The sequence below is a fragment of the Lycorma delicatula genome, chromosome 8 (assembly GCF_047948215.1).
Source record: "Lycorma delicatula isolate Av1 chromosome 8, ASM4794821v1, whole genome shotgun sequence".
Taxonomy (NCBI): Eukaryota; Metazoa; Arthropoda; class Insecta; order Hemiptera; family Fulgoridae; genus Lycorma; species Lycorma delicatula.
In genome coordinates, this window is record NC_134462.1 from 46,539,961 (window position 1) to 46,612,049 (window position 72,089).

The window sequence follows — 72,089 nt, forward strand, 5'->3', positions numbered from 1 at the left end:
GATGCTGACATTGAACCTGACTAATCTAGATTAAAACTTTGTGAATTGCTGTTTATTAAAAAAAAATTATTAAATTTTATTAACTGGTTCTCTTAATATAAGCTCTTACTTTTGGATACCTTCAGTCTGGACATCCTGTATATATATATATATCTTTATATATATATTTCTTCTGTGCGTGTGTATGTCGCTGAATTTCTCCTAAACGGCTGGACTGATTTTGATGAAATTTTGTGTGTGATTAAGTTGATTCGAGAATGGTTTAGATTCACAATTTGATCCAATAGAAAATGTTTTTTTAATTAATTTATTTATGTGTTGTTGTAGGTTAAGGTAGTTGCAATTGTTAAGGCTCACAATTAAATCCGGTAAGCAACGCTGCGATCGCGTTTTAGAATTTTTGGCATATCAGTCAGAACCGGTAGTTGGTGGTGCGATCAGATTCTAGGAAATCTTTTTGTTTTGTTGCTTTTTCACATATCAGTTACTTGCGTCGTAGCTTAATGTTGTTATACATTAAAATCCGTATTTTTAACAGTCTACTGTGTTTAGAGAGTAGTTTGAATTAAATCCGATAGGTAGTGCTGTTATGACAATTGGATTTATTTACATTCTGACTTTTATAAAGTGAAAGGTTAAATTTTATAAAGTTCCGTAATGTTTTGTACATTTCTTAATGTTGAGTATTAATTGTAATGATTTTGCAGCCACAACCCTTTTCGTTAAAAAATTATTTTTCACAGAATACTGTGATCAGAGAGTGGTGTGAATTAAATCCGATAGGTAGTGCTGTTGTTTTGCCATTTGGATTTATTTACCTTCTGACTTTTATAAAGTGAAAGGTTAAATTTTGTGAAGTTCCTAATGTTCATTGTTTTTAAGGTTTTATGAAACTTTCAATTGTGTTCATTTAATTTGTATGTATACTCAAATCTAGCAATAGCGAAGCATTGCCGAGTCTGCTAAATTGCACGCTTATTAAGAATATTATTTATTTAAATAACGTTTTAAAGTGAAATTAAAAAATATACATTGTGCAAATTTGTGTATTTATGCAAATTTGTGTATTTATTAAAAGTTGTATGTACCAAGAAAACTTAATAAGAGTTTTATTATTATTATTTATTATTTAAGTAATCAAAACACTCCTGTTAATTAGTCAAGGTTAGCGAGCGTAGGTTAAGTGTGGTTAAATTATATTTATAAAATAAATAAATATAAATAACCATTATTAAAATTAATAAAGAGACTGTTTTGAATCTATGTTAAACTCTATTATAGGCCCATTTTCCACTGAAATCCGATTGACTACTTTGTTTTTAAATAAAGCTGTAGCTGCGGTGGTTAATACGTAAGTACCAAAATTGATTAATTACACTAATTATTAATTTTACGACGTTTCGATTTTCGTCAGATATCTCAATATTTAGTGAAAATAAATATTAACCATACTACACATAATTAATCAATAAACCCATTACAATAATACAACAATCACAAACTGATAATAGTCATACTAACAGTCATATTAATGAAATTTCATCCACATTCCTGCTAATTTTAACTTAAATAAGTTACTTATATTTATGTGTTGTGCATTTATTACAGAACAATGCCACGTCAGGACAATGTCTGTCGGGTTTGCTAGTATATATATATATATATATATAAGATTTATTTGCTATTTTTTTTATTTTGAGTATATTTTGTAATTTTTTTATGCAGAACAGAGAAAAACCAATTTCTTTAGAAATCTTTGACACTTGAAACAGATAAATCACAAAAATAAACTACTGTTAACATATCTTAAGTGATTTGACTGACAAGGCCATTGCTTTGAATGATTAGGAACAGAAATGCAGCAATTTTATCTTTATGACAATTCCATCATACTTTGGTTGAAGAATTAATGAAAAAAAAAAATTACAATGAATAAAAAAGTTGTCACACTATTTCTAACTAAAATTGTTCACAATATTTTAAATCAATTAGAAATGTTTTACGATTTCTTTATATTTTTGTTAAATAAATAATACAGTTTAATAATACATAAGTGTAAAAACTTAAAAATATATCAAAAAATGTTATAATCAGTAGTCACTATACTTTGTTATTGTATTTATCATTTTAAAACATAGTAATAATAATAATAATAATAAAAATACTAAATAAAAAAATGTAGGAAAAATGCAATTTATAAATAAAATAAATAATTTAATGAAAAAAGTGTTACCTGACAAAATCTAACAGGCAAGTGACTGCATTATAAAATTGGCAGGAGAGACTGAAGGTCATACATATGTAAATGGTCTTCCAAACATGATGAAATGTATTATTTCTGACAGCTATTTTATGGATGTTGTGATTTTTTAAAACTAAAATAAATGCCATTCTGATTACCTATAACCTATATGAAGATTACCTATATACTACCTATAGTGATTACCTATAGAAAGGTTGAGAAGATTAAAATAAAATCCTAAGGTAATTCTATCCTGATCATTAATTTAAGAAAAGCAAACTTTCATTGCCTGGATGGATGCCTAGAAATATGTTACTGCTACCTTTCAATACAAAAACATAATTCTAATTACAAAAATCAATGAATCAAAATTAAGTTGTTATCTTAAAGCTTTTAAATACATTTTTTGGAATTACAGTTTTTATCTGATATGCCAAATAAAAGAAAGGTTAGCCTAAAATCAAGTCCTGTTTAATCTTTAAATGTTAAAAAGTGTCTTAAAAGTATCAAAGTGCAGGAAAAAAGAAAAAAGTTATAATCTAGTGTTCTTTGATCAGTACTTAAAATAAAACCAACCAGCAAGACATTTAACTTAAGAAACAGTAAGTTCCCTGTCTGAATTTAGAGATGTGCAAAAGCAGCAAGTATGTCTATACTTCCTACTACACGTAGAATGAGAAGACTGTCTTCTCATTCTACTGTCATGCTGGAATAATACAATAAGTTTACAAGAAGTAGAAAATTAAAAAGAAGAATGAAAATCGGCCTACCAACATGGACTGGAATCTGACCCAACCAAGTCCAGCTGAGATACAGTAATGAAGAAGCTCAAGTGAAGAAAGTTTGCTAACTTCATCTCACAAACCATCCACCATCCTTCCCTTATTAATTCTTGTATTCATGTAACTGCCAGCACATGTGACTTCCTCCAGAACAGAGCACATTGCATCCTCCGAACACTAGAGTCCCCGAAAGGCAGATTCCTGCTAGGCAGAAGGTACTAGTACTGAAAGGATTTTAGGGGCCAGACTGAAGTGGAATCACACCAAAAGAATGAAGCTCATATGCAGCTAATCTCCCATGGTCAGCCCCAGTCAACAAAATTCTCCCTGGTCTAAAGGATCAGAACACAACAAATAATTCCATCCATAAATATAACAGCCACTAAAAAAAAGACAGCAGCAAGGGACTTTTGTCTAGGTTCTGCGATTATTAGGGAGATACAAATTTTCCCACTATCCTTGCATTCCATTTCAAAATTTACAATAAAAGAGATGCAATAGAAAATAAAAAAATAATTCATATTATTTTATTTTGTAAAACTGCTATCCTTTGTAACTCAAATAGTGTAATACAAAAAAATTTGATAGGGACATGTGTTCAAGAGCAAGCAAAGGATTTGCACTGTATTATTACTCAACACTGCAAATACTTTCTTTCACAAAAAAAAGTAAACAAATATTCTATACAACAATATTTGGCCAGTATAATTTTCATCTCTATACAGTCACTGTATTTATAATTTCATGATAATTTATTCAGTATAATGTCTTTTTCAAATCATTCAGTAATTTTGACAAGTGGACCTCTGTTGAAAATCTAGAGTAAGAACCTACTGTTGGTAACACTAATCAATTCATGAAAGTTTTAAAAATAGGTTTCATTTAAAAAATTCTGTTGAGGGTGTCTCATGTTAAATACTGCATAGGAAAATAAGATATATATTACATTCCTATAAACATACTGCAACCTATTTATTGGCATGCATTACTCATGAAAAATTACTGTAACAAACCTACCCATTTTCAGTAAATATTTGTTAATGTAATAAGTTAAAGGGTACTTATATCATTTAGTACAAAAAATTGTCACAGTTCTGACAAATACATTTCAATTACCTTTGACTTAAAATTTTAAAATCTTCTTAATCTACAACATTTATGTGGGAAACGCACAACCTCAATTGTTGCATGCTAATGAAAAACAAGCAGTTGCAGGATGAACCTCCATAAAAAGGAACTGTAGGAAGGTTAACAGCAAGTACGCTAGACAGTATTACAAAATGAACTGAATCAGTACATCACATGACTTTGACTTCCTTGTACGCCTATTAAATTACATATACACATTTAAAAAAAATGAAATTTGATTTCATTAATAACTTTTGATATTTTTTCATACGTTTTTTTATTGTTATTATTGAATTATTATTTATTGTAAAAATTGTTTACGATAAGTTGTTTTATCAAAAATGAATAATTATTAAAGAAATCAATATATTTATATTAAAAAAAAAAGGAGATGAAGTCTGATTCAAACTGATGTGCCTTCTCCTTCTAAGATCCAAATATTTCATTAATTAAAACTTCATTTGGCATTAACTCTGGAACCAATGAAAATAGGTACCACTTATGATACATCATTGAAAAGCTCTCGATGAGGGCTTATTACTGCAGTTAAAAAAAAGTCCAAAATCCACATTTTTTCTGGATTTTGAGCATTTTTGGACACCTTTGATTCAGTCAATTGCAATCAAAAGAGGAGGTCCACAACTAAATGTTACAACAATCCTAAATACAAAATTTCAACATCCTACAGCTAATTGTTTTTGAGTTATGCCAAGATATATATAGATATGATATATATATATATATATATATATACATACAAACACACATACACGCACAACACACACATATGAATGCATACATACATTCATAGATATGTATGTACAGATGCCACGTCGAAACTGTCAAAATGTATTCAGGGATGGTCAAAATGGATATTTCCATTGAAATGTAAAAACCAAAATTTTTAACGATCACAATACTTCCTTTACTTTGTACAAGGAAGTAAAAATATAAAAAGTCAGCTAAAAATAGATAATTTGTGACTGATCGAACAATAATGAACAAATATTTATATTTTTAACTATACTTAAATCTCTTAAATTCAAAAACAAACTATTAGCACCAAGTTATGATTAACATCATATGTGACAGTGCCCAAAAAGTATGATAGAAAGACAACAATTTTATTTAAAATATATATATATATTTAAAATATTAATATTAATATAATATATTAATATTTAAAATATTAATATAATATTTTAAATTTTATTAACACTTTGTTCATTAAATTATTATTTTTATTTATAAATTGCATTTTTCCTACATTTTTTTATTTAGTATTTTTATTATTATTATTATTACTATGTTTTAAAATGATAAATACAATAACAAAGTATAGTGACTACTGATTATAACATTTTTTGATATATTTTTAAGTTTTTACACTTTATATATTATTAAACTGTATTATTTATTTTAAAAAAATATAAAGAAATCGTAAAACATTTCTAATTGATTTAAAATATTGTGAACAATTTTAGTTAGAAATAGTAAGACAACTTGTTTATTCAATGTATTTTTTTTTTTCATTAATTCTTCAACCAAAGTATGATGGAATTGTCATACTTGGGCATAGTCATAAAGATAAAATTGCTGCATTTCTGTTCCTAATCATTCAAAGCAATGGCCTTGTCAGTCAAATCACTTAAGATATGTTAACAGTAGTTTATTTTTGTGATTTATCTGTTTCAAGTGTCAAAGATTTCTAAAGAAATTGGTTTTTCTCTGTTCTGCACAAAAAAATTACAAAATATACTCAAAATAAAAAAAAATAGCAAATAAATCTTATATATATATACTAGCAAACCCGACAGACATTGTCCTGACGTGGCATTGTTCTGTAATAAATGCACAACACATAAATATAAGTAACTTATTTAAGTTAAAATTAGCAGGAATGTGGACGAAATTTCATTAATATGACTGTTAGTATGACTATTATCAGTTTGTGATTGTTGTATTATTGTAATGGGTTTATTGATTAATTATGTGTAGTATGGTTAATATTTATTTTCACTAAATATTGAGATATCTGACGAAAATCGAAAACGTCGTAAAATTAATAATTAGTGTAAATAATCAATTTTGGTACTTACGTATTAACCACCGCAGCTACAGCTTTATTTAAAAACAAAGTAGTCAATCGGATTTCAGTGGAAAATGGGCCGATAATAGAGTTTAACATTGATTCAAAACAGTCTCTTTATTAATTTTAATAATGCTTATTTATATTTATTTATTTTATAAATATAATTAAACCACACTTAACCTACGCTCGCTAACCTTGACTAATTAACAGGAGTGTTTTGATTACTTAAATAATAAATAATTGCAATAATTACTGAATTTATTAAATAAATACTCAAAAAATTACGGTATTAATTAGTCAAGGTTAGCGAGCGTAGGTTAAGTTTGGTTAAATTATATTTATAAAATAAATAAATATAAATAACCATTTATTAAAATTAATAAAGAGACTGTTCATTTTCCAGCGCTTTAATAAATTAAAGCGCTGTAAAAAAAGCAACATTACATTCAAAAACAAACTATTAGCACCAAGTTATGATTAACATCATACTTGACAGTGCCCAAAAAGTATGATAGAAAGACAACAATTTTATTTAAAATATATATATATATTTATTTAAATTTTTTATACTCAATTTTTTCTCTTTCCTCTGTACGTTAAATAACTATATATAACGATAATATTTTTTCAGCCTCCACAAAGTACAGAATTAGAACACTCTTACCTTTACTTTTTCATGTTCAAAACATTTTCCAGCCTAAGACCATCATCAGTGATATTTTTTAATAAATTCTTTGTTTACATTTATACATTACATTTTAGCTTTTTACATTTTAATTTGTAAAATTGTTTCTTAATAAAATTAAAAGAAATTTAAAAATTCAGAACAAATATTTGTTCAGTCAAGAGAATGAAAAAGTATTGCAATAACTATTAATTTATCAACATCTTATCTTTGTATGCCAACTTAAGTAATTTTAATAAAAATGTCCCCATCAAATCAAATTCTGTTTGCAGATTTATAAGGCTGAATTTATGTTTATACAATTTTTTATTATTATTTTCATGTTCAATATTCCCATATCCAAAATAATATCCCAAATAGTTTTATATATGTAAAAAAACCATTAAACAATTAATTATGTTTACAGCATTACTTGTTTCCCTTACCAGCAGGCTCAATTATATGCCACAGCACTATTTTAAAAGGTATGAAAAAACTTCAAACCATTTATTAATATATTTATTAAAATGACAACTTATATTTACACACCTTGAATGAAAAAACTATAAAAAAAAAAAATTAATGTCGTCTTCTAGCTTTTTGTTTCTGTTGTTTAGCTTTTTTAATTTTCTTCATTTTATTTTTCATATCACGTTTTTTCATTTTCTTTATTTTATGGTTACTGTACCAAATAGGAAATCTTCCTTTCTGTCCTTTTTTCTTTTCACCAACAACTTCCATGGGCTCAAGATCTTTATCACCACTAAATTCAGCAACATTTGTTTTATCATCTTTCTCTTCAACTTCTATAGCATCTCTTGCTATAAAAAGAAATAATAAAAGTAACAGAAAACCTCAAACAAAACTTTGAAAAAAAAAGATTTTTTTTTAACCATAATTTTTTTAAGCATTAAAATGTAAAAAAAAATAAAGTCAGCCATCTTTTGATTATCTTCACGAATAGTTGGGGTAAGGAATATCCGATAAAATAAAACAAATATCATTGATAATTCACAAATCAAGTTTCGTAATTAAACTCTAGAAATCAGTCTCTATGATTTAAATTCTGGTAAACAATATCTCAGCCAGTCTGATTCCTGCCTACATGTAAGGGTTACCAAACTATTTTGCTTTAAAAATGATCAGATTCCTATGGGCAACTTATCAAACAAAATTACAAATGCAAGTTTTACAGTTCCCTAAATACTGTTTGTTGGTTAATTAATATTTATTACTATTTCCTTTTTATTATAGTTTCACTTATTTAGAATTACTATTTTTGTATATACTATTTTCTTAGTTTTTATTGAAGATGATTGTTTAACAATTAAAATGTTCACCTAGTTTCTGATTAAGTAACTTTTTTTAAAATAATTTATGATAATTTGCTTATTTTGTACAGTACAGATTTTTTTTAAATTTGCTGAACTTACCAGTAGCTAACAAATAATAATTAATAAATAAGCAATAACAGTAACAAACCAGGTTAAATGCATCAACCTATAGTTAATTATATAATACAATATAACATTCTTTGTTACACAATATGAACAGTAATTTATTAGTATGTCAAATGAACCCTAACTCATTCTCCTCTTATAATATCAGAAAAAATTGCCATTATTTCCTGCAAATGAGTGTTCATATTCAGACCAATGATGTTTAGAAAGATATTTTTGTTATAGTTTCAATTTTAATAACTGAAGGTGTGAAAGTTAATTGTTACAAGAAGACTTCTGACAAAGGAATAATTTACTATTAACATGAAAAAAGCCTTTTTTTCTGTAATTCTTTATATGTAATAAAGTGTACAGTTACAACATTGCTATAATCCATGAATTAAAAAAAAGAAAAAATAATATAACCAAACATATATGCAGAGGTTAATTTAATAAGCTAAGTCCTACAACTGGCAAGATATTTTATAGCAAAATAATATAATGTTAAATCAATAAGAAATCAAGACACAAAAATTTACACTTTATGATAATTTGGCAGAGGTGAGTAATTAAGTGCAGTTTAATCCTGATATGTCTAGTCAATGTTGAACAACAGAACCTTATACAGCAGCACTACACAATATAAAGTGCTCGGATGAATCTGGTTGTATAATATAAACTGGCATAAAATTGCTCAAGAGATTTATTTGCAATGAACATACTTGTTTAAATTTATTAACAAATAATAAAAGCACTAAACCATGCCAAACAACTGCGCTGTGTAACCAACTTGAGTATTATTTTCAATTGTGAACTGAAGGAAAGTATGACTATTTAACTAGTTTTTTAATCATTAGTGGTTATCCATTATTTGTACTAAAGACTGTTACACGTTAGAATTCAATAACCAAAAAACTTTTCCATAAAAAATTTGTAACAGTGATATGACAATAACATATATGATATGATAAATAACATGAATGCAATACATATTTTGAGAAAAATAAAGGATAATAAACAATAATAAATCAACTAAAAGTGAAAATTACATCTTTATAATGAAAGAAAGGAGTCTGAGCAGCTAAACACAGAACTGTACGAAAATTCTTTGAAATAAAGCGCTGAATATCACTTAACATGAGAGTCAAATATCACCTTAAAAGCCAAAAATTGCTACTGCCTTAATTATTTTTTTTACAAAATTATATCTGATTAATGAATGAAATTACATGAAAAAACAAATAAAATAATAACAAAATATAAATATAGTAGAAAATAACTTGAAAATGAATACATAATTAATTTAATTTATTGAATATAAATTTATCAAGTTTTTATTGACTCAAGCAAAGTTTAAATATTTTGTAATATTAAAAAATAATGCAATATGTTGGGTAGATTTCATATGAAAGCTACCTATTGTAATGGGGACCACGATTCGACTTCCAGAAAAATTTGACATATCTTCCTGTTTCACATCAACCAGAACCCAAAACCATCGTCAGTTCAAAAGTTTATATAGACATATATATATATATATTTCACTTTCTTGTGGACATGATAACTGCCGTAATTTTGTGCCAATCACTTTAAAATTGATACATAAAATATAACGACCAAAATACTCAGTCGAGTTTGTTAACAGGCAAAATCAGACCACGGGGGTGGAAATGGGGGGCTTTTTTGAAAAAAACAAAATATCACTATAACTTTCTTATTAAGTAAAATATTGAATTTGTTTAAAGTTCCTACTATTCTTTGTATAAGGGCCTAAAACTTATGTAAGTAAATAAAAGTAAGTAGATATCATGTAAGTAAATATGTAAGTAGATATCACCAACCATTGGCCCATGGGGTGGAAAAAATGGGATTTTGAAGACAAAAAATCATACCCCCTTAATAGGCACAGTATCAAATCGGTTAAAAATGGTCGTTAGTCCTCTAAACGTTACCTAAAACTTTTGTTTAAAACAATTTTTGATATGATCAACCCTTACGACAATGGATGACCAAAATGTTACTGAAATTGTAAGTGGGGCTTGTCATATGCTAAATATGTGAAACTTTTTTCACATGCAACCATTGTCATATTGAGTTAATTTGAAGTTTTTCTTAACTTTAAGGTAAAAATCTTTTTAATTCCCTACTTAGCACCAGTGAAATATACTTCTGCCTTCCAGCATGCCGAAAGGGATTTTTTATTTTTCTATTAGGTAACTTCAGTATACATTTCTAAAAAAAAGGTTTTAACAGCTATCTTATATTCATTCAGAATTATATCTTTATATATAAAGAACAAGGAATGTTATAAAAATCCTTTTTAAAAAAAAACCTTTACAACTATTAAAGTCTTAAAATACTACAAAAAGTTTTTATAAAACTATAAAAGTTTTTATTAAATAAGTGAAACTGTTTCTAAAAAAAAATTTCAGAACTATTAATTAACAGATAAACAGCAATATGGAATGAAATTTTTATTTCATTTAAATCCAAACAATCTTTTTCAGTTTACAGGTACAAAAAGGATGCAAAAAATACATCAAAAAAGAAAATCTATACCATCAATTGCAACACCATTAATAAACTTTCATGCAGTACAGAGTAGATAACCCCAAGAATAGAATAAAGAGCAACCTAAGAATAACACTGAAATCTTCAAGCCAAACTGTTAAAAAAAATTGAGTATTTCAGGCAAAGAGAATGAATGAATAAGCTACCATATACCATAATTTCTGCAAAAATAACCAGATCATTTGTAATTGTAAATAAATCTTAAATTAACATATTAAAAACTAAAGAAATTGTAACTTACAAAATAACAGATAATAATAATGAACTTTCTCATCGAAAGTGTAAAAATATAATTTAGGTACAGTTCCCGCCAAGGCGACCTTGGAGTAGCGACGATTACTATGCAATGCATCATGTTTGTGCTACAAGAGATGACTAGTCATGGTGTGCCAATGTTTCAGACAACAAAAGTATGGCAGTAACATGCCAACTGATCATTTAAGCTCGCCGTTACGTGGCAGCTACTGTACTTAAGATGAGGGAAAATAAATGAGGAGAACTTCTAAAAAGAAAATCCACATTTACTTTACAATGCACATCACAATTGTATTCTAGCAGATTTTTACTGTACTGCCTAAGATAGTAAGAGTTACTAGCATATTCAAAATATTAAAAATAAAACAAGCAACTCACAACTGCAACAATGTTTTAAAATTCTATTACTTTAAATAGAGAATAATTTTGTACAACTACTTGTGTCAATCATAGTTACTGTAACCACACAATATTATCTTCTATACAAAATAATACTAAAATAAACTTCAGCAAATTTCACTTTCAAATGTCATTATCCACTTATGTTGTTATACTTTCAACCTTACACGATTAAAAACTTTTTGAACTCTGGTCAATATATAATTTATGTAGAATTAAATTCATAAAACTTCATAATTATTATTTAGAAAAGTATCAGCAAATTTCAGAATTTCATATTAACTAAAAAAATCATAAATATAAAAATTCTATGCCAAACACAACCCATATCTTCCATCGAGGCAGAAGGCCTACGGGCTTTTTCCCAGAAAATACTGGGACACTTAGGACACGAATTCTGGACATCAAATAAATAAAAAGGTTCACTCTGACAAACTGCTTCTTGCTTCATTTTCCCTTTTTTTGCCATTTTGTATCTTCAATAAAAATCTATATCTTAAGAAAAGACTGAGATATTTTAATGAAATATAGTGAACATGTACATGTTCTGTTATTACTAATAGAAATTGATTATTAATTATTTTTAATTCAATTAGAGAAGAAACAGAAAAAGCATCCCTAGATGGTCAGAAATTGCATGATATTTGCAATCCTCAGCTGTTTATAAAAAGCTTTGAACAATTAAAGTATCAATTTGTTCACAAAAAGGCTTACAATTTTATCTAAAAGCACAATTTGATAAAACTAATGATAATTACAAAATTTAAATGGCTATTTTGAAATTTTCAAAGTTATTTTTTAGTTGGGTATGTGTACACAAAATATCACAAAAACATCTCGATTTTTTCTTAAAGTAAAATTTTTATTGAGAAAAAAAGTTCAAAATTGTACACAGAGTATTCTTTAGCAGGCTCTTTTTTATATTTACTATGACAGTTGAACCTTTTAAGCTTCATAAACAGAACTGATGATTAATGTTTAATAATTGAGATTGTCATCACTTTTTGAGCGAATGTTAAAAGTAAGTTAATTAAAAAAATTTGTAAATGTGAAGTCCTCTTTTCAAATTTATCAAAATGAAACTTATTGATACATATAAATTAATAACCATATTATTTTACTTAAAATACAAACCATCGGATTTTAGTGATTCTACTGTAACAAATTTAACATCTGTATCTTCACCACTTTTTGCTTTTTCAAGCATAGTTTTTAACCTTTCTAGTTCTTTTTTACCATAACGTTCACGTTTTTCTGCACGCATTTTTCGTTTCCGTTTGCTTCTTAGACTTTTTGCCATTATTAAACTTCAGCAATGGATACAATTCTAAAAAGGTTAACATAAAATTCATACATCAATAAAATATGCTAAAAAAAATTTAAACAGGCAAAAAAATTAAAATGACTACACAATCAAATTTCTAAGAAAAAAATTTCTACACCGGTATTGACAAGTTAACATTTCAATAATAGGATAAACAATCAAAACAATACCACTGATTTCTAATAGCATACTTCAAATTCACAAATTAGTTTGTATTTGTTTCAATCGTGTATATATGTGTAGTATTTTTTTCCACACAATTATCTTGATGAAAAAAATCAATTTTTTCAACTTCAGCTTATTATAAACAGATAACAAAAATTGATAAAGCATGTTAACCGACTAACCTCCTGTCATATAATGTTATGTGTTGTATAATGAAATTATAAATGTGAATTCAAAGCTACTGATTAATTTTTGAGTTACTTTGTATAGAATTTTAAATATTTTATTAAAATTTAATACACATGAAAACTATTGTGAATTCAATCACGAAAGTTTAATTATTAACAGTGAAGATTTTTTAATGAAACTTAATATCTTAAATGGGAGATTATCTTTATGTACCAATATTTCAAATTTTTCAAGTTTATTAAGTATCTTGTTAGTCTTTTGAAAATTCACGTCCATGAATGCCACAATATAATATCCAATAATATAATAATCCATGAATACCACAGGTATAAATCATAAAAATTGTTTTTTAAATGCATCTTTCAATGTATATTGCAGTTTGTTTGATGTAAATTACTAGGGCAACTTCTCTTTCTGGAAAAGAACTTTTGTTCAATTATAGTAACAAACTCTCACTACAAAGAAATTATATATCAACACACGTAAACATGTTCAAAGTAACTGCAATAAGAGACTGATTGTTAAACACTATGAACAATATCTATCAATGATGATAGTGTTTCTAATAGTCTTCAAAACACACTGAATATCTAAAGAATTAGTTATCTTTCAGTAATTACGATATGGCTAGCAATCTGCATACACTGTACAATTAACTTCCATAACATAAATAACATACATTAACTACGTAACAGTTACTTTCAAAAAAGGGCAAATCATAACCGATCACATCAAACTAGGCTACTAATGCAAAAAATAGCTTGAAAGGCAACAAATTTCCTTTATAAATATGTTTACCATTTTTATTCAATATTTCAGTTTTTTAATAACCTGTAAGAGATAATCAGTATATTTTTTTTACAAACAACTTTGACAAAATACGTGAAAAATAATTGATACACATCAGTTTTTTTTTCAACAGAAAATTTTACTGATAGTCCGACAATATAAATTACTTTCAAACTCCTCTAAACTATAAACTAATTCACAAACTCAATAAATTCAATTAAGTAAAACCAAGTTGACTCACTTTAATTAGGTTTCAATGATTAACTATATAGGCTAACCAATAACACTGATCAACATGATTTTTTCTCACGAGTCCCAATGCATGTATTTAATGCAGTTTTTCATCCTGGTTTCAAATATGTATTCAGAATTTCTCCATCACCCAAATTTTTTGTTTGTTATTTTAATTTTTTTAAATATTTTAAAACATTTTTTCGTCAATTTGTTCATTGTCAAGTAAAAGCTCCTAGAGCAATGTAAATATGATGGAACCAAATGAGCTAACTCAAAGGGTAGTGTTACTACTGTTACGCAAGTTCATATGTATATAGGCATGTACAAACGTGATGCAGTGTAGCACACATTCATCAGAATGATGCCAGTTGTGAGATAGTAGTGAACCAATAAACAATCATTGTGGGTGCTTTGTGTGTCTGAATTATTGTGTATTACATATTTATGACTTTATTTCTTTTAATTAGTTGTTAGTTACAAAATGCCTGGAGTTTATTTAAATCACCCTAACAATTATTATTAACTTATGTGGTGAAGTGTCCCAAAGGTGAAACCTTACTCCCATTAGTAAAAGTGTTATAAACTTTATTTTGGGTGTAAAGTTGTAAATCAAATAAGGGCCTGGGCCCCACATATTTGTTATTTATCGTGTTCTAGGCTTCTCACTGCATGGAAAAATGGCACAAGCCATTTGCTATCACTATGATTTGGAGGGAACCCAAATATCACTCTTCTGACTGTTAATTCTGCTTAATAAACATTAAAGAGATTACGTCAAAATCAAAACATACAGTGGTGTATCCTAACTTGCATTCTGCATTGAGACCAGTTCCACACTGCTAAGAATTGCCCATACTAAAGCTTCCAGAACATGTGACATTAGATGAAGAAAACTCAGATTTTGATGGAAGTAAGGAAAAAAAAGAAACATATTCTGGTGATACAACTTTTGAACAAAGCAATTCATTTAAGCCTCATTTACTGACTCAAGAAAATCTTAATATCATATGAGATTTAAAATTATTGAAAAAACAGTCTGAAATGCTTGCTTCTCTGCTAGAGGGATGGAATCTTCTTCAAAAGATACAAAGATGTGTACTAATTGTAGTCATCATTCTCAATTTTAAAGATTACTTTTCTGAAGAAAATGGCTTAGGTGTTTTGAAATGACATCTCTTCTCTTATGGAGACACTTTGTAATGAACATAACCCAACAGAATGGCGCTTGTTCATTAATTTCTCTAAAGTTAGTTTAAAAGCTGTGCTTTTGCATAATAGCAATACATTCCCATCAGTACATGTGGCTCACTCTGCTAGTATGAAAGAAACACATAAAAACTTTAAATTTATATTGAAAAAGCTTCAATATGCAGTGTATGAATGGAATATTTGTGGTGATTTGATGGTAATTGCTCTTACTCTTGGTCTGCAGCTTGGTTATACAAGGTACTGTGGTTTTTTGTGTGAATGGAATAGTAAAGACAGAAAAAACATTTTATTAGAAAAGAATGGCCTAAACACGAATCACTCATTCCTGAACAGAAAAATGACATGATCCACCCATTGTGTAATCCTAAAAATGTGTATCCACTTCTGTTACATAAAAACTAGAATTAATGAATTTTGTCAAGGCCATGGACAATACTCCTGGTTTCATATATTAAAAACAGAAGTTTCCTAAAATTAGTGATACAAAAATTAAAGAAGGAATATTTGTGGGTCCACAAATACGATTACTAATCCATGATAAAAAGTTTGAGGAACTATTGAATCTGCTGGAGAAAGCAGCTTGGCAAGCATTCAAAAATGTTACTCAGAGTTTTTTGGGAAATCGAAAGGCAAAAAATTATTGTGATATTGTCAACAATCTTACAAAAATTTGGGTAGTAGTATATTCTTAAAAGTACACTTCCTGCACTTGCACCTAGATATTTTCCTAGAAAATCTTGGCGCAGTGAGCGATGAGCATGAGGAGCAATTTAGTCAAGAAATTACAGCTATGGAAATGAGGTATCAAGACAAATGGAATCCTCTTAATATGCTGGCCGATTATTGTTAGACCATCAAGAGGGATGCTATACAGGCAAAATATAGCAGAAAATTGTCATTCTTACTTTCTAGGTGAGTAAAATGTTTGAATATGGTGTAATTAAGAATGCAGAAAGTATTAAAATGTTTGAAATTATAAATGCTTGTCTCTGGGAAATCTTGTATGATGAGGAAAAACTGATATCACATTTGAATTCAGGAGAAAAAATAAACTATCTGAATCACATAGTTTTCTTTGAGACAAAAAAAAATTTTTTCTGTTCCCCAGTGTAATTAAACGCTACTACAAGGCACATTCTTACTGCACAATCTTGACCAACATGAAAATATAATTTTTTCTTTCTGTTTATATTTTTATGCGATTTTCAAAATAAGATAACCAGATTCATAGTTCGATAGTAAGAAATTTAAAGTTTCATTCATTACAACTAACGAATAAAATGTATGCAACAAAGCGGGTTTATAAAGTTAAATTTTTTTTAACCACTGTATATGGTAAAACTATCGACTAACAGAAAATAATAGTTTCTTAATATGTTGTTAAGAGTTTTATTTCAAATAACTATAAAAATGTTGATCTTCGTAATTACGCATAACCCTTAAATTTAAAATTAGCAACTTAACACACTGACACTCGCATAACATATCTTTAAAACTTAGCCTTTAATTCATGAAAACGGATTAATTTTCATTCAAATCTCTCCAGTGGGATACAAGAATACGGTATTTTTCACATGGAAAAAATGTGTGATCACGTAATACAGTACAGGAATTGTAACCTAAAAAATAAACGAAACTAAACATTATCAGTAGCAGAAAAAAATTGGGGAAAATCAGATAGCTACTGCAATTACGCAGAAAATACGTGATTAAAAACTTTATTTTGAAATATACATTTTTTTAGTCAATATATAATTCAGATTATTTGATCATCATTTCTATAAGACACGAAACATTTGGCTAGTAGCAGAATACAAAAAAAAAAAGTTTTTTCCCCTATAATAATTAAAAACGAAATAGAGCTAGCCGTCTGTTAAATGACATATTTAAACTACAACATAATTAATTGGTACATACTTACTTATATTCGAAAACACTATTACACGTGCAAGCTATTAAATGATGACACTACTTTCCAGCTCAAATAGCATTAAGAGAACCCCGTAACAGCGCTATCTGCAAAGTTTAGTTGAACTGAACTCGTTGCACAAACACGAGACAAACAGCGCTAAAATTAAATATCATTTTATACGAGGCAGAAAGGAAGTTATGGTCGTTTGCTTTTACCCTAGAAAACGTTTGAACAGATTTGCATACTTGTATTTACAAGTATGCAAACTTATTGAAGTTTACACAAGCTTATTGAAGTAAGCTTATGTGTACAGTATCTGGTCACTGTATCACTCTCCACAGTTAAAAACTGAAATTCTTCTTTACAATCATTTGTATAGATTTGAAATGTTATAAGACAAGGATTAATGCTACATTTTATATTCGTCAGTTTCCATAAAATTAATGTTTGAAGTTGCTTCTCACTAGATATACTCATTTTTATATTATGATCATGCCCTATTTGCGACATTTAAATTATGTTATTTAACAGCTTTATTACCAATTAATTACACTGATAAACTTAAGTTTTGTTTTCTAACATGCAATACATGATTTTAATCTGTTTTTTGATGCTGAAAATGAATATGAACCCAGAATATTTTAATCACCCACCATTTTTTTAAATTTTAATTAAAGGATTTTTTCATTTTTCAAATGCACAATTAGCATTTTAATTTCCTATATTGTATTCTGTTAGATCATTTTTTATTGTTTAACTTTGTTAACCAAATTTCCGAGCTATAAATAAACAATACTAGACAAAGAATTAAATCATATCATAGTCAGATATTATGACATCATATCTAATACTGAACAGTGAGCCTCTATGGACAAAATTAATCATGTCTGTGCAGGTCAAAACATGTAGCTGAAAACACAGCTGTATTGTTTGTATTAAGCACTGAATTTAGGAATGAATTAATTTTGTTCAGTCTTATTGCTATCCTAAGTTTGTTAACAGTGCAATGTCATAATGCCTTGAAATTGTGTAAATGATGCAGATGCCTTTGTTATATATGTGGTGAATTTACCGTAAAATCAAATAGAAAAAACATTATATCTTTAATTAAAAAAGCATATCATTTGTACTTTCAGTATAAAATTAGTGATCAGGATAAGATGTGGGCTCCTGATATAGTATGTCTAATTTTTCTGTATATTTAAGAGGATGGCTGAAAGGTACAAGAAGGCTTTGCCATTTGGTGTACCTATGGTTTGGCGTCAACCAAAGGATCATGTAACCGATTGTTACTTTTGTTTAACAAATGTGTCTGGAATTTCTAAAAAATCTAAACATACTGTAAAATATCCTTCATTGCAATTTGCAATCAGGCCTGTACCTCACAGTGAAATTATTCCAGTTCCTGAGCCACCTGTGAATGTATGTTTCAAAAGCAGCAATGAAGAATGATGCATTACAATAGACAGCAATGATTTTGAATTATCTTCCAATAAGCCACATCTTATATCACAAGGTGAATTAAATGACTTGGTAGAGATTTAAATTTATCAAAAAATCAAGTTGAACTGTCAGGATCAAGACTACAAGGTTGGAATTTACTTCAAAAAATTACAAAAATTTCAAAAGTTCTTTATTGATGAAAATAATTTGTTTTACTGCACAAATATTGATGAGCTTATTTTGCACTTAGGACAAGTTCATAAACCTGAGGACTGGCGCCTTTTCATAGATTCATCCAAGTACAGTTCTACTACTATCTAGTTCTACTAGAATAGAACTAGAGTAGTTACTATATAGTTCTACTAAGTATATTGGTTCTACTACATAACAGTAATAAATATTGTTTGATACCGATCACTTATGGTATTAATTTGAAAGAGACATACAATGTGATGAAAGACATTCTTCAAAAAATAAATTATAAATAACATAGCTGGAACATATGTGGTAATTTGAAAGTTACAGCTATTTTGTTAGGCAAGCAGTTAGGCTATGCTAAGTACATGTGTTTTCTTTGCATATGCGACAGCCAAGCTAGGGATAAACATTATGTTACTAAAGAGTAGAAGAAATAAGACTACTTAACTTCTAATGGGGAAAATATTATTCATGAGCCCTTAGTTGAACCCAAAAAACATTTTTATCCCCTCTCCACACCAAGCTAGGATAATGAAAAATTGTTTAAAAGCAATGAAGGATAATCCCAGATTTTTGTACATCAGGCAGAAATTTCCGAATGTAAGTAAAGGATAAATTTAAGAAGGAATAATTGTTGGTCCTCAAATAAGAGGTCAAAGATGATGTATTTAACACAATGTTAAATAATGTAGAAAGTGCATCTTGGACTTCATTTAAAGACGTTTGTAAAAATTTTCTTAGCAAACAAAAATCCGACAGTTACCGCGATATTGTTAATCAACCTCTTACTTCATACATAGCTATGGGATGTAATATGTCTTTGAAAATACATTTCGTCCACTCACATCTGGATTTTTTCCCGGACAATCAGAGACATAAGTGACGAACATGGTGAACGTTTTCACCAAGACATTTCAGTGATGGAAAGCTGCTATAAAGGGAAATGGAACACTAACATGCTAGCCGATTACTGTTGGACATTAATTCAGGATGAGCCTGAGGCTATTTATTAAAGAAAAGCATCAGTGAAATCATCCTAACACAGGTATGGCCATGCAAGATTATAAGTTTTAAGATTTACAGATTTTAACTATATTTTCCCTTAATTTTTTTTGAAGCGTAATTTATTTAAAACTAAGGGTGATAGAAAATTTGTATTTACAGATCTATAATGAATGCAAAAAAGCAATTCAAGAAATGGTGCCACACTTAGAGAAACATTAAAAAAAACTTTTTTTTGTCTATCAGTGTTATTTAAAATAAATTATTGTAAGATGAAATTTACATAACTGTTTTGCATAAATATAACTCTAACTACAATTCTAATCTAATCTCAAATGTTAGGTTCCCCTAACATTATGAATTGGTTGTTGACATACCAATGCATAGTTTCACAAAGATCTGTAACTATCTATATAGATTGACTGAACTGTATATGTTTGGTCTCAATTTAATTAACATTACTAGTTTAACCTCCAACTAAAATTTTGCAGTAGTGTAGTAAGTCTTATTTTCCAGGAACTTTTCTCTGTTGTTAGTTTGGCTATTGTGCAAATATTCTGATTTCCAAGCATGTGGACAGTATCACAAGACACAATTGCCAACCCACTGAACTCCCAATAAATTAGTGATTTCTAGGGAAGGATTGACAAACACCTATACAGACTGCTATGATTAGGGTGATGTACCATCTTACCCAGGACTAATAATCAAGTAGAAAAATGGACCCATACGTTTAAAAGTATTGATATAAATTTGAAATTTAAATATATTCTTTGAAAATTAAATCTTTGGATGACATCTAAATGGAAAACAACAGACAAAATAAAATAAAAAGAAAATCCAGAATGATAAATGTAATTCCAAACAGGAGACTAAATAAGAAATTGAAACAAAATGGTTCTAAATGAAAAATATCAGATAGGGAAGAGGCACAAGGGTGTGACTGGGCTAATAAGAACTACTGGAGAAAGGTATATAAAAAGAGGTAAAGAGATAAGAGCATTTTTCAAAAATGTGTGAAAAGCAATGGGTTAAAATAAAGAGAGTTTAAAAAAGTCAAAAAGTAATTTGGAAAGATATTAATTTAAGGATTGTAGCTTAATTAAAAAATATCAATTACTGTAGAAGCGGGACAAAATGAATGGTTTGACCTAGGAAAATGAGTAAGGCAAGGATGCTCCAATCTTCATTAGTGCATATCTTGAAGAGATGATTAAAAATATTGTAACAAAACTGGTATAACAGACCTGAGTAACAGATTCCTGTCAATTAAGAAAAAAGTAATAGAAAATATAAGTATGGGAGAATCCAGAAATAAGCTAAAAGAAACCCTTTTAGTAAAGATAACAGGTCCATTTAACAATTGTCTTTTGTAATACTGCCAACTAACACATATAAACTGATCTCGTTCCGTGAGAAGAATTACCGGATCAGGTTGGGAATGCATGGTAATGAAAGGGCTTGGTCGATCGTTCTCACTCCCAACTGGGGTCTGGTCCTGCAGGTATAAATACCTAAAAAGGTATAAATAGGAGTATAAATACTCCGGGGAAGACCAGTCAAAGAAATCAGTCAAGTGAGACGTTATGATGTGAATCTGCGAGATGTCAGTCAGTGAGAGCATTCTTCATGGAGGTCAGTGAAGAAGCAAATTTGTAGGTGTACACATTTGATGCGATTAAGGTGACATCACAGATAATTCCAGTGAGAACAGTACATGAAAATGAGAAATGGTTCGGTGAGTTACTGTTAGACTATAAGTGAAAGAGATAATGCACTAATTTCATTCATAAATTGTAGAGTAGTTTTATTTGTGAACAGCAAAGGTATTTGCACTGAAGCAACTTTATACTTGTCTTATTTATTGTACTATTGTTGTTAATACAATAGTAGTGTGGTTAAAAGTGTTAAGACTAATGATCATGTTGTCTTTTATCAATGGGACTGAATTCTGATTTTCATTATTTATCTATCTGTAAATAAATCCTGATGATTACCTTAAATTCTGTTTTGTATGTAATCACTATTTATTATTACTATTATTATTATTGTTTGCGGTTGTCATCATTATTGTTGTGATTACTATTTTTTATTATATGTTTTATTATTGTAGTTTAATATTATTATTGATTTGTCTTGTTTTACTTATGTTTTTAAACCAATAAATAGTAATTATATAAACATTTCCAATAGCCAATTTCTCAATATCCTGATTGAGATGCAAACATGAGACAATATTGAAAAAATTGATGAAGAACTCAATAAAGCCCAGAGGAAAATAAATCGTACAGGTTTGTATATATTTTGATATTTTTAGGAGATGATGCACAAAATATTCAACAAATGATGTCAATAGTAAAATACAGTATGTAGAAGAAAATGATTGTAAGAAGAAATAAGACTATAAGCAATGAACATCTGCACAAAAGATGGGAGGATCAAATAAGCATAAGAATATAGGTACTTAGGCAGCACGTTAACAAAAGATTTCAAAACTGAAAATTAAATAAAATTAATATTTGTAATGGCTAATAACTGAAAAAAAAGGAAAAACAGTTATGTATAAGTAGTAAGACGGAGTTGGAATTGAAAAATATCCTGAGAATTGCCATATTTTGAGTTTTCTGTATGAAATTATAATGTGAATACTTAAGAAAAAAATGAAAAGCTTAAAGAATTTGAAGGTCATAGAGGAGATTGGAGAAGATTGAATGAATAGGACATGAAGAATAATGGATAAGAATGAATGAGAATAGAAGATTAATAAACAAATGGTGATTAGAAAAGTAAACTGGTTTTTGCTTCATTGTACTTCATTGTTTTATATTTCATTAGTGGAGAAGGATTGATTAAAACATTTATAAGGGATCAACAGAACAGCATAAAAAGGCCAGAAAATAGTAAACATTATTAACCATCTAAAAGAAAATGGAAATTATCAAGTAATCAAACTTTTAGCAGGAGTAGAAGAGAATGGAAAAGGACATGGTGTAAGAATTTTCCATGCCGTAGATAATCATAAGATGATGGAAGTACATAATACATAACACTTCAGTTTTAGTACAGTAAGTGGTTAGAAATAAAGTGGAAAAATAAATTATATGTGATTTATTTAGAATAAATACTGTAAACATAAAAGAAAATATACTTTAAATAATTAACAAATAAAATTAAAACAAAATATATCAGTACAATGCTTGTAAGAGAAAGTTTAAATCTATACAATAATTATTAGATTTTTTATTTTTTAAAAACTTCAGTATGTATAATAACATATATAATTAAATTATTAAATAACAGTCATTATCTCATACCTCATACTAGATATTCTATGCAAAAAAGTCACAACAATATATGTGGATTGTTAAGAAAAAATTGAATTTAAGGTTTTAGTAGCATGTATAACTTGCTTATGACCATTTTTAATTAAATTTTTAATGTACTGCGTACTATACAATCATTGTAAGTCAGCCTTTTCAACTTTCCATTGCAATAAAATAAATGAATCTAAGTTTACTAAATAAATGTAATTTTTTGCTAATTCTAAAATTTTAGATATCAGTTACAAAATTTTGAACGTTTTTTATATTTAAAAATGATAGATTTTCATCGAGTTAATGTATTCCATGTGGATTATAACATAACTGTCATTTACTATCATTCATAAATATAATAATCATACAGAATTTGGTAACCATTGTAAAATAATAACATTTTTAAAGAAATCTGTAGTTTTAATTTAATGCTTATATTTTAACTTATATACTCATATTATTCTTATTTCAAAGTTAATAATAATAATGGCAAGAAGAAATTAATGAATTAATTAGAATTGATTAATATCAATTCTAATTAATTCATAAAATTAATTAATTAGAATTGATATCAAACACAAAACAAATCTTCTATAGAATATTGAACTCTTTCACAATTATGTAGGAAATTCTGAAACACCCAACCTGTGTTTGCCTACAGTAAAAGAAGTTTAGAAATAAAGAAAGTTAAAATTACAAGTAAATATTAGTTCTAAAAGTGTTACATACTAAAATTATTAGTTAATTACATACTACAGTAAAAATAAATTTAATTTAATTTAACTAGCTAAGTGCTCTTTTCAAATATAAGTCCTGCCTCAAAAACTCACATTATCTCCCAGATACATGGGATACAAATGTCTCCCAGGGAGACATTTCTCCCAGTACAACATGAATTAAATTTTTTTTTATAAATTCCATTAATAATAATAATAACATTCATTTTTAAAGAAATTTTTTGTATTGACAACGTATTTCTGTTCAAAATATAGAAAAATTTACTAAATTAGATTCAGAATTACTGTGGTCCATGTTAACATGTCAAGGATTCTAACATTTATCTTATTTATAAGAAGATTTTTTTCTGTAGAAAGAAAGAAAGGAATTTTCAAAGTAAAAATAAATTTAGTAATTTTAAATTATTTAAATATAAATTCTTGTTTACTAAGAAAATTACAATCTTTATTATTGGGAAACAACTTTCTAACTTCCTGTATCTACGAAAAGTAAAATTGTTTCATTTTTGAAATTGTGTCAAATATGATAAAACAAGTTTCATAATAATTTTCTTTTGGAATAGCATCACAAATACCTACTTGGAGTTAACAGAAAATGATTATCATTTATCATTTACTACTTAGAACTCAGATCACATAAATGCTGAAATTCTTCATAAGCATTTGTTTTGAGAAATTACAAATTTTTATATTTTATTTTTATTCATATTTTAAATTCAGTTTGATGATATTTTACATTAAATTTAAGTTTCAGTGAAATTTTAACGAATCCCTAATACATTAATGAGTGTTTTAGAATTTTTATCTTGCATATAAATTTTCTACTTATTTTGTATCTACTCTCTTTTTGTAATTGTTTAGATTAATTTAACCATTAAATTGTTTTTAGATGGTTATAAAAGTATATTAATTGAAGTATTATTCCAATTTTAGTGAAAATATTCTAGTGAGAGCTACCTACAGTATAAGAATGTCTAAAAAGTGTCTTCAGACATAAAAATGCTGATATGAAAAAATTTATAGAAAATCTTATACAAAAAATTATTTTAGATGAAAAATTTCAGAAAATTTACAGTTTAAAAATGACAATTTTAAATAAAGCTGAGGCTTAAAATAGTGTTCCAGTTACAAAAAAAAATTAGGATAAATTTTAACTGATGAGTTCTTTGGAATCAGTTCTGAAGTTATCCAAGTTATGTACAAATCTCAGTAAACTTTACTACAATCTACTTAATGTCATTCTGCTTATAAGAAGAAATGCAACTGGCCTGTCAATTTAATTTTACTCTCCTGACAGTTATGTTATATTTTACAGAAAAGATACGTCGTAACATAAAGAAAATATCTTCAGTAAAATAATTTTTCCATTTACTTTTTTCAGTCATATTCTTTATCATTTTTAAAATTTCATTCATCTACCTTTCTCGGTAAAACTAAATTGTAACTTAACTATTGTTCTATGCTTCTTTAATTTTATTCTTGCAATGTATATTTTAAAGTTTACTACTACTTTCAAAAACCAATTAATACCCTTTTACGGCTTTTACCTACATTGTTGTTAAAAGTATTATTTAAGGACTTCTTTTCTTCTTGAAATATTAAATCATCAGCTTTACTATTAATTTTCTTTAATGTTAATAAAAATGTACCTTTTTTTACATGATTAATTTTGCCTTGATTATTTTGTTCATTTTGTCTAATCTCATTTGGGCGTTTTATTCTAATATCATTATATTTTATCATATCTTTTTCAATTTGCGTATTTTGATTTTTTATTAATAGTTCAGATGGTAATAACTTAACATATCCACTACTACTATCATGGTTATTATTATTTTTAATAATTATTTTATTGTTTTTTCTAGTAAAAAAATATCTTTGTAGTTTGTCTTCATCTAATATTTCAGAATTTAATTTACTTTTATTTTCTTCTCGTACATTATTGTTAACTATTTTCACCATCTCTTCTTCTTTTTTCTTTGTTTTGTTATTTATGTAATTATTATCATGATGATGTTTTATTGTGTTTACATTATTGTATCTATTATCAAAATCTGGCCATATTACAGAATTTAAATCTCTTTTAACTTTACTAATTATTTCTGTAGTATTATCCTGAAATATAAAAATGTTATTATTATTAAAAAATAGGTTTATGAAAACTTACTTTCTAAATACCTGGAAGCATGCTTCCAAAAGATATTTTTTAAAACTACGATACAGGTATTTCCTTAATGCTGTCTCACATTTTCTGTAGTTAATGGCAGTCGTCTTAAAGTAATTAAATTCATTCTTTTAGTATATGGTTAAGTAGGATAATCATGGTCTGTATAGTATTTGTTCATTTAATGTATAATTTTTAAAATTATTTCAATATTTAATAATCAAAACACTTTTGAACAATATTTATAAACACATTAAATTTGATAAAAGTGAAATAATAAATGAACAAAACACAAATTATGTACTCTATTTGAACAAATACTTAATAGGTTTTATAACCATTTTACAATGAGTACCACTAAAAATGATATCATCTGTGATATCATTGAAGAAGGAATTGCACTGATACATATTTAAAAAGTGAGCTAGAATAAATTTATTATATTATATAAGATTAAAATGTAATTTTTTATTTAGATCATAAATTTCTTTTTTCTAATTACTTAATTTTAGGTTTTTTGTTTCTTCCAGAATTGTTCATTGAAAAATTATTAATTTTTTTGTGATTGATTCATCACATAAACTTGTTTGTGCTTGGGAATGTGGAATGAAGATTTTATAATGTATAAAAAGATTCCATGATGACCAGGATCTGAATGCAGGATCATCTGAATGAAAGGATGTGATGCTACCATACCATTCCTACTATTTAGAACTATAAATTCACATCTTTTATCTGCCATATTTAGAATCTACTGTTTTATAATTTAACGTTATTTTTATAAATTGTACCGGATCTGAATGACTCAAATTTCATATTTTTTATGTCACTCTCTGTTAAATACTAAGTCTATAAAATTTACCTTTCTTATAATCAAATAGTGTGATCCACAGTGATCTCATAATTGAATTTTACAGCTTTATTCCAGGAGAATATTTAGAATTGAAGAAGTTAAGAAACATCAACTATCTATAAATTTTTATCTGAAAAATCTTAAACTTAACAAATTTTTTGAGTAGGGTAAAATATTTTAGACTAATAGTTCCATGTGTGTTTTTTAGCTTATCATCTGACAGTCATGACAAAAAGAAATGCTCAATCAGTCTGGCACTAGATAATGCATATCAACAATCTATATGACCAGAAACAATGTTTCCCACTATTTTCTTTAGAACATTATTGGTTAAAAAGTACACAACAAAAGCTACCTAATATTTTTATATCTCATACTTACACTTCAACTTCTCTTTTTTTCAACAGAAATGGTGAGAACAGTAAATGAAAACTGGTTCTTAATCAAGGAGTTGTAAAGGTAGGAGACAGTTAATTTTGCCATAGATGACACTACAGTTTGGAAGCTTTTTTATGTTTAACAAAATTATTACATTGTTTTGTTATTAAGGAAATGATTTCAGGACAAAAAACTTACATTATAAAAACTTTACCTTAGCCTGAGCAAAGCATTCTCTCAAACCACCCTTCTTTAAAATCCTTATTTAAAAACTGTTCAGTGTAAGAAATGAAATCAAATTATCTTAATATTTTTTTTTTAATTGTTATTTATTACTTTGTTTAAATAACTTTTTTAGTTTAAAATAATGCAACATTATAACGAAACATTTATATAAATAACTTTATTTGAAATTCTTAGTTGATGTAAAACTGTTATAAGAATATTTCTTTAGTACTATTTTACTGCAGAGGAGAGCTTCTCTGAAGTGTTATTAATCTTAGAATCAACTTAATGAATCATAAAATAAATGAAAGAATCCCAAATTCAAACTAGGAATTAAAAGTTGGACCAGACTTATGAAAGCCAGTATCTACACAAGGTATTATGAATTACAATAAGTTTTATATTATTCAATATGTTAGTGGAAAAATTCTGATTATAAGCGTAGAAGTATTAAAAAAAAAGTGTAGCAAAAAGATAATTAAAAATAAACTTTAATTATAAAAATACAGTTTGGAAGATAAAACCAGATAATAATAACTGGTTTAAATTAAGGGATAATAAAACGGATTCATAAAAGAATGGTGGGGTATAAGACATAAATAAATAAATAAAATAAAATATTTTTGTTTCATTATGGATTCCTTTGTTGCTCACAAATGTTCAATTAATATTAAGTTTCTGACTCTATATGATGTATCACATCTTCTGCTATGGTTATAATTGCTTCTTTAATTATTTCCTTTAAGTGATTACAGACATATAATTTTTGCAGATAAACAATATTTTTAATGTATCCCCACAAGGAGTTAGGTTTTATATTTTGAATGCCAGGGTACAGGTCCTTCTTAGCCAATCCATCTAAACGCAGATTTTTCACACAAATCTTTATTACGAATGCATTAAAGTGTGAGGTGCAGCATTTTATTGGAAATAAATCTAGTGGACATTTTCGACTTCATCCACTTGAGGAAAGCAATAAGTAATAAATCAGGATAAACATTTCCATTAATAGTCTTTTCAATAAAGAAAAATGTCCAGTTACATAATTTTTCATTAAAATACACTAAACATTAATTTTAGGCATTCTTTGTCAAACATTACATGTTGATTTTTCTCATATTCATGAATTATGTCTATAAACACATCTATTAAGATGAAAAATAGCTTTACTTTAAAAATAACATCATTTTAGAAGTGGTTCATTTTCAGAAAAAGTTTTCAAAAATTTCAGCAGTGAATTGGAAATATTTTTCAGCATTAGATGGTTTTACTTTTTACAGTATCTGAATTTGTTCACATAGAAGTACAATTTTTTGCATAGGTCTTTATGAATGGTTACTTTTGGAATTTGTAACTCAAGGGTTCAAGGGTTTAGATTTATTAGTTGTAGATTGTTTAATTTGTTAAACGTTTTATTCTTTGATACTGTTGGCCTCTTGGTGATATATCTACATGAGAAGAAATCCTGTTTCTTTGAACCAGTGTTGTATATTATTTTCATGTGATAGCTTCTCTCAAATTCACAATGAACTAAAATTATTGACTTAGTTTAGCATACAACAAAAAAGCACTGTGCATTTTTGAAATTGAAAACATAGTAAACAATGTAATGATTAAAATGGGTACCTAGATAATTTCTCAAAATTACCCTAATCCCATGATCTGAGCTACTGAACTCTATCCTTTTATTATGATCCCTTTTACAGATGAATACTACTTTAAGAATGATATAACTAGGATCGTTAGGATCCTAGTTGTCAAAAATTTCATTTTTTTATAATGCCAGAATAGTATTATGGAAGAAAAGAGGTAATATCAAATTATTCTCAATATTTGTTTTTAAACAAATATTGTACGTTGTACTTTAATATCATTCAATAAGAAATTAAATTTCAATTGTGATGCTTAAATAAAAATTTCAGGTAAAATAATAACCTTTAAAATTATATTGCCAATTTTTAATTTATTTTTTTAGTTTTATTATTAATCATAAATACTTTTGCTAACCTGATTTGAATTATTTGTTGAAATTGGTAATTCACAGGAACCACAAGTTGAATTTTTGTCTGCTGACAATATGGCTTGTTTTACATATGGGTAATTTACCATTGACCATGGAAATGTAAAATGTTCAGTCAACTTTCCACATCTGTAAATCAAGGTATATTACTTTAATTAAGTGTAATTACATATTTCATGAAAGTTTGATATGATAATTTATTTACTTTTGTAGAAAACTTATATACACGAGAAAAAATTAATTTATTTTAAAAAGGTAAATTTTTTACCTGTTAAATATATAAACATGATCAACATCAGCTTGCATTTTCTTCCATATGTGTTCATCTTGCTGTTCTTGAAAAACTGGTATCTCACCAGCTAAAGATGATAATCTTTCAAGATTTGTATGGCTTGTTTTTTTATTAATTATTTTGAAAGATATATCTGTAATATTTTGTTTTAGCAAGCTAGTCCGCAATTGGTTCATCCTGTAAAATACAATATACATTTGATAAAAATTTAAAAAAGGCAATAAAAATATATATTAAAAATATATATATATATAATTTCAATTGTACAAAATATTAAAATTCTACAAAGAAACTTTAAGTGGTTCATACAGATGAAAAAAGATCTCTTGATTCCAGGGATAAATTTAACTGATATAAGGGATAAGAGATAAAATTTAAGAAGAAAATCTAAGTTTGTGAAGGTGTTCAGAAATGAACCAGAGTGTAACAGTAAAACACTGTCACAAGGAAGGAAGGAACAAACATAGTTTGAGAATAAAGGTGAGCTGGAAGAAAAGGAAATCAGACAAGTATTAACTACGAGTATAAATGTGGTCCTATAGTGGCCAGTGATGAGAGAGAAAAAAACAGAAGAGATTTTCACATTTGCTTTTTAGTTTTCCATCAACTAAAACAAAAATAACAATTATACTATCCATGGTGTGCTATAGTACTTAAAAAAACATATCTTTCAAATAAAAAGGAAAAATATTGGTTGTCTTCATTTTTTGCGTAGAACCTCTTTGTCAGATCTAGGTGTTCATCTTTCAATAGTATGATGACAGATAGATCATTTTACAGTTAAATACAATTAATAGGTTATTCTGTATATAGGCTGTGCAGGCTTGAAGATAGCCTGCAAGACAAACACAATAGCCTTAATTTCACACCAGAATTCCTAACAGACTGCAACTGTATCTTGTTAATAGTTGTCATGAAATAAGCCAAGGATAAAACACACTAGGTTCTGCTCTAAGAATTTATTCTTATATCAGGATGTTAGAAAATACTTGGATGAATAAGAGTGATGTTTTATTTTGAACTATTATGTGATAAATGACTCACATTGCATTAATGAGTATTTTATTGACAATGGAAGGAGTCAGTTAGCTTCAAAAGGCATTTGGAAGAAGAATTTTCATTAATTTTAAAGTGAGTCATTTAATAACTTAGTATTATAAAGTTTCATTGTATTATTCAAAGAAAGATATTCTACTTTTATAGATGAAAATATATCTCTTTTTATATCCCTAGGGATCATTTTCAAATATATCTCTTTTTATATCCCTAGGGATCATTTTCATAATTTATAGCTATTGAGTTTTCAAGCACCCTCTGAATAAAAACATTTTGTAATTTCAGTAATCTTAATTAAATTAAAATATTAAGATTTAATTGTGAATGATTGAAACCTCCAATTTAAATTCCATATTATTTAAAATTCAAAAGGCAGCAGAATAATTAAATCAAAATTCTTAAATTCTTTTGTTCTCTGTTTAGAAAGTTGGAATAAGCATATTGATAAGTTACTTCAAACACTATTTTCATTTTTTGAGAGTTGAATTTTTAAAAATATTTCTTATCAGTCAGACCTAAGTGGAACCTCCAGCAAAATTTTAATTTTTTGTATTGAAGGATTCAGAAGAAATTGAGATGAGGAACTGAGTGTTGAAAGTAATTTTCTGGTTATTTAACTGATCAATAAGTGAAGTTTTAATTAAACATGATTTTGTCAAGGTGGTGGTAAGGGCGAACATTTGGCTTCCTATGCAGATGGTTTATAGTTGGAGGCCAAGCCAGACAAGTTTTTATTGCTACTTTTGATTCTTCTACAGTCTTCCACCCACCACACTATTGTTGAATTCTAATCAGTAAGACATCCCAGTCTGCCAACTCAAGATTGCAGTTAGCTCTAGTTACTCTGTGAATGAAGGATGTAGCTTCCTATGGACCTTAATTCAATAAAGCTGCTCAAGTTATCTAGAAGCTTTCAAATACCACAATAATTCAATAATAAATCAATCAACCAAGTCTGATAAAAGATATTTATTCACTTTTTATCTGTAAATTAAAACCTTTTAATATTTGAATGATTCACTTGTTTGTGGTAAATTATTTGAGGAAAATAGTCCCCCATAACACAAAAGAGAAAAATAATAAAAATTAATTAAAATTATACTTAATATAAATAAATATAGACTTTCACTTTCATTTCAGTAATGTAAATTGGCACCAGTTTATTTTTTAAAAAAACGATAAATAAGATAAAACATGAGTATGAGCAGCCACACTCATGCATGCGCATGTGTATGATTGATTTTTATACATACATACCCTCTTCCCCCCATACACACACACACCATCTGAAAATAAAGTGATTAATATTTAATTTTACTTACAGATTTGCTTGCTGTAAACACAATTGTCACAATGCATCAAGGAATGCTATAACATTTATTTGATTCAGTGTCACAATGTTTTGTTGCTGAATTGTCACAAGAGGTGCTTCACTACATTGAGGTAGTGTACTGTAAACTACTGGTATTGAATATAGAAAACAAAGTAATGTAACCAACTGTAAAAAAAAAATAAAATAAAAAAGAAATAATAATAATAATAATATAAATATATATATATATATATATATATATATATATATATTTATTTATTTATTAAAATGTGTCAGCACTCCCTCTTTTTTGTTCACATATGACCACTGTAAATGAAGTATAAAAAATAGTTGTATATAGATATATAAACATAAAAGTATGTTAATAGTAGAATCTAAAAATATAAATATTTGATTTGATTTTCATGCATTATTTTTTGCTGATGTACAATTTTTTTGGATTGTATATGCTTAATAGTTCTTTTGTTTCCATATGGATTATATGATTGACCTAAGAAGGTGTAGTTGTATCCATTACACAACTATTTTTAATGTGATTTACTTATCTGTTCATTTTAATTTTATTGTAATTAGTACAAATAAATTCCTTATGCATCACAACATGATATTCAGGACTGCCACTCCACTGACCACTCAGGTGGAGTTACAGTATCTCCACTTTTCATTGAAAAGGTTCTGGGTTGAAATTCTGGCTAGGATTGACATTTTTCTTGTGGTAAAAAATTTATTGTATCATAAAAAAAGGGAGACTATAATATTATGCATTATTCTGTTGTTGCCAGTGTGAATAAATTAATAATTACATGTATCAGTTTGTGAATTCAACGATAGTTAGTTAATTTATGAATTCTATTTTATTTTTACAAATTTTCCTGAAAATATTAGTTTCTATTCTATTATGGTGTCTTATTTCATTAATGATTATAAAAAAAAAATAATAACTTTTCAATAACTTTCAGTTTAGTCTGTAAATTCAAGTTTATGGTAATGATCTTTTCAACTTTCCGTTAATGATTTCATGTTCATTATTCACTTTGTTGTATGTTATTAATGTCTCCACACATCTAAACAATTGTATCCAGTGACAGGGATGGATATTTAGTTTATGTGTTCTAAGAGATATAAAAACACAATTATGACTTTCAAAGCACATGTTATGCTACGTAAAATATTTTATTTAAACTAAACGTTTTATAACATTTTTACCACTAAATTATTTTATGTGAATGAATTCTAACAATTTTCACTAAACCAGGAGAAGGCCTCTGGAATGATTTATAGGTATTTCAAATATTAAATTAAAAATATTGTTGTATATTACTAACATCTCCACATATCTAACCAATTGTATCCAGTGACAGGGTAAAGTTTCTTATTAACATTTCAAAATACTTTTAATATCAGATACTTTTTTCTATATACCATTTACTATATAGACTTTTTTTAATCTATATTAACCAAACTATATTAACTGTTATAGACAGATATTTCTTTTAAAAATTCTCTTATTTACAGACATTACATAACCAGTGGAAAGATGATATCTAAAGATTAATTTAATTCTAAAAAAATGAAAATGATTCTATTTTATAGAATAATTTGCCTACTGAGTTTAAAAGAATTTAAAGGTATATGATTACATCCAAATTACAAAACAATATCTCCTTGACAAATATTCAATGTTAATATTGATCCAAAGAGTAAACACATTATTAAGCATTTTTTTGTTTGCTGTACAATAATTTACATTATTTATGTTTGTATTTATTAAAAAATGAGACTAATATACAGCTTGTTGAAATAATACCATTATCAATCTACACAAAACCTTTCACAAAATAAAATTGTATAATTTATTTAACACAGTAAATTTATTACAAAGTATTATACAATTATAAATGATTATTATTTTATCTATCATAATTAAATTTTAATAACAGTTTGAAAATTGTTTGACAAAATCAACTGCAATTTTTATGAGCTTAAAATATTTAGTTTATGTTTTCTAAGGGACATATAAAAATGCAGTTATGACTATCAAAGCCTATATTATCCTACGTAAAATATTTTAGTAAAAAACTACAACTTTTATCAGCTTTTTACTATTAAATTATTTTATTTGAATGAATTCTAACAATTTTTACTAAATCAGGAAGAAGCCCTTTGGAATGATTTAATCATCCTCTGAAGTAACACCTTATGGTGGTTTCACAGACAAAACAGTAAAAAAAGATTTAAAAAAAAGAGAAATGATTTAAAGATATTTGAAATATTAACCTCCCTGTGAAGATAATGATTAAATAAAAAATATCTTCATCCAAATCTAAACTGCTAGTTCTGATTTTAAAACTACACTATCCAAAAGAAAGTTTTTTTGTGTTCAATTGTGTAGGATTGATCGAAGTCGTTATTGTAGATATAGAGATTAAAAATATAATTATTTGTCGAGAAAAGATTATATTTTACTTTTATTTATAAAATAATTCTAGACTTTCAGAACCTAATAAATAAATTTGAATAAAAAATAAAAATGTCTAATACATTACCATTATTGATTTATTCTCCATTTTCAGTGATTATTCATTACAGTTGATGCATGATAACATACTCAAACACTGAACTGAATTTTCGTGCATTATCTTTTATAACATTAATCTTTATGAGTATTTTTTATTTATTTAACCTCTGAACTTTAGTAATCTATAAACTCAATTTATTTTGTTTCTTCTTATGAAATAACATAAAGGGTCATTGTTTTTGGTTGTAAGAATTTATTATGTGTTAAATTTTAATAGGTGTTTATCATTAATAAATGAATAACTTATATTATGGATTTTGTAAACTAAATTTTTATTAAATTTAAAATAAAACTATATTCTTTGTTTAAAATTAAAAAAAAAGAATATCAGTTTTAATTATTGTAAAAGATTCAAAATATTTTTAATATTTCATTATTAAAACACAAAGAAAATAAGATTTTCTCAAAATATTTCTATAAATATTTATAGAAAACTTAAGGTAGAGGACAGGAGGAACAGTTTTACCAGTCAATCTTGAAATGAAAATATAAAAGGAAAAGAGGTACATTGGAACTAACCTTAAGTAAATTTCCAGGTATAAAGTCCTCGCGGATACCAGTGTTCTTTGGTGGTTGGGTTTTCATTAACCACACATCTCAGAAATGGTCGACCTGAGACTGTATAAGACTAAACTTCACTTACACTCATACATATCATCCTCATTCATCCTCTGAAGTAATACTTGACTGCGATTCCCAGAAACTAAACAGAAAAAAGAGAAGGTATAAAGACCACTCACTGTGTTGGTTTCAAAATTATGAAAAGTGTCCTAAATCATGAGATAAAGTAACAGAATATTCATTTATAAGCACAACAATCAAGGAATGTATTAATTAATCAGACTGTTAAATAAAATAATTTAAAAAAATCAAAGGATTAATCAAAATAGAATATAAACTTACAATTATATAAACTTAGTTATAGAATTAATATAAACAAAAAGTAAATAAAATAGAATATATAATTATTTACTGTAGATAACAGTTGCTTTTGCCAGTCTATTTTTTATATCTGGTATACTTCATCCTATGTTGATACAGAATATTTTTTTAATATAATTGCAAAAAACGTTTTGATTTATTGCTATAATTAATAATAAATCTCAACACTAAAAATAATTGATGTTAAAACTAATTTTTTTTTAAACTGTTAATACAATAGCTATTATTTATAATAATGGAAAATTGCTATCATTAAACAGTAAGAAATATTATTATACTGCATGAATAAATTTAATTATCTATTTGTATATGGAAATTTTTAAACTTTATTATTAAATTAGTTGATCATTACTTTACTATAAATTAAAATAATTACATTTGGGAGAGAAAAAGAAAGAAAGAAAGAGAGAGAGAGAGAGAGAGAGATACAGACAGACATAGAATGATTAATTATTAATAGTAGTATAATATACTACGGAAATATGATTCCATGATTTTAACAATAAAAATAAAAATTAATTCAAAATAAAAGCAAAAAAATAATTAATATTTTACTCTGCTGTGAACATAATCATATAAGGTTAAATCTAATTTTCCTTTGTATGTATAAATATATTTTTCTCTAATTATGGTAATTTATTAAAGCTTTGCTAACAAAATCAGAATTATGTCATTAATCACAATACTAAAGCTAATTCTATTATCTACCAAAGGAAATACATCAGCATTTCATAAATCTCCATCATATGTAACAGTAACTCTCATTATAACTTTCACTATGATTAAACTAAACTGTAGTTGATATTACAGACTGTTTTATAATTAAATATTAATAACATGAAAAAAAAATCTTGTATTAAAATGTGTTAGTTTAATATTTTCATATTAAAAATATTATTTCATTTAACTCTGTTTGATTAAACTGTAAGGTGGAATATGATTAAACTTGGGGAAAAAGCAAAGATTTTCTTTCTGAATAAGATGGTTCTAGGAGATTGTTTTCAAAGTGGTATATTGATTTTATTTGTCTAGTCTTGAAAATGATTTTATTTTAAACCGTACATACTGGGTATTTCAGGTAGTTAGGAATCCCATTAATTTAATTATTCATTTAATATAGTACTTTTATTAAGTTAATTTGTATATTTTTAGTTATATAAATGTACTGGATTTTGCAATATTTTATGTTGTGTATGAAATACTGAGCTGTTACCACTCCATCACAGAGGTTGCTGCAGTAGAGTTTACAGTATATGTTGCATTTTTTCATCCACATTTTCACCAAAGTTAATATTTTTAAAATTAGCACGTACAAAGGGCATTTGTCAGGCAGCAACTTCTTAAATGAGGGATAAAATGCTGCCTATATAAGAATTACAGATATAGAACTATCACTAAAGCAGTTAATAGGTTTTTAAACTTGGTAAGCAGTTGTATTTTAAACTAGAAATATTGCATTACCCCAATTTTGAAATGGAAAATTTTATGAAAATCATATTATGAAACACTAAGGATTCTTAATGAAAAATTTTGTAAATTTTATAAAAATCAGTAAGCATGTTTGGGTACAACTGCATCATAAGACAGAAACAGACAGACAAAATGCCAAAAGATTGAGATTGATTTCCTTCATTCAGTCAGATATTATTATTTAGTGGATTATTGATAGAATTTTATAAACTGTGTTTAATTTAGGAGGGAGTTAAGATTATGTAGTTCATATGATTTTAAATATAATTTTTCTACTTGAAGATTGCTTTAACTCTTACCAACCAACTAAAAAAGCCGGCTTCTGTGGCATGAGTGGTAGCGTCTCAGCCTTTCATCCAGAGGTCCTAGGTTCAAATCCCGGTCAGGCATGGCATTTTTACACATGTTACAAATCATTCATCTCATTCTCCAAAGCAATTATTAATGGTGGCCCTGGAGGTTAAAGAAAAAAGCTACTAGAACTAGAATGTTAGCTTTTTTTTGTGTCAGAGGAGGAGAAAGCTCTACCAGTCACTGTATGCCCAACCATACGGTAGTGTTGGACTCTCATTGATTAAAACCCCTACCTATCACCCTCATGATGCCGGACCTACTATATCTTGTATTACACAATATTGTGAGTGTATAACAAAGCCCCATTGTGGTGTGTCATTGAAGCACCTGCTGCAGCAGTCCTGCGGCCATCATCATAGGCAGCTACTCCAGCAAGCAGGGGCACCTCTACTAGCACTCAGGTGTCCAACACCAGTACCTACTCTTCTGACTTCATTTTCATAATCATCGTGACCATTTTCATTACAGACAACCAATTCTCTGGACTGTGGAGCATCTTTATGACAAAGTTGTCAGTAGTTATCTCTTCCGATACTTCTCCACACATCTCTCTTTGCGAGGCGCATCGGCTACAGCTGAAAATTTTTGTGTTCCGGTGTATCACACTGCTCGGATTGGAAGAACACCTTCTTTGGAGGTATAGGTAGGAGTTGAACAATCCATGACCCATTAAAAACTGGGCCATTTCAAAATTCAACTCCTCTCACTCTAAACAACTATTCAAAATACTTTCCTACTCTGCCAATGCCTCGTTGCTATCTTCTTTGATATCAGGAAGGCGTACGACACAGCGTGGTGACGTGGTATTCTAAACACTCTTAAAAAATGTTAAGGGCAATATGCTTGCCTTTATTAGGGGTTTCTTAAATGACCAAGCTTTCAGTGTTCGTGTTGGAGATTCTTTGTTGGGAAGCATCACCATGGAGAATGGATTCCCTCAAAGAAATGGAATGTCTAGTTCGCTAAAGCCATGTACAGTGTTACTGAATGTATGCAGCCACCTCTTTCATTTCTTTATTTGTTGATTTTGCTATATATATATATATATATATATATATATATATATCAAGACCCATTCAACAGCCCACAGCTGGATTACAGCAGAATACTATATCTTGCCTTGAAGTTTGGTCCAAGGCTTCACCTTTTCGCCTGAGAAAACAAAATGTGAATTTTTTTTCATGCGAGACTCTTTCATTCAACAAGTCTTTCTCAACATAAAGTCAATTGCTATCTCTTCAGATGTTAAATTTTTAGGTTTGTTTTTTGATGGCCGTTTTAAGTGGGACAAATGATTAAAAACTAAATATGCCAAACTCCTAGATATGCTGCTATTCTATTAGGTTAATACTTCCATTTCAATCAGGGCTTGGATTTCAGTCTTTAGTTGTCCTCTAAGAAGCCATCAATATTCTGTGCGCCTGGTGTCTCCATTCTGATGGCAAAAATTTTCTCACGTTATTCTTTTTTCAAACCTTTCTGGAATATTTTCTTCATGTTAGTCTCCACCAACCTATATTCCAGCGGACTCCCACTTTACTCTCCCACCGATCCTGTAAATTTTTGTGCATTTCTAAAAGCTTTTGATAGGATTCCCGCACACCTTTGTTCTCATTCCACTCTTCTAACTAGTTTCATGAGCCTATCGTTCTAATTGTTCAGATTTTATTATTATTAATATTCTTTTAGGTTAATACTTTAGTTCTATTAGTTAGTACTTAATAACTTGGTTGTCCAAGTTGTGGCAACGAAAATGTTGCATTTAAAATCCTAACTATTATCGAGAAAGCTGTGAAACCATATAAAGGAGGGTATTTAAAAAATGCTTATGCAGATTAAATAGCCGATTCGACAATTTGTTGTTATAAGATTTATAAAACCGAAAAAACATATTGCGTAACTTATTGTAATTTATAAGTAATTGTAATATGTCATTTTATCTATTGGAGTTTTTTTTTTTTTTTTTGTCTTCAGTCATTTGACTGGTTTGATGCAGCTCTCCAAGATTCCCTATCTAGTGCTAGTCGTTTCATTTCAGTATACCTTCTACATCCTACATCCCCAACAATTTGTTTTACATACTCCAAACGTGGCCTGCCTACACAATTTTTCCCTTCTACCTGTCCTTCCAATATTAAAGCGACTATTCCAGGATGCCTTAGTATGTGGCCTATAAGTCTGTCTCTTCTTTTAACTATATTTTTCCAAATGCTACTTTCTTCATCTATTTGCCGCCATACCTCTTCATTTGTCACTTTATCCACCCATCTGATTTTTAACATTCTCCTATAGCACCGCATTTCAAAAGCTTCTAATCTTTTCTTCTCAGATACTCCGATTGTCCAAGTTTCACTTCCATATAAAGCGACACTCCAAACATACACTTTCAAAAATCTTTTCCTGAGATTTAAATTAATTTTTGATGTAAACAAATTATATTTCTTACTGAAGGCTCGTTTAGCTTGTGCTATTCGGCATTTTATATCGGTCCTGCTTCGTCCATCTTTAGTAATTTTACTTCCCAAATAACAAAATTCTTCTACCTCCATAATCTTTTCTCCTCCTATTTTCACATTCAGCGGTCCATCTTTGTTATTTCTACTACATTTCATTACTTTTGTTTTGTTCTTGTTTATTTTCATGCGATAGTTTTTGCGTAGGACTACATCTATGCCGTTCATTGTTTCTTCTAAATCCTTTTTACTCTCGGCTAGAATTACTATATCATCAGCAAATCGTAGCATCTTTATCTTTTCACCTTGTACTGTTACTCCGAATCTAAATTGTTCTTTAACATCATTAACTGCTAGTTCCATGTAAAGATTAAAAAGTAACGGAGATAGGGAACATCCTTGTCGGACTCCCTTTCTTATTAGGGCTTCTTTCTTATGTTCTTCAATTGTTATTGTTGCTGTTTGGTTCCTGTACATGTTAGCAATTGTTCTTCTATCTCTGTATTTGAACCCTAATTTTTTTAAAATGTTGAACATTTTATTCCAGTCTACGTTATCGAAAGCCTTTTCTAGGTCTATAAACGCCAAGTATGTTGGTTTGTTTTTCTTTAATCTTCCTTCTACTATTAATCTGAGGCCTAAAATTGCTTCCCTTGTCCCTATACGTTTCCTGAAACCAAATTGGTCTTCTCCTAACACTTCTTCCACTCTCCTCTCAATTCTTCTGTATAAAATTCTAGTTAAGATTTTTGATGCATGACTAGTTAAACTAATTGTTCTGTATTCTTCACATTTATCTGCCCCTGCTTTCTTTGGTATCATAACTATAACACTTTTTTTGAAGTCTGATGGAAATTCCCCATTTTCACAAATATTACACACCAGTTTGTATAATCTATCAATCTCTTCCTCACCTGCACTGCGCAGTAATTCTACAGGTATTCCGTCTATTCCAGGAGCCTTTCTGCCATTTAAATCTTTTAATGCTCTCTTAAATTCAGATCTCAGTATTGTTTCTCCCATTTCATCCTCCTCAACTTCCTCTTCTTCCTCTATAACACCATTTTCTAATTCATTTCCTCCGTATAACTCTTCAATATATTCCACCCATCTATCGACTTTACCTTTCGTATTATATATTGGTGTACCATTTTTGTTTAACACATTATTACATTTTAATTTATGTACCCCAAAATTTTCCTTAACTTTCCTGTATGCTCCGTCTATTTTACCAATGTTCATTTCTCTTTCCACTTCTGAACACTTTTCTTTAATCCACTCTTCTTTCACCAGTTTGCACTTCCTGTTTATAGCATTTCTTAATTGCCGATAGTTCCTTTTACTTTCTTCATCACTAGCATTCTTATATTTTCTACGTTCATCCATCAGCTGCAATATATCGTCTGAAACCCAAGGTTTTCTACCAGTTCTCTTTATTCCGCCTAAGTTTGCTTCTGCTGATTTAAGAATTTCCTTTTAACATTCTCCCATTCTTCTTATACATGTTCTACCTTATCTTTTTTACTCAGACCTCTTGCGATGTCGTCCTCAAAAATCTTCTTTACCTCCTCTTCCTCAAGCTTCTCTAAATTCCACCGATTCACCTGACACCTTTTCTTCAGGTTTTTAAACCCCAATCTACATTTCATTATCACCAAATTATGGTCGCTATCAATGTCTGCTCCAGGGTAAGTTTTGCAGTCAACGAGTTGATTTCTAAATCTTTGCTTAACCATGATATAATCTATCTGATACCTTGCAGTATCGCCTGGCTTTTTCCAAGTGTATATTCTTCTATTATGATTTTTAAATTGGGTGTTGGCAATTACTAAATTATACTTCGTGCAAAACTCTATAAGTCGGTCCCCTCTTCTATTCCTTTTGCCCAGCCCGAATTCACCCACTATATTTCCTTCCTTGCCTTCTCCAATGCTTGCATTCCAATCTCCAACTATTATTAAATTTTCATCTCCTTTTACGTGTTTAATTGCTTCATCAATCTCTTCGTATACACACTCTACCTCATCATCATCATGGGCGCTTGTAGGCATATAAACGTTAACAATCGTTGTCGGTTTAGGTTTTGATTTTATCCTTATTACAATGATTCTATCGCTATGCGTTTTGAAATACTCCACTCTCCTCCCTATCTTCTTGTTCATCACGAAACCTACTCCTGCCTGCCCATTATTTGACGCTGAGTTAATTACTCTAATCACCTGACCAAAAGTCGCCTTCCTCTTCCCACCGAACCTCACTAATTCCTACTATATCCACATTCACCCTATCCATTTCCCTTTTTAAATTTTCTAGCCTACCAACCTTTTTTAAGCTTATAACATTCCACGCTCTGACTCGTAGAATGTTATTTTTTAATTTTCTGGTGACCCCTTCCTTAGTAGTTCCCACCGGGAGATCCGAACGGGGGACTATTTTACCTCCGGAATATTTTACCAAGGAAGGCGCCTCCATTATTGCTATGTGAAAATGCAGAGAGCCACATTTTCTTGGAAAAAAAGCAGCTGTAGTTTTCCATTGCTTTCAGCTGCGCTGTACTCAGAGGACTGAGTGATGTTGATACGGCCGTTTAAGTCGTCCTGACTCACGCCCCTAACAACTACTGAAAGAGCTGCTGCCCTCTTTCAGGAATCATTCCTTAGTCTGGCTCTCAACAGATACCTCTCCGATATGGTTGCACCTTCGGTCCAGCTACTCTGTATCCCTGAGCACTCAAGCCCCCTCACCAACGGCAAGGTCTCATGATTCATAGAGGAGGCTATTGGAGTAAAAATACAATTTACTTCTACTGATTGTACAATCTATGGATTGTACGGTTTACAAAGTTTGAGAAAGCTAATATGGTATATGATATTCGACGATTTGAGCAAATTTTATCTCATACTCTTTTGTTACAATTGCTATTTTATAAAAATCCAGGCTTGAGATCAATAGATAAATCGTATAACAGCGATTTGAGGACAACCAAGGAAAGTATTCAAGATAACCGGCGCTCATTTAATGATGCCGGATATCAGGGGAGAAGCATTAAATCCTACAAATACAACATCGTAAAGTTGTTGAAACATGAAAGACTTAATAATAAGATCTTTGAGTGAGACGTATTCCTTCACCTCTATTCGAAAACAACTACCTATTAGCTAAACCATATAGAAGCGTATGAATCCTTATGCTGATCAAATGTTCAATTCAATGACTACGATGTCATAATTATGTGAGTAAATACTAGGCCACAAAATACTAGGCAAGGAAATTTTGGTCATTGAAATGACAGGACAGTAAATGGTTAGGTAAAATCAGATCTACTAGTGAAATGGGTTTGTTATAATGCTTCATCAGGTCTAGGTAGAATGGATTGGGCACTTTTTATGGGTAACCTAAGTACTGAGTCGGTACCCTTTATGGTATTGGGTGTAAGGGCTGGTGTAACACTGACCACTCGCAGAGAGTGCGGTGAATCGATTTACGTACGATTTCGATGTGCGTTTTCTAATAGGTCGTCGTCAACGAATATTGGCGAAGGATAAGTCTCAACTGAACGACTAAAGTCTCAACACTTTATTTGTCGGTCTCAAAGGTTTTTTTTATATAATAGGACTTATAAAATAATACTCAGTTGCCTGGTATAATTAAAACGACTGTGTAAGGAATCGAATTGCAGATTGGTTGAAAAACTACCCTTTTCCACTCCCTATGGGAATTTGTTAGTAAATTTCCATAATGTCGATCCCTGTTGACATTATCACAACAGTTTTGAGTGTTTTATAGTAGGCCTCCGGGGGAGAGATTTCACTCTTTAACAAAAAAAAATCTCAACGCGCCATGGATGCTACAACATGAAATTTTATTTCTATTGTGGTGTGGAAATGTATCCAAAGGAATGGTAAAGAATGTAGATTCCTGAGCTTAGTGAATACAGAATAAGAAGCTTTAAAGTAACATGTCATAGATTTTACTGAAGAATAGCTAATTATGATTGTGAAGAACAGTCATGGTAATCGGAATTCTAAACCGATTGGTTGATAAAACAAATAACATCAAAGCACTTTTCCAGGTTGGCTGATCGGCTGCATTCAATTCGATATACTGACATCAAAGATAAAGAAAACCTCACTTTGGAAGGCTTTTATTATTCCTTTAACCATATAAGGTGTGGTATGTATATTAGATTAGGGGAAAATGGAAAAAATTAAAACTTATTTAAACTAAATCTGATAATTTAAATAAACTTAAATAAATAGGCTTATCATATTTTTCTGGGTCCAACTCGGGATATACTTTTGAAATTACTTTAAAGTCTTAAAAGTTTAGTGAAACATTAAATTATTTATTCAGTTGTATTTTTCATTAGATATGACTTTTTTTCAGAAATGGTTTGTTTGTTTTAATTACAACATAAAATTCACAAGTAAGTTCTGAATTAATTTTAACATTTAGCAGATGTTTAACAGTAGATACTGAAAGTTGACCCCTTTCTGCAGATCAAATGTTCCCCATAATTGAAAAAACTCTCAACTAGAGCAGATGTCCCAGGCAAAGACATTGTAAACTCAACCATTTCAGAAATATTGCAACATGAAATAAGTCTTGAAATGCCTTAAAAATTGCATTCCACTTCTCTTCAATAGTATCTGGTACTTTTTCAGAACTTGAACCACAACCTACCCTTTGGTTTTGAATTACCTGGTTCAACAATGTACGTTCATCAAATAGGTCATCAATATTTATGGAATCTTTTATAATTTCATTAACAACTTGTGCACTTTCTTCTGGATCAGACCAGGCAATTTCATTTTGTAGATTTTATCCACTGAAACTTATTAACTTTATCAAAACTGGTTCTTCACAACTCTCATTACTGGCTACTAGAATTATAAAAATTGTCTACCCTTGAGAAGAATTTTTGTTCCTGATCATTATTTTCTTTTAGAGTCCATAGCAATTGTTTGACAAAAGATGGTTTAAATTTGTGGGTTTTTCTTTCCTGAAGTTGATAAATTAATTAAGAATATGTCTGAAATGCTTCTGTTGCTTCTGTGATAGAATTAGCTTCCAATTTCTGAACTACATTATTAAATAACTGTAGAGTACCATAGAAAAATTTCAAAAATAGTTCATTTTTCAGATTTTCAAAAAAATCAAACAATAATTTTGTGCATTTGTCACAAGAGAAGTATGATTTCAGAGCATAAAAACAAAATAATTCTTTCTATTGAAGGTAACAAACTAAGGAACATTGTGCTGCTATAAAGTAATACATTTTTGTAATCTGTTTCCATAAATTCACAGAAATCTTTAAGTTTAATCTTTTAGTATGCATGTGAAAATATTTATAAATTTTTATTACAATAACCTTAATATCCAGGGGTAGAGAATCACATGCCATTTGCACTGAACTGTGTATAATGTGGGCTAAACAAACAATACCTAAAATAGATCTATCTAAATTACTTTGAAATTTTCTGAACACATTTTCATTCCCCTTTCTCATCACACCACCAAAATTATTGTTAGTATTATCAGCAGTACAACAAACCAATTTTTCTTCAAGTTTGTATTTTTTCACACTGCAAAATAAACTGAGTCAAAATTTGAGCAGTTTAAACTGACATTTCAATGAAATTTAAAAGTTTAACTTGAATTCCCTTCTCCAGACTCAAATATCTTACAGCAATTTTTTACTTCACTTCTGTTTGAGCTCCATTGTTACTGTTACAAAATTTTTATTCCAAAGAACGCAACACATCAAATGCAAATGGCAAAATAAGGTTAACAATAATTGCCTTGGTTGTGATTCTAACAGATGAAAATTTTGGGTCACATAACTTTTTAAACAATTTAGATGTGCAGTCATGTTTGGAAACTGAGTTTATATCTAGCAGTGTGGTATGAAAATGTAGCTTCTTTAGCAGCACATTCAGATCACTGTTACTGTTATTCCCATCTTTGGCTTTAAAAAAAATCTCTTATGTTTAGTGAAGCAGTAACATTAGTAGCACTCCTATGTTTAGCTGTTTTCACGTGGTATTCAATATCACCCTTTCCTTTATGTGAAACAGAAAATTCTCCAGGACATTGCGTGCAATAAATACGTTCATTGTTACTGTCATTACACAATTTTAAAAATTTGTATTCCTGTTGCAGGTTAACATTAAATACACATTTTCTTTTGCCACTGCTAAACTATGAGACAAAAAACGAATAGAGATAAAATGATTAAAAATGTCTAGACGAGTTACTTCACACCTGAAAACAACATAAACACACTGCCCCTGTTTTGTTGCCAAATGACTAAATAAAAAGTTGTGGTGAGACCAATAGCCACACCTCTATCAAAATGGACATCAGCGTTTGCTTCAAGGTTGGCTGAGAGATGCATGGCCATAAGAGAATGTTTAAAAATGCGATGTCAAACATATAGGTCTAAAATTAAAAAAAAAATCCTTGCCAATCATAAAATTCTCAAAACCTGGACAATTTTTGCAGCAATTAATGAGAAAGTTTATTTCTTTTATTAGTTAAGATTTGTTCTTCTTGATGGATCTCTTGCAACAGGTTTCAACTTGACAGTTTTTCCACTTTTCTTGTTCCTTAGTTTCTAATTTTATTTGCGAATGAATTCTTTCCATTCTTATATCTGTTGTCATTCCTATCTTTCTTCTATCCTTTCCTTAATTTCCTTCTATTTTCCCTTCATGTATCCTAAGATTAAGATCCTGTAGGTATCTAGTTACAATTTAGGATAAAAAAACAATATTCTAACAAAAAAAGGAACACATATTTATGCTAAAATTTAAAAATTTTTTAAAGATATATTAGTTGTATATCAATATTAAGAGTATTATTATTGGTTTTAACAACATTTCAAGTCAAATACTTTTCAAATCACATAACTTTTATGTGCAAGGTGGAAGTTTATACAACAAAGATATATTAATTACTGGTCCTTGATTTCAGTATTTTTTTTTAGAAAAATATAGTAGAAGATTATCCAGTAAACATGAAAAATCAAATTACAATTTAACTAATTTACAGTTGACAAATCAAAGAAAAATCCACAGTTCATGCTAAACAGTTCTAATTTCTGTACTACAAATATATTAAATGAATTTTCTGTATAGTCATTTATTAATGTGCTTGAAACTTTTAGTTGATAAAGTTACACTGAAACTAATGACTAGACTTGTTGTACAGAAAAAATATTTCTGTAGAGATTAGTTTTAGTCACAAACCTAACCATTCCTGATGTCATCTGTATAATGTATTATTATGAAGAAATCAGAACAAAAATATTTATTTACATTTATCAAGCAAAGCCTCAATTACAAACATTAATTTTTAATTCTTGTTGCCTTGCTATTCAGCAGGTAATAAAACTGCTCTACAGTTTTATTTGAAATTGTTGACATTTATGTTTAAAACTGTCTTCTGATATATTTGCTCTTACCTTAAATGATACCTGCTGCCATAATCAGTAGCCACTAAAAAACCTAACAGAATGCACTAAAGTTGGATCCAGATTTTTTTAATGTCAGTAATCTACAGAAACTGATTTATCTAAATTATTAGCTTCAGCCATTGGCAATTTGTTTTTATTCATATCTATAAATTTCCAGAATTCTTTTCCCTTAGTCATTTAAGGCATTGATGAATTATGTGGTGATGTAGTTTTACATCTACCAGAAGAAATTATGGCTTTTTAAGACCTTACTTTTTTAATTCCTCTGTTACCTGACCTGATGCCTTGTGTTTTTTCTGTAAGTTTCTCCTGAATCCATAGCTCTTTTGGCTTTAATTTACTTCATTTAAATTTTGATATTACTGTGGTTATAAATCATAGTGGTACAGTATATGTGAACTTTATCTTTAAAGTATGAAAGTTACTCATTAGAGAGCAAAACTCAGTAGTCTTATATGAATTACTATGGTAAACATAACGTGTAAATTTTGAATAAAGTTATTTGTAACATATTATCCTAAGAAACTTTGACATCTATTTCAGAATGTTAGAAAAATAGTTGGCTGGATTATAACTATCGGGCTTCAAATGTGCATAAAACCAACGAAGCACTTTCTCAAGTTAATGTGTCATTGCTATATGCATGGCTGACATTCCGTTGAATGATTACATTAGTATTTCTGCTGCCCACAATATAAAATATTTACATTACTGGCAGCTCATACATAATGTTATTACACTAAGTAATGCTACAGGAGAATGCTAAAAATCAGATGGGTGGACAAATGAAGAGCTGTCGCAGCAAATTCATGAAGAAAGAAGCATTTGGAAAAATATAGCTAAAAGAAGAGATAGACTTATATGCCACATATTAAGGCATCCTGGAATAGTCGTTTTAATATTGGAGGGACAGGTAGAAGGAAAACATTATGTAGGTAGGCAACATTTGGAATATGTAAAACAAATTGTTAGGGATGTAGGATGTAGGGGAACCAAAATGAAATGACTAGCAATATATAGGGAATCTTGGAGAGCTGCATCAAACTAATCAAATGACTGAAGACAAAAAAAAATAATTTACCTATATTCCCCAGGTAAGTAAAATGTATATATATATATATATATTTATTTATTTATCCAATTCTGAACATATTACAATAACTATTATTGTTTTTATCAGCAAACCAGTTAATACAGTAATTTATAAGATATGGTAATATTCTATCGTCAATCATATCAGCCAGTATTATGGTAATCTACATAATCTGGATTTAATGTATAAACTTTTTAGTTTACAAACCGAAAGGTCATTTTAATAAATAAATTTTACGGAAATTAGATTTTAAACTGATTAAAAATTTTCTCTTCAATTTATTCTTACGGTTTTTGATCGAAATGAAAGGATTTTGTATCCGAGAGACTGCACAAGTAAATTTAGCGAAATATGGAAGGGAACGGAAGGTATGGAACCCAGATAAACTGGCAGATTAGATGTTCAAAATGAAGAGGGGATACTCATTGCAGAAGCCCACTAAACCATTTTAACTGCTGGAATTACACAACCTATATCTGGACTACCATCCTCTATATTACTGTAGATGATGCTGGAACGAGTAGGTGAACGTGTCGGGAGATGTAGAGAGAACTGCTGCCGCCGTTAGCGCCGCCGGCTTATTAAATGACTGTTTCAATTTACCTATTCGTTCCATTACCATACAGTAAAATATTACCGCCACCACTACACTATTACGTACGGCCACCACCACCATCGCTGCCACTACACCAACCCTCTACAACCACCAGCTCATCGCATTACAACCCCTACCTCACTAAATTAACAACAAAATACATACATACACAAAGATATACGTATTAATACGTATACACGAACACACTTATGTAAAACCAAATAAGATAATGTTAAATGAAAATACCTAATCAATAAATGAGTAAACCAACATGAATCTATAATCTTTAATTAAATAAATCACGGATTCGATAATTATTCCGTAAACCTATTAACATTGTATAAACAGAGGGGTGGGTACCTTAATTTGTTAATACACACCTTAATACATACCTTAATACACACCCTTTTTACCCAGTTGTCCAGTACAAGTAAAAAGTAAACTGGTATTCCCTTTGCCTTCTTTATTCATCTGAATATAAGTAGCGTGCTAAATCTATTGAAATCGCATTGAAAAACTGGTTGTATAATAAACATCATCACTCTCAGAAAAAGAAAATCTGACTTATTCTTTATTGATATTTTAATGCTTTACAGGCATAACAAGTATATAAATACTACAATACTACAAAATACAGTGAAAAATAAAGAATTCATATACCCTTTTGCAGTGGTCATACTGAAAATGAGGTGAGTGTCACAGGATAAGTGAGTGGTTGAGAACGCGAAAAATGTCTCTGGCCCCGAACTAGCCCTCTGTAGTTGCTGTGTGGGCAGGAGAAAAATTAGAAAGTTGGCGGTGACGGTGGACGACACCAGAATAGCAGAATCCAAAAGAACAAAATATCTGGAAGTGTGGGTAGAAAGGTCTGGACTCTTCTCTACCCACATGAAAAAAGTGTCACAGCGTGCAGAGAGAATGATAACTTAACTTTTCTCATCTAGAAGGGGCCCACGTGCTAGCCGGAGACGATTGATGTTATCTCTTGCTATATCAATAATGTTGTACGCAATGCCTGTGCGGTTCTCGGCGTTAGAGAAAAAGAGGAATGCAAATTGCCTAACCTCGCTGCAACGAAGAGCAGCGATAGGAATAACTGCCGCATATCAAACTATATCTGGACCTGCAGTCGAGGTTGTAGCTGGGATACTCCCAGTGACATTAAGGGCTAGACAACTGGTGAGAAGACGAGAGGGAATCCTCAAATCAATGACCGAGGAACAACTACTGAGGGAATAGCAGATGCAGTGGGATGAGACGAATAAGGGCAGATGGACTCACCGCCTAATATCCCAGCTCTCGCCGTGGATTAGGAAGAAACATGATGAACCAACTTATTGGCTTACATAACTATTGTTGGGATATAGGGATTTTCCTCTTACTTGTTTAGGTTCAAAAGAAGGAGGACACCTGACTGTCAATACTATGGATTAGAATATATAGCTGAACATACCTTTTACAACTGTCATAGATGGGATCAGAATAGGCATCTTTATGGGCTAGGGTGGCTAAAACCAGATAATACCGTTGAATACATGCTAAGAGGACGAGCTCAATAGGAGGAGGTTTCAATATTAACCGCTGACATACTAAAGACCAAGGAAGATGAAGCTAGAAACTGGGGTGAAGATTAACACCAAAAACAGATCAAAGAGAAAGTAGCATGGGGGGTTGGAACAGCCCTCCGTGAGTTGTTGTTCGTCTGGGCGATTGCTGATATCCACGGTACATTTCATCCTGTTATACGGGTCGGAAGTGTGGGCCCAGGCATTAAGAGTTGCGAGAAACCGGAAGCGGCTCGCGCAGGTGCAACGCACCGCAGCCTTGCGAGTCGCTTCCGCGTATCGGACGGTCTCCGAGCCTGCAGTACTTGTGGTCGCCGGCGTCATACCCATTGCTACTTTAGCAAGGGAGCGCCAGGCGATCTACAGGAGGCGACGGGCAGGCGAAGACCGGGTGACCATTGCCAACGAGGAACGCACTCGCACATTCCTCGCATGGCAAGAGACCTGGGACCACGATACCAGAGGACGATGGACTGATAGGCTTATTCCTCTGGTCAGACCGTGGACGGAGCGACGGCATGGAGAAATGTAGTACTACATGACCCAATTTTTAACGGGTCACGTGTACTTCCGCGCTTACCTCCATGTCATAGGGAAAGCGCCGTCCCCCGACTGCCTGTATTGTCCCGGTGTACGGAACGACGCTGAGCACACCTTTTTCAAATGTGCTTGGTGGGCGGCAGATCGAGGGACACTAGAGGCGGATCACGGAGCACTGAGTCCCCACAACGTGGTTACGATGATGCTCCGTGACCTGAGCAGCTGGGAAAGCGTAGCCAAATTCGTCGGCAACATACTCAGGGCCAAAAAGGTTGACCTGGATAGTCCTGAAAATTAGGTAGCACCTAACAGGCTAGTATAGGAGGACTCGACCGGAAGTAATGTGTTAAACTGTTCCGGGTCGAGCCCTGGTAGAAAGGGGGGTGGTTTTAGTCGGTAGTCCGCTGATAGTGATTGGATAATACCATCAGCGGGAGCCCGACACTCCGTGCGTAAATGCATTTCCTCCTCAAAAAAAAAAAAAATTATTATTAAATATTTATAAACAAATCTTTGTTATAAGAAAATAAATATTGGTTGATTATTCTGATTAAACTATAATATGTTCTCACAAAACAATTTAAGCACAAACCATGGAAGCAGAATGAACTGTTCTGGCATTTGCCTTACAACCAAGGGAAACCATAGAAAAATCTTGATCAGAACATCAACAATATTTTAAACCATATAGCATTACAAAAAAATAAACGTTACGATCAGAAATAATTGTAAGTTCTTCCAATTATATTACATTCTGAAATAAAATAAATTGAGAAAGAAAAATCTCATATTTTTTTGAACGTATTCTTGTTCTTATTCTTGAACATAATATTAGTTAACATCAAACATTTACAATTGACTTTTACACATTCACGATTATAAATACAAATAAAAATAAACCTTTGTTTTGATATACATGAAATAAGTTTTAATACCTTAATGTATACTTACTGGGCAACATGAAAGTTTTTATACACAATATTTGTAATTAACACTATATATTTTTAGTTTTTCTTTTGTAAAAGAAATAACCATTTTCACAATTACATAAATAAATAGTATAAAAGTAAATAAATTAATAAAAAGTTTTTCATTAATAAAATAATTGTTAATATAAATTTAACACACAACAAAATCAGAAAGAAATTAACCAAATAAATACAAAAAAAATTATTGTACTTGAAATAATAATTAACAATATTACTTTAAATGTCGAAAAAAAATTAATTTTACATATTATAAAACTAATAATTAGGTTTAGTAGTGACACAAAGTCATAGAGAACGATTCGATTATGAAATCAGTTTGAAAGTATATCCTTTTGCAACCTCAAAATGTTAAACTTTGTTCAAAGTTTATAATTTTGATCTCAGTAAGACAGATAATAGTACAGCCTGTAACTGGAATAAAAATTCATTTAACTTAATGTATGGAACCTTTTTACAGTCATAGATGACGTTTTTGTAATTTCATGAGCTGAATAAATATTTTAGAAGATGGTAAATCTGTGGTTATAAAATGTCTAATTGATAGTATTTGTAATGTAGAGTATGCCAACAAGTCTTTAAGTCTGCCTCATCAATTTCAGATTTAAACATTCAACAAATATTTTATTTTAAAGAAGTAATTTTCAATACATCGACAACAGCATTAAAAAAAATCAATATTTTAAATATAAATAATATACTGTAATACAACTCACTTGAATTTACACTGTATTCTTAAATTAATGGATCTTTGTTAAGTTTTTTATATTTTTATATTAAGTACCTTGTAAGCAGCTTTTTAGTTAATCTTTAAGACCATTGATATTTACAAACTGATGAAGGTAACAAAAATAATTATAATTTGATGAAATTTGCGATTGTCATATGAAACAACTAAACAACTGAAGATTTGGTTCCTTAATTTCTGAACCTGATGATCATATGATGAAATCTTAACTATAAATGCTGTACTCCCTCTGTCATGATGATCCTACATTTGATGAAATCTGCAAAGATATATAAATAGTCTTTTAAATAAACGTAATGGATAATGTATCCATCATTTCCCTGAGAAATGGAGCGGTCGTTAGATTTTTGCGTCTTGGGATGCATGAAAAATATTGTATATAAAACAAAAATACATTCTAATGAGGAATTAATTCTTCGCATTATGGATGCTGCCTAGTAACTTAGGGATAACCCTGAAGAACTATGAAGAGCTACAAAAGCAGTACAGAAGCGAACCAAGAAATGTTTTGAAACTGGCAGGCTTGTTTTTGAATGTTTATTATAAACTGATAGGTATGATCTTCTGAATTGCTTCTAAATAAAATTCTAATTTTTCTAAACTTTCTTTGTTTTATTCGAATTATCTTACAGCATTTTGTTCAGAATTAAGTTCTCTACAAGTTTTATTTAAAGGTTTTAGATGTTTATTACACAATTAACAAAGTTATTATACGTCAAATATAAAAACGGGTTTTTTACCCTAATTTATTGAATTTCATCCCAGATTCCTTAAAAACTACTGCAGATACAGTTGTGGTGACCCACCGGGTTGGTCTAGTGGTGAACGCGTCTTCCCAAATCAGCTGATTTGGAAGTCGAGAGTTCCAGGGTTCAAGTCCTAGTAAAGCCAGCTATTTTTACACGGACTTGAATACTAGATCGTGGGTACCGGTGTTCTTTGGTGGTTGGGTTTCAATTAACCACACATCTCAGGTATGGTCGAACTGAGAATGTACAAGACTACACTTCATTCACACTCATACATATCATCCTCATTCATCCTCTGAAGTATTATCTAAAACGGTAGTTACCGGAGGCTAAACAGGAAAAAAGAAAGAAAGATACAGTTGTGGTAGGCATTTTATTTAATTGTTAAGATAAAACCCATTGAAATCACTAATTCTGCCCCCTAATCAATGTCCAAAAAATTTCAGTATGATCTGTTTCACCGGGGTTGCTGAAGTCTGAGTGAAATCTGTCATTAGCCGTTACTCACAAACAAAGCATTTTAGGGCGTACATTTATACGAAATTTTCCATAACTTTAAGGTGTAGAATATGTTACGAAAATCTCGGGAGAACTTTTTTATACACTCTGTATACAACTTGATTTCAATTCCTTTTTTTTCTTCTTTTTATGCAATTTAGCTTCTGGGAATCACAGTCGGGTATTACTTCTGAGGATGATATGTGAGTGTAGTCTAGTTAAGTTTTAGGCCGACCATTTCTGAGATGTGTGGTTAATTGAAATCCAACCACCAAAGAACACCGGTATCCGCGATCCAGTATTCAAATCTGTATTAAACTAACCGTCTTTACTAGGATTTGAATGTTGGAACTCGCGGCTACGAAATCAGTTGATTTGTGAAGATCGCCACTACAACTACCCACCCAATGGGTGTAATGTAAATTTCAAAAAAAAAAAAAGGCAAGTTGGCTATAGTTTCAAACGTGTAAACCTCCCTCTTGAATATATTGTTATGACCAACCGTTGTTTTTCTATTGGAGCTAAAGAACATATTAATAATATAAAGAAAGGCTGTTTCGATAAATCCAATTATGCTAATCACATTTTATAAAATAAACATAATTACAAATAATTATTATAAAAATAATTTTATTAAAATATTAGATTTTTCCACCGATTATTATAAAACAAGCAATCTCAAAACATTATCGTAATAACAATAAATTAATAAAGGAACATATCAAATTTGAAGATGATTTTCTATTTAAATTAATAATTATCAAGTTGCCTAAATGCCGAAATTATTTCCCTATACAATGACGACCGGTTGGTAGGTTATTAGTAGTGTATAATTTTTTATTTACGTTTTTAATTTTAATGTTTTAAATTACAAAAAAAATATCTCTCCTGAGGATTGTCGAATAACTCAAAGCCCTAGGGATATAATATGAATTGTTGGTAAGGGTGATTTTTTATTATAACAAATTATTTAACCTAACTTGCTACTTTATAAATAAATGTTTTTTCTGATCCGAACAAATATAAAATTTGAAAAAAATTATAGTTGTATTTCAAGTTCATTTTAATTATTTAATCAAACACATGAAATAATATTAATGTAAATACATCAATAATATGTTACTACAAAATAATTAATGGTTAAGAAGTCGTTACTGAAAATTATTTCGAGCATATACATATCTGTACATGTTGAAGTGATCGCAGATAAATCATATGTTTGTCCTTTTTTTAATTCATCAACAGAACAATATTGTTTTTGTAAAAGTAAATCTTTTAATTGTAAAATAAACTGATTGTACAGTTACCTTTCTCATAAATCAGTTACCTGGACATTACAAAAACGAGACTGGACAAAAAACTGGACATTACACATTATACGAGAAAATATTTAGGCATAATATGTATTCATAATGATTACAAGCTTAGTATTTTGTAACGGTTCTTCAGAGTAAAACGGTTCACTACATTTTGTTAACAAACAAAATCAATTTTATCATCCCACAAGAATTTATCAAATAAAAAACCCAGACGTTTTGCTTTACGGACAACAAAAATAGTATATCAGTATCATTAATGGGAATTCTGGACATGCTATCTGCAATGTTATGTTAGATGGTTACAATCCATCCAGTGAATAATTTTTTTATTAAAATATAATTTTAAGTTAAAGCAGAAACTACATGTAAGTGCAAGTACACAAATTTTTAGTGGATAACAAAGTAAATTATTTACTACCGTAATTTGCAGGTAAGTTCCAATTAAAAATCACACCTGAAAGTGAATTAATTATTTAAAGGGTTTTCGTCTGTGTTAGCTTTATTCTCTTAACACTTATTCAAAAAAAAAAATAATAATTTATCTTTATATGGTTTGAAAATTACAATGTTCTAACAAATTTTGTAAATTCTGCATAAGAATATCGGTGGTTATAAATATCATTTCCCAACAGTGAAAGTGGAGATGTCACTCTTACCCCAAAAAAACATAAAAAACTTTCTCATGAAACAGATCATTAATCTCTTTGGTAGATACATTAAAACCTGCCACAATATGCTTCACCTCTTATATGAAGTAATTTGAAAGACTTAACCTGGAACTTTAGATGTTATCCAAATTAATCGCTTCATTACTAATGTTGTATTGATTTTAAAGACAAATTTTTATTCATACAATGGAATTTAATTACATTCATAAGCCTCTACATAGAGCTAAGCCTTAAATATTATAATAAAATAAATAACGATTAGTAGAATCAAGAATCGATGAGTAATTCCCAAGTTTTCCTAATTCTTTTAAATGTTTTCTCTCAACTTAAAAAACTATGAAATTTTTTTTTCTTTTTTCTAGAGCCCTTCTAAGCTTTCCTTACACATGTCTTCCCCTCCGTAAGAGCTGCTGGACATTCTTAAATGTACATTGATGTTACCGCTTTACTTATTGCATTGCATTGCATATTTTATACATTGTAATAATTAAATTGAAAACTCACCGATTAGTTTCCTCTCCAATCTAATTTGATGAAAATGACAATTCTATTTATGATTAAATTCTGGGATAAAAGTCCTCCATCTGACATTGCTGAAAAAGAAAACTTACCAGTTTTGTTATTATTAAATTACAAATAAGTAACAAAGTCTATAAGTTGTATTAGTATAATTTTTGGTTTACCAATATTTTTTATTTACCAATTTTATCAAAGACAAAGCTCAAAGATGTAATGGATATTCATGGAATCTATTTGGGAAATAAGGGATTCTAATAGACTCAAGGAATCTAGTTCACTATAATAATTAATATTTTTATGTCTCTGAAGAGTCATAACTCAACAGATAACCTGACATGACACATATCTATTTCCAAAAAAACGATGAGTCAATCTTAATAAAAACTGAACATCAATAGTTAGGCTTTCTAAGGAAAATGGATATTTTAATGGTTTTCCTGATGCCTTTCCTACAAAAATTATTGCATACCAGCACGAAGCTGACTTAACTATAGCTGATATTCAGCCCTGAAATTGGTCCTTTCACTCTGTTCATCACATTGACTGGTGTCATCATAAATTTAAAGAAATCAACTTTATATGGTATCACTTGTATCTCGCATGACTTGTATAGCACAGAAGTCACAGATCAGGAATTTCCAATGTAATGACTTGTTCGACCACTTCTTCATTCTGTTTAGTGCAGGTAAAGGAGCAATGATGAAAGACATGACGATATTGCAGTTTCCAACTGAGAGATGTGTTTTGTAAGTCATTTTTTGTGAGCAAGCATACAGTGAAACTAAAATCTGTAGATTATAATCTCATGTTTATACTAATATTATGAGTGACGTAGTCATGATTTTTTTTACTAAAGTAAAACTTGGCAGTTTTTATTAATTTGTCCTAACATTGCAGAAGAACAGCTGAACAATCGTTTGTAATCAAGAATTACCTTAAACCTGATTGATATTTAGATATTTATTTTAAAACATGATAGAGGAACCGCAGCTGTTATAATTTTTTTTTTATTTCTAGTTACTTAGGAAGAAATTGTATTTAGAAAAAATAAATCAATAAAATAATTATAATCGTATATATATGTCATTTGCCATAAACAAAAGATTGAATGCGACAAGATTCGAGATGCTTGTCCAACAAAATGGCATTGGCATTCTCAAGAAAAAAATTCTCAGCATTTTCATGCCAGGCTTAGTAAGGAAAGTGAGGGCTGAAACAATTGCCCGTCATCTTTTACACAGAGTAGGCCAAGCTCACTAAAAGGCAGGAAATCTTTCAGCTCTACAAGCAACACCACCTTCGCTCCGTTCACCACTGGGACTGGTCGCGTATGAAAATCATTATTCTTAATGAAATAGAAAGCAATTGTACCTCTTACCTCTTTTGTGCTTTATATTCATCACTACATTGTGATTATGTAATTCAATAACCGAAGTTACAACTTCTGCTAGGTCACAGAAGATGATTCGCGAAATGTACATCACAGTTGAGAACAGTAACATCATGTGTTTCATCGACTACTCTTTTACCAGCATTAAATGAAGGAACATGTAATTAGATTATGCATAGCTGATTGGTGTTAGCGCATTATATACTTTGCTTCTACTTACTAAAAATGTAATTAATTCTTATAATCTAATATCATTGCGGATGTAAAATAGTTAATTAAAATTATTTGTTTTAAATAATTAAATGTTTTATTAAATTTAAATTTAAACAATTTATTGTTTAAATTTAAACATATTGTCAAACGTCGAAATAACACTGTCGATGCAAAATTTGTATCTAACATGTTACACAACTTTCCTTACTGTAATTTGGGTGCTGATCTCCAATATGCCATTGAAATTGTGTTACTATATAAAGGTTTTTACATAAATCATAAATTTGTAATGTTTTTTTTTTTTATAAATTCATTTTGATCAACTACTTGTTACAATTCAGAATAGTTTCTGTATTTTTACTTTTAAACAGTACGCACACATGCTTAATAAAAAATAAATAAATAAATTATGTTTACATTGTATCATGGAAGTAGACATGTATGACATACAGACATCTGTTGTTGCCTATTACAGAGCTTAAAATTTTATTCAGTCTAGCTTCTATTGTCTATATTGTGTGTTGTGCTATATTTTAATAAATGTTTTATATTTTCATAAATTCTTTATAATACTGAAGAGATTTTTTTATTTGCTACACGGCCTCTGTAAAAGTTGGTGGATGCTCAGATCATCAAGACAATTATTGTTACATTAGAAGTAAATGTACGCATAAATCTCAAAGAAAAACTTCTTTATGAATCAATAAAAACTGCCTGTTAATTTTGATTGCGCACTCAGGGATCAAGATAAAATCTGGGTGCCTCATGTTATTTTTATATCGTGCTCAGTAACTGAACAGTTGAACAGGAAATGACGAGCCCTGCTATTTATCATGCATTAGCTGCATGGAAGTCCTTCAGAGACAGTTTGTGTTTTTTAGGCAACAGAAAACATGAAAACTATGTTTATGGTTAATAAACTGTTTAAAAACTACAAATATTTTGTACGTAGGATGTCATTAAAAATTCATTTCCTACAGTCTCACCTAGACTTTTTTCCTGAAAATTTGTGCTTTGTCAGTGATGAGCAGGGCGACTGTTTCCGTCAGCATTACTACCAAGGAAGATGGAATGCTAGAATGATTGATGACTGTTGTTTGTTTTTATTTAGAGAAAGTGATAAAACATCGTACAAGTGAGAAAACAATTGTCAATTTATTTTAAAAATTTAATTCCAATGATTTAATTGTTTAAAAACTGTATTGAATATATTTCAATTCATCTGTATTTGAATAACAAAAACTTAGCTGATTTAAACAAGTTATAAATGAATACACAAAAATGAATACACTTTTTTGAAATATTGGTATGACACTGATTATGCATTTATTGGTAAATAAATGGTATGTATCTAAAAATGCAATGTATTACACAAAATTTTATAATTTTTCAATTCAGCACCCAATATTTATTAAAATCACCATGTACATTCTAGATATACATATTGTTTTTTTTATATTTTGCTGCGTTTTAAAAATTCTGTTAGACATTTACGGTACTTACTTTTTATTCAATCCAGATTTGAAACTACGGTTGATAGTCACTTTAACTAAAATTTTCTTTATCTTCCATAATCATTTTCCGCTTTCAATATTACATTTGAGAATCGGTAACAATTTTTTTGTCACAGCTTCCATGAATTTAAAAGTACTCCCAGTACAGCACCTACAACTCAAAATCACTTTGCAAAAAGATTAGTAATGCACATAATATGAACTGTTAATTTTTTTTTTTTTTTTTTTGTTTTGCGTAGGAGGAGGAAAAAGCTCTACCAGCCACCGTCTGTGCCCGCAACAGACGGTAGTGTCGGGCTCTCACCGACTAAAAAACCTCCCCCTTAGGGAGGGGGACCCTATTAGGGATTGGGATCGCGGACGCGACCTAACTAATAATAAAATAATATCTACGTTGTACCTGAAAAAACATACACAGTTTAAAAACACACAAAATTTATATCTATTTTCATAAAACTTAATTTACACTGCTTATCTAAGTAATTTTAATGTAAAATTTATGTTAAACCTGAAACAGAAACATACACAAAAATAGACATAAAAAAATTCACTACAGGAAAGTTCCTATCAGGGGACCCTATTGGGACAAGGCACCTACCGCGATTTTATAAGAATATTATACTATCAACTTAAAAACTATACAACTTATTTTTAACATGAAAATTTATAATATTAAACAATAATAACAAAAGTAAGTACCTTTAGTAGAAAATTATCCTACAATAAAAGGGAGTACCACAATGTAAGGAGGGCCACTTACATGGCAGCTCTCCCTTAGAATAAATGAACCGTTGAGTTACCTGAAACAAAAGAAAGTAAGACAAATTCAATTAGTGGTTGTGAAATTAATATAGCTTTGTTTTAATTATTAAATTCATTTCATGTATGATAGCATTGAACTTTTTCTAACAAAAATATTTATTAGGAATGATTAGGTGGTCCATTTTTACTCCTAAATATTTAACCTGAGGTAGAAGTATTTATATAGGCATTTTTTACAGAAATAGAATCGCTAGCTTAGTAGGTAGACAAGAAAAGCTATACCCTCCTCCAGACTAGATAGATACAAAGAATACTGAATTTTTTACGGACCCCGCATAGTTAGATATCCATTGAGAAATCTTGAAAAACACCCTTTTAATAGATCAAGGTGGAAGAAAATAAAGGAAAAAAGTGGAGGTTAGAAAGGAGTAATCCACAGAAGATTGCTAAACAAGACAGCCCACTCAAAAAAATTCTAAGCCCCTTTTAAGGCAGCAAGGATTCCTCTCGTACAAGATCAAGCACTTTACCAATAATAGATGCAAAAACATTATTCTGAATTAAGGTTCTCTGATATAGATGGTAACAGATCTACATCGCATCCAGGAATGTGTGTTATATGCACTAACTTGGCCGAGCTAAAATTTTCAGCTAAGAATAATGTTGAATGGTAACAAAAATCGATACAGGATATCGGTATACCACCTGATCCTTATTCTAATTTTTATATATATTGTTTTTTAAAACCATACATAATATTTTTATAGAATGAAATGAATAATTTATTTTCTTATTATTTTTTACAATTTTATATAGGTTTCCACTTGCTTTGATTGCTCTGGTAATTAAAATTCACGAAATATTTATGTACCCTCTACTTTATAAGTATATTCTACAAATTTTGACAAAGAGGTGCAAGCATGGTTTCATTAAATTTTCAAACCGCTGTCTGGCAAGAGATTCATTGCCAAAGCAAGCAAAACAATAAAGGACTAAACAGAATTTCCATGTCAAAAAAGAAAAAACTTGTGAAACCACTTCTAAATTTTTACACAGTATATCTTCTATTAAAATAATACGTTAAATGAAGATATTGCTTTGTTTCATCTATCAAAACCCATTCTCTATCTATAAACATACATAAAATTCATTTTTATTATGATTAAAAGTTTGGGGGTATCTAAGTGAAAAGATGACTGTCACAACAATAATTTGATTCTTATTTCATTTATTTTACATGATGAAATCAAACAAAAACAGTTGCTTTTCATGGCTATTCTTTACATTATAAAACAATAATTGTAGTCTACAAAAAAAATAATTGAGTTAAATTATAAGTACATGTTGCATTTCAATTTTATTAACAATGATGAAAAAAATCAAATGATGTACTGTTAAAAAAGAAATACTCAAAATACTATTAGAAAGGTTAAAAATATGAATAAACAGTCTTCTTGAAATATCGTAAGCCAAGAAATTTACAATTATAAGCTTATGAAGTTTCATTGCTGTAACTAACAAAATTCATAAAAATTTGTATATATATAATTTAACATTATATGAAATATAAACCACCTAAACACAGTAATTAGATTATTTATACTTACCTTATTTATTTCCAGTAACCGGTTTGTGCAGTATCTTGCATCTTCACTTGCTATTAAATTCTATTTTATTCTTTTTAATTTATTTGCATTATTTTTGTGTAAATTATAAATATTTTCACAAGTACATTTATGTTCTTTTTTTGTCTTCGGTCATTTGACTGGTTTTTGATGCAGCTCCAAGATTCCCTGTCTAGTGCTAGTCGTTTCATTTTGGTATACGTTGTACCTTTACAATAGGGTACGTTGTATACCCTATTTATTTTCATAATATCATTTAAAATTTCACAATAGATAACATTATAATTTATCGTAAAAAAGAGATATCATTAAAACAAATAAGCTTTAATGTAATAAAAATAGAATTTAATACATACTGGAGATGCAAGGTACTGCAAAAAACAGTATGTGGAAATTAATATGGCAAGTTTAACTTATCTAATTACTGTGTTTTGGTGGTTTATATTTCAAATAAAATATTTATCAGAAACAAGTTAGGCATTGACCAGATACTGGCTTTTCTTGTTATTTAATGCTATTATGTTTCTTTTCTTTATTATATTGTTGTTTCCTTTGTTGCATTTATGTTGTAATTCGCCACACAAAATTTCTGTTTTTCGCATGACATTTAATGCCAGATCTACCTAAAATTTTAAAAAATTTTGAAATAAAAATAACTGCAGTATCAAAAGAGAAAGTTACCTATCAATGATGTTAACTAGAGTCTAAACTAATGGCCTGACCCTTTCTTTTTCTGTTTAGCCTCTGGAACCACCATAAGGTATTACTTCAGAAGATGATATGTATGAATGCAAATTAAGTGTAGTTTTATTCAGTCTCACACCGACTATTCATTGACTATTCCTGAAATGTGTGGTTAATTGAAACCCTACCATGAAATAACACTAATATCCACAATTTAGTATTCAAATCCATTTAAAAGTCTTTACTAGGATTTGAACCTTAGAACTCTTGACTTTGAAATCATTTGACTTGCAATGACGAGTTAACCTCTAGACTAGCCACAGTGACCTAATGCCCTGACCTTGGCCCCTGGTACAAGGCAAGTGATAATGGCTGGTTGAATTCATAGAGCGAGTAGCTCCATTACTTGGTTGCTCTAACTGAAGCTAAACATGATGGAGTCTTAATAAATACTAGTATTATCATGAAATTATATGGTGTAGTAAAGAATTAGTAGTACCTTAATATTTTACCATTTGGCAACACAGCTTTACATTTATCGCCACGGCTAATCCAAAGATCAAATCCATCGAGCAGCTGAAAAAATCGGTCGATCTGGTAGTCTGAAGAAATAGGATGCAGCATGAAGTGAAGAGTTGATGAGATGTGGAATGTAATCTGGTAATCTGTATTATTTCTAGTCTCATTTTTATTTATAGTTTGTAAATTTTTGTAGTGAGGAAGATAATGTTAATTTCACACTTTGATCTTGATCGCACTTTAATTTCACACTTTATTTACACCAATCACTTATTTCCCCCACAATTTTAAAATACATGAAAGATAAAATAATTACACACTAAAAACCAGGGTCAGTTTTCATGCCTTTTTAATATGCAAGGCAAATATATTACATATAAAAATGATTAAATTTTGAAGTAATTTGGATTACTGTGTTATGCTAGATGGATTTTTTCACATTCTACTTAGGATTTTACCACAAAAATGGTTAATTTTGCAAGTAAGTTAATTTTTTAAATAAATTTAGCGAATAAAATGAAATAATTTATTATGGCACCTCTTAGTACAGCTGACCCTGGTTTGAAAAAAATAAACTAACATGTAAGCATGCATCTTCTTTGAAGCATCTTCTTTTGGCTGAATGCTGATTGGGGAAAGCAAAGGGGTATTCAAAATTTAAAATATTTCAAATAAAAGAAAAAAGAAAATTTTTAAAACTGTAATTAGATATAAATATGCTCTAACCTTCAATTTGATTAACACCTACCAAAAAAAAATTAAGAAAAAGCTTATGTAATATAATAAATATTAAAAAAAAAATTATATATATATATATATATATAAATAAATATATTTTATATTTAAAAGCCTACAGTTAATTAAGAAATTGCCTCTATATCTAAACTTATTTTTTTAATTTCTTGAACTTATTTAAATGATTAATTTTGTCAATGAAATGAATAAAATTAAAATAATTTATAAAAATGGTAGTTTTAAAAACCTACTCATTAATATTTCAAATAAAGTTTTATTGAGCAATTTAAACTACAAAAGTAATTTTTACGTTATGTAAATTGATTTATGAGGAGGACTTCAGCCATGGGTAGTGAAGTGATGAGCTGAAAAGACAAAGAAACATAACAAACATACAATAACTATAAATATTATGACCAAACTATTTCTAACATTAACATATTTATATATCACCCCCCGAATATATAGCACCCCCACAACCGAAACCCGATGAACGATATCGGGATGATGAAATACGGTCGCGACGCGGTTGACGCGGTACGAATGATTTAGGTAACCGGCAAAAACGAGAACTATTCATTGCATACAACATAGATATTTACAATGTCAATTTGTAATCAAGAATTATAATTAATAGTAACTGTATGATACACAGTTATTTGGTACCTGCTAAGCTAAGATGTAAATAATACACCCTAAACTGTGCAAGAGCACATCGAATCTCCTACACGTTAAGGAAAAAGGAGAAATATTATACACCCTGCACTGCTTCAGAGCTAATCAGATTTGCTATGTGTTGATCAAAAATTAAAAAGGTTACACCCTCAACTGTGTTAGAGCATATCAGATTTGCTGTGTTGATCAAAAATTTAAAACGGTACACCCTGAACTGTCAGAACATATCAGATTTGCTAGCTGTTGAGTAGCAATCTAAAATAATACACCCTGATTTGTCAGAGCATATCAGATTTGCTAGCTGTTGAGTAACAATCTAAAATAATACACGCTGATTTGTCAGAGCATATCAGATTTGCTAGCTGTTGAGTAACAATATAAAATAATACACCCTGATTTGTCAGAGCATATCAGATTTGCTAGCTGTTGAGTAACAATCTAAAATAATATACCCTGATTTGTCAGAGCATATCAGACTTGCTAGCTGTTGAATAACAATCTAAAATAATAAACTCTGATTTGTCAGAGCATATCAGATATACTAGCTGTTGAGTAACAATCTAAAATAATACACCCTGATTTGTCAGAGGATATCAGATTTGCTAGCTGTTGTGTAACAATCTAAAATAATATACCCTGATTTGTCAGAGGATATCAGATTTGCTAGCTGTTGTGTAACAATCTAAAATAATATACCCTGGTTTGTCAGAGCATATCAGATTTGCTAGCTGTTGAGTAACAATCTAAAATAATACACCCTGATTTGTCAGAGCATATCAGACTTGCTAGCTGTTGAATAACAATCTAAAATAATAAACTCTGATTTGTCAGAGCATATCAGATTTGCTAGCTGTTGAGTAACAATCTAAAATAATACACCCTGATTTGTCAGAGAATATCAGATTTGCTAACTGTTGAGTAACAATCTAAAATAATACACCCTGATTTGTCAGAGCATATCAGATTTGCTAGCTGTTGAGTAACAATCTAAAATAATACACCCTGATTTGTCAGAGCATATCAGATTTGCTAGCTGTTGAGTAACAGTCTAAAATAATACACCCTGATTTGTCAGAGGATATCAGATTTGCTAGCTGTTGTGTAACAATCTAAAATAATATACCCTGGTTTGTCAGAGCATATCAGATTTGCTAACTGTTGAGTATCAATCTAAAATAATACACCCTGATTTGTCAGAGCATATCAGACTTGCTAGCTGTTGAGTAACAATCTAAAATAATACACCCTGATTTGTCAGAGCATATCAGATTTGCTAACTGTTGAGTAACAATCTTAAATAATACACCCTGATTTGTCAGAGCATATCAGATTTGCTAGCTGTTGAGTAACAATCTAAAATAATACACTCTGATTTGTCAGAGCATATCAGATTTGCTAGTTGTTGAGTAACAATCTAAAATAATACACCCTGATTTGTCAGAGCATATCAGATTTGCTAACTGTTGAGTAACAATCTAAAATAATACACCCTGATTTGTCAGAGGATATCAGATTTGCTAGCTGTTGTGTAACAATCTAAAATAATACACCCTGATTTGTCAGAGGATATCAGATTTGCTAGCTGTTGTGTAACAATCTAAAATAATATACCCTGGTTTGTCAGAGCATATAAGATTTGCTAGCTGTTGAGTAACAATCTAAAATAATACACCCTGATTTGTCAGAGCATATCAGACTTGCTAGCTGTTGAATAACAATCTAAAATAATAAACTCTGATTTGTCAGAGCATATCAGATTTGCTAGCTGTTGAGTAACAATCTAAAATAATACACCCTGATTTGTCAGAGAATATCAGATTTGCTAACTGTTGAGTAACAATCTAAAATAATACACCCTGATTTGTCAGAGCATATCAGATTTGCTAGCTGTTGAGTAACAGTCTAAAATGATACACGCTGATGTGTCAGAGCATATCAGATTTGCTAGTTGTTGAGTAACAATCTAAAATAATACACCCTGATTTGTCAGAGCATATCAGATTTGCTAGCTGTTGAGTAACAATCTAAAATAATACACCCTGATTTGTCAGAGAATATCAGATTTGCTAACTGTTGAGTAACAATCTAAAATAATACACGCTGATGTGTCAGAGCATATCAGATTTGCTAGTTGTTGAGTAACAATCTAAAATAATACACCCTGATTTGTCAGAGCATATCAGATTTGCTAACTGTTGAGTAACAATCTAAAATAATACACCCTGATTTGTCAGAGGATATCAGATTTGCTAGCTGTTGTGTAACAATCTAAAATAATACACCCTGATTTGTCAGAGGATATCAGATTTGCTAGCTGTTGTGTAACAATCTAAAATAATATACCCTGGTTTGTCAGAGCATATAAGATTTGCTAGCTGTTGAGTAACAATCTAAAATAATACACCCTGATTTGTCAGAGCATATCAGACTTGCTAGCTGTTGAATAACAATCTAAAATAATAAACTCTGATTTGTCAGAGCATATCAGATTTGCTAGCTGTTGAGTAACAATCTAAAATAATACACCCTGATTTGTCAGAGAATATCAGATTTGCTAACTGTTGAGTAACAATCTAAAATAATACACCCTGATTTGTCAGAGCATATCAGATTTGCTAGCTGTTGAGTAACAGTCTAAAATGATACACGCTGATGTGTCAGAGCATATCAGATTTGCTAGTTGTTGAGTAACAATCTAAAATAATACACCCTGATTTGTCAGAGCATATCAGATTTGCTAGCTGTTGAGTAACAATCTAAAATAATACACCCTGATTTGTCAGAGAATATCAGATTTGCTAACTGTTGAGTAACAATCTAAAATAATACACGCTGATGTGTCAGAGCATATCAGATTTGCTAGTTGTTGAGTAACAATCTAAAATAATACACCCTGATTTGTCAGAGCATATCAGATTTGCTAGCTGTTGAGTAACAATCTAAAATAATACACGCTGATTTGTCAGAGGATATCAGATTTGCTAGCTGTTGTGTAACAATCTAAAATAATATACCCTGATTTGTCAGAGCATATCAGATTTGCTAGCTGTTGAGTAACAATCTAAAATAATACACCCGAAGTGTGCCAAAGTATATCTGCAATTTTGCTATCTGTAATATGTGTATTACCTCTAATATGTGTACCTCTAATATGTGTATTTTTACAATTACATAATTTGAAACTGTATTTCTAAAAATGAACCCGAATTAGAAGATTGAACTAGGGAAATATATGAATTAACCAGAAGATTTTTGTTTTATAATTTCAACAGAAAAATGTTATTGATTTGATGAAATATAACTTACGGGATTTTTCTATTATTTTCAATTTTAAAAATAGAAGATTTTTCAAAGAAATCAGTTACTCAGAGAGTTTTTAATCATAATGAATTTACTTTTATTTTCCATTTCTTTTTTTCCCTTTTGCACTTGTGCAGATGTATGCATTACCATCCAGACCTCTTAATTACCCCCTTTAAGATTATCTTAAGAATGCATTTTCACAGCATAATATGGCCAATCCCAATTCGAATTAAAAAAACAAACATCTATAATCTATATTATTGGAAAAAAGGTAAAGTTACTAATGAATAGCAAATGGAAAAAAGTTGTGATTGATGACAATCCAAGTGAAAAAGGGGGTATTTATTAATGCAAATACTAAATGTAATTTTGAAGTTACCTTTATTTGTAGGATTATAGAAAAAAATTAAATCTTATTATTCAGTAATCCATAAGGAGGTCTTTTTTCATCAACAATATGAAATATAATTACAATTTAATTCTATATGTGAACAGTGGGAGGTGCAAAATGATTAATAACAGGTGACAGGTACCGATTAAATTGCAAATTCTAAAAAGAGAATGTGCTCGATTTCAGTTTTACATGGTTTTGGAAAATGGTTTATAAAAAACATACATTTATAGAAAAAAAACTAATAATTTCAGTGGATAACCACCAGGCAAGATGTGGCATATACTCTAGAAGACTCCAGGGCTTTGTTTTATGTATATAGTTTGCTCATATGAAAGGTTTAATGTAGTGTATTTTTAGGTTTAACATTCCTGTAAAAATTATCAATGGTAATAGTGATGGGCCTTTTAAATAGAACTAAAATGATTCCTGATGGATATACTGTCAAAAATAGATTTATGTAACATTAGATGGTTAGGGTGAGATAGATCTTTTTAAATGAAAACTAAACAATCTGATGATGTGTTATATTCATAAATTTATTTATATGTAGATAATCAAAGGGACATTTCAGAATTATTTTTGTTGTTAAATATGGTTATTTATTTAAGAAATTACTTAGTGTAATTATAATATAAAAGCAAATCCACAAAGAAAGTAAGATGCGAGGCTGTTTTACATAAACAGATCAAATACTATTGAATACTATGAATTAGCAAATCACAAAATTCTGCTTATTTTTAAAATAAAATTATAGTAAAAATAATAAATTTACAGAAAACTGCAGAAATTGTATAAACAGCCTGTTAAGTGGTTTAAAATCAATTACATTATAATTTAACCTCTTTGAAGACACAGTTTTAATTTAATACTTGAAAATCGATTTATATTACATTTAAATTTAGATATTCAACTCATATACAGCAGAATGAATGATATACATAAAATACCCATCAACTGAACTTAAATTAGTATAATTAATGTTAGTAAGTTAATGTTAGTAAAACAACTCTTTATGATAAAACAGTTATATTTCTAAGCTACATAAAAGGAACATGCAATTACAAGCTACATAAAAATTCATGAAATTACTAGCTACATAACAAGTACATGCAATTACAAGTTACCTAATTATTTTATGTATATTATTAAAATTACTGTATACGAGCCAACAAAACCATATAAACATAATTGTATATGAAATATACATAGTAAAAACATTTATCTCTCTCCAAAGAGGTTAAAGTTAAATATTTAATTAAAAGGTTAGGAAAATAATGCTTATTAATATTTTTGAAAAAATGTATTATTTACATTACATTAAAAAACCGAGAATTCACATAAAGAACAAAATTACAGTGTACTACTTGTTATTATGAAAATAAATGGAACCTTTACAGTATATGGTCATTTGACTACTTGCTTAAAGGCATGAATATAAACTGGGATTGTATTTTTCTTCCTGTATGAAGTTTTACTAATGGCTATACATAATTAAATAAATTCAGTAAAATAATTGTAACTGAAAAGAAAAAAACAGAGTAAAAAATGTAAATGATTTCAATGAAGAAATTATTTGAAATAATTGCCCAACTTTCTGATATAAATGTAGTGACAAGTGAGATGTAGGACATCAGTACCTTAACCACCAAAGTACCTAACCTAAAAAAGTTAGGAATTACATAAAAAAATATATTAAAGCGTAGACTAAAATTCATTTAGAAGAAAAATGAGTAATTAAAAAAATTATGCCCTTATTTTCTTTCTACCTACGTCTCCTGTATAATCAGAAAAAAAAAATTTGCACCCGCTTGAAAATAATTAAAAAATATGATTTAACTTTTTTGATTGTATTACAGTATTCAGAAATTTGTGTGCCGGTTGGCAATTCACTAAACATGGTAATGGATCAAATGAAAATATTAAAAATGGATTACAAGTTTTATTTTTATTAGAATATTCTGTTGGTATTTATTAGTGAACTAAAAAAATTAAAATAAATGTATGCAAAAATAATATAAAAAAAGGATCAGTCGATTACACAATAAAAACAGCTTTACAAAAGATTTCTTTATCGGATTACAATTGAGAGACCCAGAAATGAATGCAGTTAACTACAACTGACGTCCAGGAAAAATTTAGAAACATAGGAAACAAAAATAAATTTTAAATTAACTTTAATAAATAAAAGATAATTTATTATTATTATAAACTCTTGAGAAATAAATGAAGAATATATCTTCAATAATGGAAAATATTTATAGAAGTGATAATTGGCTTTTATTTCTAGAATTTTCTAGAGAATTACAGAAAAAAGAAATTAAACAACGTATGTCTGAAAATGTGTGGATGTCCAATAAGATTTAGTTCAATGATTTTGTATGAAAGAAGATTCTGATTGTTCTAGTGGGGAGATAACACAATTATTATGATCTGAAAAAACTAAAAAGGAATAAGTATATTTTAAATATGATATAAGACTGCAGATTGTTTTTTCCTAATTCAAAATATAAACTATTCTCTTAATACAGTTTCTAAAAAAATATTTCCTGTTTCAGCAATAATAATTAAAGTGTTTGATACATCAAACTATAAAATTTGATAGTTCCTGGGATATATTCATTGTACTAAGGTATTTGTACTTAATTAAAGTAGACAAAGGTAGCGAAGCACAAGATAAAACATGTCTATTCAGTACAGATAAATTACATTTTCTATTTATACAAATAATATATCCAGATGTAATATAAAAATTAGGCAATTCCTATAAAATTATTGAAAATATTAATACATTTTATAGCATTTTGTTGAATAAAATTCATTTAATTCCTACATAAAATTCATCAGTAATTAATATAAAAATTTTGCTAGTTGATGTATCCATTTCAAAAAAAGATTACATCACCCCTGTTTTTTTTTTTGAATAAAACAAATTTTGTAAAATGTAATTTTATTATTTATCTATAATAGATATTAAATTAAAAAACAAAATTACAGTAAAAAAGTTCAACAAATAAATTGTAACAACGTGCTTTAGAAAACCACGTTAAATTTTTATTTTCATTAAACTGTAAATTAAGAAAGAAATGTTTAATTTAAAACCGATATATTAAAAAAAATAATAAATCTATGTTGCATACAATAAAATAAATGTCCCTCACTTAAAATAATGTCCTACATTGTGTGGTTTTCTTTTCTAGTAGATTGTTCAAAGCTCCACACCAACGACATGCACACCGCAACGTTTACGACGCAACTAAAAGGATACGACGGTCTTTTACTGCGTATGACGTTCAAAAACAAGTTAATTACCTT

At 29.2% G+C, this 72,089-nt stretch overlaps 2 protein-coding genes across 3 annotated transcripts; both read right to left on the minus strand.

The window, feature by feature from the left end:
- Nucleotides 1-7,411: 7,411 nt before the first annotated feature.
- Nucleotides 7,412-17,543, minus strand: LOC142328930 (protein LLP homolog). Its single transcript, XM_075373103.1, has 3 exons — nucleotides 17,404-17,543; nucleotides 12,707-12,899; nucleotides 7,412-7,729 (listed from the first exon to the last, which is right to left on the minus strand). The coding sequence occupies exons 2-3, from the start codon at nucleotides 12,870-12,872 to the stop codon at nucleotides 7,488-7,490; spliced, it is 408 nt and encodes a 135-aa protein (XP_075229218.1). The 5' UTR covers nucleotides 12,873-12,899; nucleotides 17,404-17,543; the 3' UTR covers nucleotides 7,412-7,487.
- Nucleotides 17,544-23,130: 5,587 nt separating this feature from the next.
- On the minus strand, nucleotides 23,131-35,648 carry LOC142328629 (uncharacterized). Of its 2 annotated transcripts, none has more exons than XM_075372477.1 (5): nucleotides 35,507-35,648; nucleotides 32,399-32,574; nucleotides 29,997-30,197; nucleotides 29,716-29,857; nucleotides 23,131-26,203 (listed from the first exon to the last, which is right to left on the minus strand). In XM_075372477.1, exons 3-5 carry the CDS (start codon nucleotides 30,194-30,196, stop codon nucleotides 25,601-25,603), a joined length of 945 nt encoding a protein of 314 aa, XP_075228592.1. In that variant the 5' UTR covers nucleotide 30,197; nucleotides 32,399-32,574; nucleotides 35,507-35,648; the 3' UTR covers nucleotides 23,131-25,600. The 2 variants fall into 2 exon arrangements, with proteins under 2 accessions (XP_075228592.1, XP_075228591.1); XM_075372476.1 differs by lacking the exon at nucleotides 35,507-35,648 and adding an exon at nucleotides 34,956-35,069.
- Between the last annotated feature and the right edge of the window lie 36,441 nt (nucleotides 35,649-72,089).

Coding starts and splice junctions, on each gene's coding strand:
- LOC142328629 (XM_075372477.1), bottom strand. CDS start 30,196: ATGAACCAATTGCGGACTAGCTTGCTAAAACAAAATATTACAGATATA. Junction 29,858..29,996: donor CATGTTTATATATTTAACAG/GTAAAAAATTTA, acceptor CTTGATTTACAG/ATGTGGAAAGTTGACTGAAC. Junction 26,204..29,715: donor CAACAAATAATTCAAATCAG/GTTAGCAAAAGT, acceptor TTTATATTTCAG/GATAATACTACAGAAATAAT.
- LOC142328930 (XM_075373103.1), bottom strand. CDS start 12,872: ATGGCAAAAAGTCTAAGAAGCAAACGGAAACGAAAAATGCGTGCAGAA. Junction 7,730..12,706: donor AGAATCACTAAAATCCGATG/GTTTGTATTTTA, acceptor TTCTTTTTATAG/CAAGAGATGCTATAGAAGTT.